General features: G+C 43.4%; 1 long non-coding RNA gene across 3 annotated transcripts; it reads right to left on the minus strand.

Annotated features, from left to right (window-relative positions):
• Positions 1-15,284: 15,284 nt before the first annotated feature.
• Positions 15,285-41,498, minus strand: LOC143660312 (uncharacterized). Of its 3 annotated transcripts, XR_013163942.1 has the most exons (4): positions 41,328-41,498; positions 40,854-41,101; positions 40,537-40,727; positions 38,998-39,113 (listed from the first exon to the last, which is right to left on the minus strand). It is a non-coding gene; the product is annotated as an uncharacterized LOC143660312 (long non-coding RNA). The 3 variants fall into 3 exon arrangements; XR_013163943.1 differs by lacking the exon at positions 38,998-39,113 and adding an exon at positions 15,285-15,453 and having other exon boundaries at positions 40,537-41,101; XR_013163941.1 differs by having other exon boundaries at positions 40,537-41,101.
• Between the last annotated feature and the right edge of the window lie 30,591 nt (positions 41,499-72,089).

The raw sequence follows: 72,089 nt of genomic DNA on the forward strand, positions 1-72,089 counted from the left end.
AGAATGGGCTCAGAGACATGGCAGAGCTCCCTCTAGCTGGAGGTGATAGGGAAGACTTCACAGACAAGGACCCTTAGAGCTGGATAGAATCCTGATGGGTACAAACAAAGGGGAAGAGGTTCTAGGTGGAGAGAATGGTGGGGACAAAGGCACAGAGGTAAGAATGCTTAGCATATGGTCGGTGAGTTGTGGGAATGGAGTTTGAAGTCTAGATGGAATAATGGGGGAAAGACCCTAGGAGATGCATATTCATTCATTCTTTTATACAAAAGCCTTATGGAAGATTTAATATTATTACCCCACTCTACAGATGAGGTAAGTGAGGCTCAGCTTTATAGAGACTTGACCAAAGCCACACAGCTGGTGAGCTCCTGGATTTGAACCCAGGTTTATCTGACTCAAGAGCCACCACACCCTATTCTACCCAGTGCTGCTCTGCTGAACCCGTATTGGATGTTGTCTGACGTGGGTACAAGATTTTCACATACCTACAGCACAACTTCGAGGAGAGATTCTCAAACAAGGTTTCATAAGTAAGGATGTATTCAGCAGCAATCTTTTGACAGTGGCTTAAACAGATAAGGGTTATTATTTTTTTTAGTATGCTGTATGGTGGGGTCATATTTCATTTTTTTTCCATGTGAGTATCCCATTATTGCAGCACCAATTGTTGAATTTTTGCTTTTTTGTTTGTTTGTTTGTTTGTTTTGGGAAATGCATGGGCCAGGAATCAAACCTAGGTTGCCCGCGTGGCAGGTGAGAATTCTACCACTGAACTATCCTTGCATCCCCCAAGATAGGGGTAATTTTTATCACACAGCAAAGGGTCTGTGAATAGGTAGTTTGGGACTGTAGGTGATGTAACACCACCACCAGTGACTTCAGCCATTTCTACATTCTGCTCCATCATTCTTAAGCATGGTGACCTTCAGCCTCAAACTTATCACTCAGTCACGAAATGACAGCTGAAACTCCTGGCTTACATCCACATTCCAGGCAGGAACAAAAGGAAACAGAAAGAGGTAGCGCTTAAATCAGGATGGCCAGTATTTCTCCAGAAACCCTCAGTTTTGTCTCATTGGCCAGAACTGTGTGGCCAACCTTAGCTTCAAAGAAGTATGGGATGCAATTATTTTTTTAGCCCAACATGTTGCTACCCTGAAAACAAATTGGGGCTCAGCTGGTCAGCAAAATGGAACAATACATCAAAAGTGGAGGTTAAAAAATTATCACTTCTCCCATATCAACAACCCCTCACTAATGACTCCCCACATTTCAGCTGTAGCAAGCAACCAACTAAGTTGAACAAAGATCCAAGTATTAAACAGTTAGCATTTCGCGGTCACACATTTGGGAAGCAGCTCACTGTTTTCTCTGCCATGAGCTATTTATAGGAACTGATTTCTAATAAACACAGATTGGCAGGTGGAGCGGGTGTTAGGGTCAACAGTGCACGCACACGCCTTTATTGATGCCTTGTCAATCAACTGCTCTTATTTTGTTGTTTAATTTTTTTTAAGTGCATGTAAGCACTTTCCCTGCTAATAGCAGATTTATTGAACAGCTTCCACAAAGCAGTTCATCTCCTTCATAGAATGCGGCAGCTGATTATCAACTCTGTGGCTTCAGGTATAAGGGTAAATTGACCCCACAGCCATGGCCTCCTCCAGGGGAATTGCAAGGGTATAAGCAAATTCAATATTGTTCAATAAAATGTCCCACCCGTCCTACTCCAGGCACCTCACGCAGGGCCTCAGCTTTGCTGTCAAAGCAAATAATGTAATTTAACAAATGGAACATCCAGGCATGAGGTTGTGTTGGGCATTTTGTTAGGACCAAAGGACAGTGTCCTTATCTGAGAAGTTTGGCCTCTCCCAGAAAGAAGAGTTTTTCTTTCCGAGCCCTGCAGTTCCTAGCCCTGATCAAAAAGAGTTTCCTAATTAACACCACCCCCAGAGCCTGACATGCATTCTGCTTCGCCTCCCCTTCTATCCCTCTTTTATATCCACTCAGCCAAATGTACTTGCTAATTCTCAATACGTTGAGGGGCTTCTATTTCTCCCTTGGCTCCCTCCACCTGGGATGCCCTCTTCTCTCCTCTCATCTGGCTTTCCACATCCCCCTACCCCTGCCATGATGTTGTCACTTATCCAAATTCTCCCCATTCTTCAAGATGCATCACTAAATCTTCATTATTTAAGAACCCATCTCTGATCGTTTTTCACAGAAGTGACCCAGTCCTTTTATAGAAGTCCCTTGTTCAGTGTTGGTATTTCCAGAAGTCCAGATAATGATAAAGGTGATGATGAAAAGGAAAAAAATAGTTTTCATTTATCAAATCTTTCTTGTCTGCCAGGCAAAGAGCTTTTCATGCATTATCTCGATTTATCTTTACAATAACTTCAGGAATTGTGTGCTATCAAAGAAACAGGGGTAGAGAGAATCCATCTCATGGCTGCATAGCTCTAACTTTCATAAAGTTTTCCTATGTATGCTGAAATCTGCCTTCTTCTAACTCATCCTCATCAGTCAAGTTCTGTTTTGTGGAGCTGCATGTTCAAAGTGGTAAAACTCAGGAAGAAGGTCGGGAAGCAAGTCTAGTGGGTGTATCAGGATTTCAAGGCGTGTAAATCATTTGAAAATACACAAATCAGAAATAAAAAGTAAAAGTGGGTGGCTTGTCCAAGGACATGTAGCTGGTAAGTAGCAGGACCTTAGGCCCCTAACAATACTTTCTAAGGTCCACACATTTGGCTTCATGCTTTTTTTATCCATCACCCACCACTTTTCTGATTGACTACACACTTTAGGATGTAGGAATGCTTGGGTGCAACACATGGCTTGGCTTTACCCAAGGTAAGGTTATGGCATCTGAGAAAGGTGAACAAGATGGAGAAAGAGGCAGAAAAAAGTCCACTTGATCCGGAAGAGGCTGCAATGAATCCTGAGCCCCAGACCTTAGTGTGCACAGACATTAAAGGAAAAAAAGGTGTTAGCTGGCACCTCTGGCAAAATGAACCCAACAGGGACTATGGAGCATGGTTTCCAAAGTTTGGATAACTCAACTCATTGCTCCTTCGAAGGAGAAACTGTCAACAGGCACTTTAATCTGAAAACAATCTTAAATCTGTACTTCTGTATAGAGTTTACAAGACAGATTTCAGAATAAAGTGTGTTTATTGCAAAGATTAACTTCCCTTTGGGGAGAGCCTGATCAAGAATTTACCCCTTTCATTTGTACATATTACCAGCCCTTTGGTTCCAGGAAATGTTGTGGTCATGAGGGCAGATTGGAGCCCATTGTCTCATGTCTGCTGTTCTTCCTTTGGTCAGCAAGGGATGCCAACAGAGATGGAAGTACTTAAAAAGGCATCATTTTTAATCACCCAGATCTGGAAGTTAGATTTAGAAAAGGGTTGCTAATCCCTCCCTTCCAATTAATACCCTCACAACTCACCATCAAAACCAATTGGCTGTGGTATCTTAGAATGAACAAGAGACTTGAAGAAATTAAATGTTCCAGAAGGGAGGAGCAAGACTGCTGGCACAGAGGTGGAGGAAAGAGAGGGCTTGGATGTTTGGTACAGTCTGATCCATCCAGAATGTCAGCCATGTCTTGGAGACTTGGAGGGACTGGGCCACCAGGCTGTGCAAGGTAGGTAACTTTCCTATTATGGGACATTGAGCCACTTGCCTGGATCCACACTTGCTTTTTTATCAGTGTCCCATCTCCACACCAGCCACCATCCCACAAGCATACTGCTGAAAAGGAATTGAGCCAGTTGAAGACTGGGATGGTTGGTGATTTCCCTTTTGGCCATAGCTGAAAAAATGGCATAAAACCAATGTAATAAAAGTCAGCCACCTACAGACCCACCCACAGACCCTCAGGCCTTACCATTTCAGTGTATACAAGCTGCCAGCATCTCCCTTTCTCTGTCTCAGGGCTTTCTCTGGCCACCAGAGCTCTTTCTGCCTGAGCAGCCTCAACCAATGGCAGCCAGCTCCCTCACCCTTGTGTAGGATAACTTGCAGACATGTTTTACACTGTCTCTCAGAGCATCCCCAGCAGGATTCAGCTGTAGCTGCCTGCTATGGTAACTTGCTCATTACCACCCTCTGTGGGCCTTCTTCCCTCCCCTGGCTCCCTGCCCACCCTCTACAGGTGTTCTCTAGGATCACTTCCCAAGTCAGCTACTTGCTTTCAATTCTTGGTCTCAGGGTCTGCTTCTGGAGGAATCAAAACTAAGGCAAGGGGCTAGGTGATAACAGGTAACAGGATGGGAAAGCATGGCAAGCAATAAGTGGAAAAGGCGGCACCCCTCTCAAAAGGGAGCAACAAGTACCCCAGCTCCAATCAATGCAACTTGAATGAAAGTCCAGGTTCCCAGATCTGAGTTTTCCAAAGAAACAAGAAATCTGGATTCTTTACAAGAAATCTCTCATTGATTTTAAAACAGCAATAAAATGACAACACTCTACTGATCAAACCAAATGCACCAGGATTTGCCTTTGGGAAACCTCTGATTTAAGTCAAGTGTATAGTGAACTTGAGGTGGCCTAAAAAGGGGAAAATAACAGAGAGAACTCCCTGTGGCCCCATGTAGAGGACTGCACCACCTTCTCCACCTACAACTTTGGAGACTCCAAACCTCTAGCATTTCTACCCTTGGTCCCTCCAGTCCTTGGACAAGCTGGGATCCATTCCTCAAAGTAGATGGGAGAGAGATTTAAGGGTCTCAAGGAGTTGGAGGTGAACGTACTGAAAGAACAGTCCTTGAAAATATTGAGAACAGTCTTTAAACCACTGGAAACTAGAAGGGTGTGACTCTTTTGCCAGAGCCCTGGAATTTCTGCATCTCTCAGTTCTTCAATTATAAAATCAGAATTGGAAACTACAGCTCAATGGATGTGTTCGTTTCACTTCCCTGGTCACACGAGCCACCGGCTTCTCCTTGCACATCTCCTGTCTTTGGGAGCTTACGGCTTCCATGTCAATCCATCCTGTGGCTGGGTAGCTCTCACTTTCAGAGAATTTTCCTTTCTATGTTGATATCTGTCTTTCTGTAACTCACTCTCATTGGTCAAGCTCTAATTTGTGGAGCTTCATATTTAAAACAGTAAAACTTAGCAAGGATGTTGGGAAGACAAGTGTATCAGATTCTCAGAGCGGAGATGGAGGATGGAGTGTAAATGGCTTGAAAATACACAAATTCTCTTTGAATTTGAAAGATAAAAATATATATATACTTTTTTCAGCAATCAAATAACACCTTGATGAAATCTTGGCCAGTGAGATTACTCAGAGGACAGAGACACACACACTCCTTTCAGGTGACAGATATCAGAAGTTTCCGCACATGCAAGATTTTTATATTTATCTAAGGGCAATGCCCTGTTTTGAACATTGAAGACCCTGGGGTTAATCCATACTTTTATTTGCCCTTCAGATATGTGAAGGCAGCTTCCATGCCTGTCCCCACAGCCTCTTCTTCTTTGGGGCAATCACCCCCAGTTCCCTGACCACTTCTCCTGGCCCAGTCCTGGCTCCCTTCCTGTCCACATCCCTTTCCTCTAAGCCTCCTCTCAACTTGGGTCATGAAGTGCTTTTCAAACTGGGCACATGCACTCTGAAAGGTAACTGAAGATAAGGTAGGGGTTAGGTGAAACCTCAAGAAAAATGTTATTTTAATATCAAAAAATTCATATTTTAATTTTAATATTATATTATTAAAAAGTGATATTAATATTAAAAATTGTCAAGTCTGTTACACCACCAGCAGAAATTGTAAAAATAGCCCAAGAAGCTTCAAGAACACCCTAGTTGGCACTGGGTGCTCCAGGGAATGGCCCCATCCTAACAGTTGTGAGTTCACACTTCTCTGCCCTTATTGGTATTCGGTTGGCAAGTCTGAAAATCCCTGGGCTGTCATGGTGGCCCCTGAAAGGCGGCAGGCAGGGGGCTCAGAGGACAAGACAAAGTGGAGGGGGCAGCTGCCTCCTGGGTGCAGGATATGTGGAGGTGCAGACACTCCACTCCAGCCCTTTATTGTTGGCCTGAATCGAGCCAGGCTGGAGCCAGTCTTGGAGTATACAGCAGGGACAGTTTAGAGCTGGGAACTTTGAGAACAAAACAATGGAAAAGGTCTAGCCAAAATCTGGGGTTTCTGGCCGATGGTTCCCCACATTCTTGATAGATGCAGGTCTGCTCATTTTCATTTGAAACTCAAAATAGAACATTTCTTTTAAAACCTTCTATAATCCAAAGAGCATGTGGTGACTTCTACAGTGTCAATATGTTCGCTTATTCATTAATTCAACAAATATTTGTTGAGCCTCCACCATATGCCAGGAACAGTGTTTGGCAAATAAAGGTCTCCAAGGACCTACTTTAATCACTAACTAAAATCCAATGTATCATTAGCAAGGCTGCTGTTGGGTTGCATGTGTGTGTGTGTATGTGTGCATGTACTGGGTCTTATTTACATCTTTCTTCTATTGAACAAAGCCATTTCCTCATAGTTTGTGAACATTCATAAAATGCAAACTTGAGTCTAAATTAATGAAGTAAAATGCCCAGAGGACTTCAGATAGACCAACCTAGTTAGACCTCAATGGTGATAAATGCTTGAATTCAATTGTGCCCCCATTCTACCCTATTTTTCCTTCCTTTGCTCACCCACTCAGAGGGTCCATGCCCAGTGCTCAACACCGAAAATCCAGCGGTTGCTTGGTCAATTCATCTCTGCTTTTTTCCAAAAATAATTCACCCAGTTCAGCAGCATAGTTCTTAACCCCAAATACATCACAGAACTATCTTGAGAACTTTTAAAAAGCAATTATGCCCCAGTCCCAAACCCCAAGATTATGATTCAGTTTGTTCAGAGTGTGGTACGAGCATCATCTTTCTTCAAAAAATATCCAGGTGACTCTCAGGTGCAGCTGTGTTGGGAACCAGTAATAGTCATTTCCTCAAGGTAACTGCAGGAGGGAGTCTTCAGAGTCACGGCCTTGGTGATGGGCTGATACCAGCTCCTAAGTCTGAAACTGGGTTGGAGCTCAGCTTGGTGCCGACACTAAGTAATATCAAATACAAACCAGGTGCCCAGAACTTCGCTAGATGCCACAGGAAGTGGTAACTTAAGCTATGAGCCTCAGTTGTGTCATCTGTGCAGTGAGCTGTCTCTCCTTGCTATTCTGATGACTCTAATAGTGAGACATAAGGCAGGTGGGCAGGGGCTGCTTTTGGTCATGGCAGCCTGTTGAGAATCATCAAATCATGCAGCACAATCACCCATGTTTCTCCTTATTGGCATTCCCAAATGGGACAGCTAAGGGGTATTGTGTAGATGTTTCCTAAATTGAAGTGGATACTAAGAAAGTCTTGTTGACTGGCACCAGGGCCTTCTTAGGCAGGATATGGCTACCATCACTTTCTCAGACAGTTTGTGTATTGGTGGCAAAGAGCAGAAACCTGCTCATACTAGCACAAGCAATAAAAAAGGGGGGACTATACATTGGATGCATCTCTCAAAATCCACGGAGAGAGCATGCAACTGGACTTCATGGGGGACAGGAACCAGGGGCCAGGTTCTCTCTCAAGCCTCATTGCCTTGAATGGCTCCTTTTCTCTGCCTCTTCTTTATTCTCCCCTCTCTGTAAACTGGATTCTTTGTGAAAGGTGGTCAACCAGCATTTCTTTAGTTTATACTTTCACAGTTCAAGCTACAAATAGAAACCGACTTGCAACTGCAAATTTCAGTTCCAAACGTTGGGAGAGAGAATCCAATTGGCTCAGCTTTAGTCAAATGGCCACCCCTGGTCCAATCTGCTATTGCCAGAGTAGGGATCATGTGATATAGATATGGCTGCCTGAGGCTCACAGAGAAAGGAGACATCGCCTGGGAAGACACCCCAGTTGTGTCTTCTACAGTTAGGCACAGGGTGGTTTGGGGGACAGTTAGTCTGGCAGATGACCTGAGCTGATCTGAGAGTGTACTGCTCCCAAGCCTATAACCAGAAGTTGCTATTTAACTCACCCAGGCCCCAGGGAGGAAAAGCAGGCAGTGGGAGCTCTCCTGCAGGGTGCCCTGCCTTCTCTTCCCACCCTTCTTCCTGGTCTTGGGAGTGCTTGGCACAAATACTCTCCAACCTAATTTCCAGACGGAATTAATCAAATGTATTCTCAAGCACATGCACGATGCTAGCCAGGAATGTCTCTGACTTGAAATTCTTAAAATATTTTTGTTTATGAGGAAGTTTTACATGTTAGCTTTTTCCAAAAGCAGTGTGAGGAGCAGTCCCCATAGACATCTGAGAGCACTTTGGCTGTCTTAATTCACTCATGATGTTTCATTAATATCATTTTTCTCCCTGCATCCTAGCCTGGCAGGTTCTTTTTATAAGTGCTATATTATCCCAACCTCCTGAGTTATTTTTTTGCTTTGTTTTTGTTTTGTATTAACTTTACCCTAGGGTTCTTTCTCCGTTTCCTAAGAAATCCTCCAAAATCTTCTCTATAACACACATATCTTTTGACCTTTGAGTTCCATTTAAAAAGTGGAAGGCACTCTGACTTCATGGATTTGTTTTCCCACACCAGGAAGTTGTTTCACAAGAGACAGGACTGGAAGCAAGATAATCTAGAGAAACAGACTTGAAGCCTAGCACCTCTGCCTTTCAGGTAGGAGGTAAAGAAACCCCACCCCTACAAATTGTAGGAGTCTCAAGTATGCTCAACAGATATGTCTGCTACCTTCTCTACAAACAGAGGGATGGTATGCTGGCAGTCATAATCCACCCCCCACCCCCCCAGCAAAGTACAGGAAGTAGATTGGAGGTAATTTCTATCTGGCTACCTTCCTGTTCTCTCTTGCCCTCATGACAGTGATTTGCTTGTTTGTTCCTGGATCCATTCTTTGTCCTTCCCTTGATCTCTATCACAGAGATATACAGTTCCTAAGCTCCCTTGCCAACTGACTTCTGGGTAGGTTCAGTCCATGAAAGACACTGACAGAAGACTGGAGAAAAGCCAGGGAATTTCCCTTTTTCTCACTTTGCCTCCAGTGGCATCTCTAGTCATGGCTAGGTCTTTTCCATGGCTCTCACTCCTGCTGGGTAGCCCACGCTATGGGACTAGCTCTTGCTGGACAATCCTGAATCTTGCGTTCTGGTTGTACCACATCCTCCCCATTGTCCCTCCAGTCTTAGGAGTGACAGCAGCTCCCTGCTTTAGCTAATGTCTAGGTTGTATTGTCATCCCAATTCAGCTTTCCAGATCCCCATTACCTGTGTTATCAATTCTCTCTATTAAATATTCTGTTCATTTAACATCTAGAGTGTTTTTTGCTTTGTTTTGTCTTCCTAGTGGACACCAACTAGATGTGCCTCTCTAGATTAAAGCTCTCTGCCTGCTTCAAGAACAGTATTTGTCAAACTATCTGTAGTAAAGAACCATCTTTAAATATTTTCCAATTTGTCATGACTGACACATGGCCTTACTGCATGTGACTAGTGTGCAGCTTAAGCCACTGGCAGCTTACCATGCACATTCTCCAACAACTGTTCAATGAGCCAAGTCTACTGAGCATACTTCTGGTTGTCATAGGAATGCAAAATTGCTGTAAAAGTTTCTAAATTTTTATCCTCAGCCTCGGTAGATATCTCTCAAGGACTTCATACAAACGGTTTGCAGGCTGGTGTGGGAGTACAGAAGACATTTTGAGTAGTTCTGTTCTTGGATACATTGTGATCATATAGGACCATCCCATGGTTTGAAGTCTGTTTCAGCACAGATCATGGATCCTTTGGGTTATGTACAATTTTTTGTAAGAGGCTGTATTTCTCTTACACGTGCCAGACTCCCAATAACTGTCCAATGCAAAACAAAAACATAATAAAGAGAGCAAGTAGCCATCACTTTCCAGGGGGTGATTTCCTTTTAGGCATTATTTCATTTAATTCTCACAACAACCTCACTATGGGGCACCATTGTTATGCCCATTTTACAGAATGGAAACATAAGACTTAGAGAAGTTAAATAGGCTAAGACACATGGCTTGAGAGTGACAGCACTGGAACTTTCATCCAGGTATGCCTGATTGTCTTAGTTATGTCTTAGTGAATTGCCTTATTCATCTAGCATTACCTTTGGCATAGATCACAGTCTGACATATTGGAGGAGACATCATTAAAAATCAGAATGGCCAAGTGAAGGGATGGCTGGGCCATTCTTTCTATCGCCTTGAATAGGTCCCACCATAAGCCTACCCTCTTCTTATCACCTACTCTTCCCCTGCCAAATCCTCCCCCATCAGCACCCTCCCTAGAGAACCCTTCTCCAACTCTTTCAAGCCACCCTTCTCTGATTACCTATAGCTCTACTGATCTACACTACATGCTCTGATTTCAGATTGAAAATATTCAATGCTGTTGTTCCCAGACTGTACCTTAGAAGGGCTTATTGCCTCCCCATAAATTTAGAAATTCTTTGAGAGCAGAGGCTTTTATAGTAACTGTGGCTCCTGGCACATGGCTAATGTTTCTTGAGCACTTCTTGGCACCAGGCATTGCTTTAAGCATTTCCCTACATTCACTCAGTTATTCAGACCTTTAATGATGCCTCTTCTAAGTTATTAGGTTCCGTGACCTGTGCCAAGGACACTAGAAGAACAAGGCAATTCAATGTCATGGCTAAGACCATGGGCACTAAGTCAAGCATGTGGGGTGAGAGCTATCACTCTTGAGCTATGTGATCCTGCCCTGTTATTAACTTCTCTGAATCTTACTTTTCCATTCCCTCTGCCCCTCTCTAGGCCTTAATCTTTCCATCTATAAAATGAGTGGGTCAAACTAGAACAGGGCTTACAAGTTCAAATACTGACGGGGACAAGGCCATAATGGGAGTAATGAATGCGCTTTACTAAATAGCTCCGTTTTACCCCCTCCTGGACACATGGCAGGACTGCACTTCCTGTTGTCTCATTGGTGGGGTCAAGTGACTAGTTCTGGCCAATGATTTGTGAGCAGAAGTGGGTCACTTCTGTGCTGAAGCAGTTAACTGCTGGTGGAAAACCCTCCAGAGCTCCTTTTCCCTTGATCCATGTTTAAAATAGTAGCTGCTCTAGTAGTCTGGGTTCTCCTGGAAGAGACATGGAACAGGCCCCTGGTCAACCTGTAAGGGAATTATCGCATGAAAAGTAGACCTTTTTTGTTTTTATGCCTTTGAGATTTGGGGTTGTTCTTTATCCCACTCTAAGCCAGCATATCCTGACTGATACCGCAGTAATATAAATAAGGTGGGTCAAACATTAGAGTTTTATTAAAACATATGACAGTTTTCTTTTAGCCTTTGTTTTCTCTTTTTTTGGTAGAAACAAGAGGATAGGTTAAGGAGGCTTATACAAACCAAAATGGAGAGCTGCTACTCAGTTTTGATTCTAGCTATTTGCAAATGTAAGCCCAGTTTTTTTCAGAGCTTGTAGTTTTTCAAGCGAAAATGAAAATCCAGGTATTTATAAGGAACCTTCTAATCTGTACATGTTGATAAATAAGCAAGAAAATAAAAGTCTGTGCAGGACAAGTAAAATGCATCTGTGGGATGAATAAAGACTGTTGGTCACCATTTAAATTGCCCAGACTGGAAGGTCTTCCAGCTCCAACGTTTGTGTCACTGGCTCAACATGAGCTACCTGCAGGCTGGGCCACTGATTATCACTGTCTAACCAACACTCTGCTCAGTGTGTAACACATATCAAGAAATATGAATGAATGAATGAATGAATGAATGACAAGTCTAGAAAGGTGGCCTTAGGAAGGTGGTGGTCTCAAGGCTCAGGGCAGGAACACCAGGGCCAGGCTCTGCTGACAGTCTGGTATGGGTAAAAATAAGTATCAAACTCTGAGACCAGATGGATTAGGCACTGCTCCTCCTCCAGCATCTTTACTGACCACAGAAAGTTTCAGGGGCTGGGCCCTGCCACTAGGTCCTCTCCATGCTAGTTTGGTGCTCCAGGGCCCAGCAGCTCAGCCTGAGCTGGGCTTGACCTGGGGGACATGTCTTTGAAAAACCATGAGACAAGATGACACAAGGGGAGTGAACCTCGCGTCTGCCAGTGACACCCACAGCCTCAACTAGGAGTGAGGCTGAGTCATCTCCTCAGTCCCTTAGCAACCCCAAGAGGGTTGTGGTCCTCAACCTCCTGCACAGATGGGGAAATGAGCAAGGTGGTCTGCTTTCCTGCATGGAGGGGCTCAGGATTGGAGCACTGTGACCTGACCTGTGAACTCCATTCATCTTCCCTTTGGCTGCTCATACTGCCCAGCCTCTAGTCACATCCCAGGTCAGCTTTTTCAGACCTTCTGCTGCTTCCCACCCAGCCTAGCACCACAGCTCATCCCCCTCTGCTTTCCTGCAAGCTGCTTCTGGGACTCTGCACACAGTATGCCGCCCACCTACCCGTCCATCCAGAATGCTCTCTTAGCTTCCCATGCTCAGTCAAACCCTTATTCTCTTTGAGATCTTTCTCAAGGCTTACTCACCATATTTAGAATTCCACCCTCATTCCTTCCCTCCTCTGAGTTCCTCGTAGAAAGGATGCCAAAAAATTGCTCAGTGGAACTCTATTCTATGAGGCGCTGATAAAGGAAATATAATATTATGGTTAAGAGTTAAGGCTCTGGAGCCGACAGTTTAGATTCACCTTCTATCTCCATCCCTCATTAGGTGTGTATATTAATGTCCTATTGCTGCTGTAACAAATTACCATAAACTTAGTGACAAAGCAACACAAATTTATTCTATTATAGATCGGGAAGTCAAAGTCCTTAAATCAAGGCAGGGCTGTGTCCCTTCTGGAGGTTCTAGTGGAGAATCCACTTCCTTGCCTTTTCCAGTTTCCAGAGGCTGTCCACATTCCTCAGCTCATGGTCCCTTCTCGGCATCACTCCAATCTCTGTTTCTGTGGTCACATCTCCTTTTCTCACTCTGGCCTTCTGCACCCCTCTTGGGACCATTCTGATTACAAAGAGCCCACCTGCATGATCCAGGATCATCTCAAAATCCTCAACTTCATCACGTCAGCACAGTCCATTTTGCCATGTAAATTAACGTATTCACAGGTGTCAGGGATCAGGACTTGGATGGTTTAGGAACCCATTATTCTGTTGACAATATTGTTAGAATAATGTATGTAGACAAGTTGTTTAAACTTTCTTTGCCTCAGTGTCCTTATGTAGCAAATGGAGATAACAGTTCTAATTTCACAGAGGTGCTGTGAAAATTAAATAAGAATATGTATAAAGGCCTTAACACAGTGCTTGGATCATAGTAAATGCTCAGCATATGCTAGCTATTATTTTTGCCATGCTGTGAAATAAGGGTTCCTTCGCCAATGAGTTTGGGTAACGCTCCATTCTAAATCTGTGTCTTGGAGAATCACTGGACCCATTATTGTGTTAAAGACTGACAAATCTTGAAGTAAATGGAAGTTCCTGGTTTTTAACTCAGCAATGCCTGAACTTATTTGGCCTTTTAATTAAACCATTGCTTTTGTACAGCATTATTTAAATCCATTATAGCTAGAAGTACAAGGGGCATCGCTTAGGCAACCATGTGAAGGTATACCCTGGATGCTAATCTTACAAGTGAGAATGATCATCAGAAAACTCCCCTAGACAGAGGCAAAGGATGAAAGTTCCTTTAACTCACGTACAGACCCCAACCTGACACACACAGCAACCACACAGGAGACCCAGGAGCACTCCAGTTGAAGTCTCTGGACTTCAGGTCTCCACCATGTGACCTCCTGACATGGGTAAGAGTCTTGCCAGACCCTTCAAGAAGGATTTTTCTATGCTCACAGGCAGGAAGAGGTTATTCTATTTCTTGGCTTCTCCCAAATGTCTGGAGACTGGCTACATGCTTTCTGCCCACCAGGTACAAATGATGACTCCAGCACATTCCTGAGAGTTTGCTACAGGGATGGTGTTTTAGTTTTCCTTGGCTGCTCAAGCAAATACCATGCAATGGGCTGGCTTAAACAATGTTAATTTAATGGCTCATAGTTTTGAGGTTAGGAGAAAAATCTAAACCAAGGTATAATGAAGGTGACACTTTCTCCCTGAAGATTGGGGCTGGTTGCTGATGATCCTTGGTCCTGGGCTCCTTCGTCACATGGCAATGCACATAGTAGCCACTCCTGGTCTCTTCTTTCTCTTCTGGATTCCACTGATGTTCTGTTTCTGGCTGATCCCTCTGTCTTTCTCCCCATCTGTCTGAATTTAATTCTGCTTATAAATATTCCAGTAATAGGATTAAGACCCATCATGACTGAGCTGAGTTATACCTTAAGTTACTTCATCAAAAAGTCCAACTTACCATGGGTTCAAATCCACAGGAATGGATTAAATCTAAGCATGTGTTTTTCTGGGTTGTATACAGCTACAGACCACCATAGGTGGTGTTCCCAGGTTTACGGTCCCTTTAGGAAGCCCAGGCTCTTAGCCCATCCCACAAATTATTCCCGTGTTTGCTTCTGAGGCATCTCTGTCTCATTAGAGACCTTGTGAAGTCCTTGAGGTCAGGACCTGGAAATGTGTAAGCTTTCTTTCCCCTGCTGGATCAGCTGTTATAGTTTCCTTTAATGAAGAGTCTGACGGGCTGGTCCATCAAGGAAATGCCTTTTCACAAATGACCAAAGAGAAATTTATTTTCTTTCAAACTAAGATAGGCTAGGCTTCCAGCTGAGTTTCAGAGTTCATGGACCTGCACAAGTGGAAGTTTGCCATCACTGAGTCTGAGTTGCCATGTTTTTGTTGTTCCTGAGGGCCTCTGACATGAGCAGATTGATGGAAACCAGGATCCAGGGCTCAGAAGAGGGCAAAGCAAGCAAGAAGGATTTGCCATGACTTGAGATTTGAGCTCCTGCTTTTTCCCCAGAGTAAAAGAAGAAGCTGTCTCGAAGAACTTACAATGTCCCAGTAACAAACCGAACACACCAACCACTGAGCTAGCAATGAAGTCCTTAGCATTTAGGGTTAGATCTAAATATTGTGGGATTTCCAAGAAGGCTGAGGTCACCAAGGGCTTAAAGTGTTAAAGAACTGATTCCTACAAAAAGAACTAGAAGGGTGGGTAGAATTTCTTCATTTAGTTGTTGACTTTTTTCCAATTGTAAAAATAAGGCTGACTTACCTTAGAAAATTCTAAGAGCTTGGCAAACAACAACCATATCGAAAACAAATACCCATTAGCCTACCTTTTGGAGGTATCCTCCAAGTTTCCCTTCAGTCTTGTTCCTGGGTGTATTTTTGGTCTTTTACAGGAAGTAGAGACTAGCGATGAAGAGGGCAGTTCCTGGGGCTCAGCTGCCTTTATTTAGATCCCCAACCCCAAGATATACAGCCATGCAACTTTGCTCAGTTCCTTGACCTCTTGATGTCTGCCTCAGTTTCCTTAAATTTAAACAAAGATAATAATGGCACCTATTTCATGAAGTAGATGTGAGGAATAAACCTAGAAAGACTTAAAATCATACCTGGCACACAATAAACACTCCATGGTGCTTTGCTTAGCAGTTTATCCAATATCTTTTTGACATAACTACATTTTTTTTTCCAGAGCTTGCATGTCTCAGTAATGGAGTATCAGCAGTTAATTGAGAAGGATTTAGAAAACTAGAGAGGCAAAGTCTGGAGCCTCTTGTTGGGGGTAAAGGCTGCTTGAGACTTTTCTTTCAGGGCCCTATTTTTCCCTACGTGGCAGTGCCACATGTGCCAGGCCCAAGTACCCTTCCTGCCTGCTTAGCTGCTGACAGCTAGAAGAATCCAGGCCAACCATTTTGTAGAAGCCCCTCATCTGACTTAGCATGATGTTTCCCTCTGATTAAATTCAGATTATATATTTTTGAGAGGAAATAATAGTTTTAATTTCTACATGAAAATATTTAATTCATTTGGAATTAATACTGGCATAAATTAATTAATTAAATTAATTAATTTAATGGAATTAATACTGGCATAAATGGCATATTTCCCTAATTTGTATGAAACACCTCATTTGTCATATAGAAAACATTCAATTGCATATATTTTATGTTTCTGCTATTCAAAAGTCAGCATCACACTGTTTTAATTACCATGGTTTTGAAATATGTTCCAAGATATACTAATGACCAAATTCCCCCTAATTCTGCTCCTTTGCTTAGAAACTACCATTAAATCATTCAGATGTACCTTGGGACAATGTTATCAAGTTCTTTCAACAATGCCTTTGTGATTTAGACTGCTAAAGTGCCTAAAACATTGTGAGCAGGACTGGGGATTTCATATACTAACTATTCTCATTTCGGGGCATTGTACATAGATCATCCAAGTCTTTTGAGTCTCTCAGAAAAGTTTTGGTACTCTTTTCATGTAGTCTGCATATTTCTTCTTTGTTCACTGTTTTTGAACAATGGAATCTTGTACATTTTTTCCTTTTTCTGGCTGATTAGAGTCAGCATGCAAGATAGCACAGTGGTTAAATTGAGGGCCTCTGGAGAAAAACGACTTGGGTTCATATCCTGGGTCACTTGCTTACTTAGCTGTGCCATCTAAGGCAAGTCACATGGCCACTCTGTGCCTCAGTTTCCTCATCTCTGAAATGGGGCTATTGATGGTATCTGCCTCACTGGGCTGCTTTGAGGGCTAGATGCATAGAAAGGTGGCTAGCACATGGTCAGTGTTTGCCATTTCTCTTTCCTCAACAGGCCTTACTGACCTCTAGGACCTTTCTTGGTGATAAGAAGGTGAGTCACTTATTCTTTCACATTCCGCTACCAGGCAGTGGCAGACCCTGGGCTGGGCAGAGAGGCTTTGCTTAAGGAACAAGAAGCTGTGGGAAGAGCCAGCAGCTGGGCTGAAAGAAGACTTTAGCCTCTTCTCCCTCTCTCTTCTTCGGAGCCGGCATGGTTGCTCTCAGAGCATTTCCATATGTCTCTGTTCCATTTTCTTCCTTCCCCCACCAGAGCCTTCCAAATCTCACACTGCTTTTCAACCATTCTCAATTCAGCATCCACAGGTGGAGGTTCCATTCCTCTAGCCCATGGTCATTTCCAAATAGAGGGATCTCGTTGGCCCTGTCTACCTTTCCAAGTCAGTATATGTAGAGTCATGCTGTAGTTGGGTCAGAGGCCAGTCAGTTAGGGTGGGGAGGGTCTAATTCTAGAACAAGGCTGGGGGAGGAGCCAATTTCCCAAGGGAGAAAATATTGGCAACAACAGACATATCCAGTACCTGTGGAGGTGGCACAAAAGTATTTCAAACACAGTTCTGGTCCTGCAGGACTCAACAGTCCATGAGCAGGGATTTAACCTGCATCCAGGAACAATCAGCAAGAGCACACTCGGGAAGCCCCTTTTCATAGATGGGAAACTCTGAAAAGTTAAGGGATTTGCTCAGGGTCACAGTACCAACTTCCAACAAACCTGGGGCATCTACCTCTAGGCTCCCCCTCTACCCATGTGCCTGCCTCTGCACTGAGTGTCTGAGATGAGCTGTACCAGTTCCTCTTTTCAGATGAGATCAGGCCAGGGCCAGGGGAGTCAAGCTGAGTCTTGGATGATGTATCAGTTTTGGAAAGATGAGAGTAAGTGGAAATAGTACAGAGCAAAAATTGACCTTAAGGTGGAAGGGATGGCCAAAGCAAAGGTTTGGAGGTGGAAGAAATCAAAAGATATGTGCTGATGGCCAGTGACTCAGTCTAGCCTGGTATGTTGGAGTCCATTTTTGGAAAGTCAGGTACAGTGGGCCAAATTAGAATATTGGTGGGTAGCAACAGTGGCTTGACTTGCACGCTAAAAGTTGTAGCTTGATGTTCCATGCTACCATTCACATTTTTGCTTCTTACCACAATAAAATGTCACCAAATGCTGCATTGGCTACAGCCAGCATAAAACTCAGGTTAGTAGAAATGACGCTGACAACTCCTAATACCTTTGCTTATAAAACAGATGTTCTTTGGCCCCAAGGCACAGACCCAGACCTGGCTGAAATCTCAACTTTCAGACTGGCAGTCTTTACACTGCCCCCTGGAAGTACACCATGGGGAAAGTTGAGGATTTCAAGGGACAGGAAGAGTCCAACAGCAGACCTTCAGTTCCCCCTATCCAAGCTCTGCTCTTGTCCTGTTTTATTACATTGGAGTGTTACATGGAATTCTACTTGAAAAATTATTTCGTGGTTCATTTTAAGATAACAACACAGACTCTTCTCTTCCCTCACTTCTTCAATGAACTGAACCCTTCAGGTTTTTCCTAAAATCTCCATGTAAAGAGGTCCTTACTTTTAGCTCTCTTAGAATAGTTGCACTGTCTTTCAAAAAAAATCACCACAGTTTGTGCTGATATACTTATTTGTAGTCTCCATCATAGTTAAGACTGTCTGAGTCAAAACCTGGCTCCATCATAGTCTATTTCTGGGTCATTAGAGAGCTCCTTAAGACTTTTGTGCTTCACTTTCCTTATCTTGCAAGAAGGGGCTAATAAAAGTCTCCATCGCACAGGCTTGTTGTGAAGATACAATGAAATAATCAATGTAAGGTGCATGGCACAGGGTGCGGGCACACTTAGTAGCCGTTGTGTATTATTACCACCATTACCACCTTCACCACCATTATCACCATCTTCACCACCACTGTCATCATCATCATTATCACCACCACCATCATCAGAACTGTCTTCCACCACCACCACCACTACCATCACCACCACCACCACCACCACCACTACCATCACCACCACCATCACCACCACCACCACTACCATCACCACCACCACCACCACCACCACGACCATCACCACCACCACCACCACCACCACTACCATCACCACCACCACCACCACCACCACTACCATCACCACCACCACCACCACCACCACCATCACCACCATCAACATCACCACCACGACCATCACCACCACCACCACCACTACCATTACCACCATCACCACCACCACCACCACTACCATTACCACCACCACCACCACCATCACCACGACCATCACCACCATCACCACCACCACCATCACCATCACCACGACCATCACCACCATCACCACCACCACCACCACCATCACATCACCGCCATCACCACCATCATCATTCTCCTCCTTAGGATCATAGGGCTAAAACCACAACATTTTGCTCACTGTTGCATCCTTAGTGCTTCACCTATAAGACACAGAAAATGTGTGTTATAAATGAATGAATGAAAGAAAGAATGAATGAATACATGCTTCTCCACAAACTTGACCTTCTCTTTTCTAAGGAGGCTTTCCCTATGAATCATTAAATTGATTCTCATTTTTCAAGTGGGATGAAAAATTTTCCTCAGGTGAAAATACTTAAATGTAGTCTGTGAAGGAATCCCAACATGTTGCATGTTCTTGGGTATTTTACCAGAATACTTCATGGGTAACATTTTGAGGCTGTGAGGAAATGTAATTTTCCTTGTGGGATGTCTAGATTTTGTTTCTTGGTATAGTTTCACGTGCTTGTCACTTTCCCAGACTAAGTGGTGGGCGCTTCTCCCCAGCTGTCTGCACAGGCTCTCATTTATCTGGCAGGTTCACCACGCAGTGAAGGCCTTCATGGAGTATCAGAGAAAGCAGCCAGGAAGGGAACTGGGAGATGTACATTCTACGGGGCATTGGGCAGGCTTCTGACTTTCCCTGGGTTTCAGTTTCCCCTTCTAGAATACGAGAAGGTGTGACTAGATGTTTGCTAATAGAGCTCCAAGTTCTAAGTTAGGCCACTAACTCAAAACAGGGCAATTTTCAGTTCAGGGAAGGTCTTTTGACTTTGTACTGCACCTTTCTCTCCTTTCACCATCTTCAGGCATCAGGGCCCCAAAGCTCTCCATATCCTCAAAGTGTGATGACTACTGGGATAACTTAATTTATGAGTGAATGCACAGTCCGGGACCATAAATCCACATGCAGAATTTTGATCATGGACTTCTGAAGAGGTAACACAGGGAGAGACTAAGGCTTGTAAATGGGGTCATCTGCACTGAACGGTTGCTGGTCAGCTCCTGAGGACTGGGAGGAAGGCCAGCCCTTGTAAGAGTCCCAGACTCCCACTTTCCAGGTATTCTCTGGGTGGCTGCCAAGAAATCCATTTGTAGTGGATGTAGTTGCCACCCACTGGAAGAGTAGGCAGCCTCCAAATGTTGCCTTTGAGCTCACCTTAAAAAAAGAGAAATTCCAAGTATTTCAGCTCAGTCGATAAATGCAGGCCAATTTTTTTCAGGGAGGGACAATTTTAGGTCATTGACGAGTACTACTCATAATGTTCTCCCAGTCTTCAGGAGATTTCTTAGATAAAAAGCAAAAGAAACAGCAAGGATTCAAATAGAAGTTGTTCACAGTGGAGAGTATGCAGGTAGGTGAACCAGACAGGCCTGGGTGCATATCCCAATTCTACCACGTCTTGGCCTTCATGACCTTTAGGTTCCTTATTCTCAGAAAGGCAGTTATTCCCCTTCTAGAGTTTTTGGAAAGATTCAAATAAGTCCTGCATATAAAAATGTCCCCACAGAAGGAGTTCTAGACATTTTGAAACTGTAACCAAACAGCTTACCCTGAACAGAAAACTCAGAAAAGAATTTTAAAAGTGGGATAAATGTCCTCCACAACTCTGTCAGCATGAGAAAAGTAGGCAGCTGATAGAGAAGAACGACGTCATTGTAGGAGCAAGGAGCTGAACAGTGACCCCTCCCACACCCCTCCCCTCAAAAAGACATGCTGGGTCTTAATCTCTAGAACTTGTGAATGTTATTTTATTTGGCAAAAGGATCTTTTGCAGATGTAATTAAGTTAAGGATCTTGAGATGAAGAGATCATCCTGGATTATCTGGGTGAACTTAAGTCCAAAGACTTGAGATAGACAGAAAAACAAAAGACACAGAGAGAAGTGGAGGATGCCATTCAAAGATGGAGATAGAAATTGGAGTGAATGCAGCCACAAGTCAAGGAACAGCAAGAGCCACCAAAAGCTAGGAGAGGCAAAGAGTGGATTCTCCCCTACAGGCTTCAGAGGGAGGGCAGCCCTGCCAACATCTTTCTCACTTTCTCTCACTCTTACTTAGAGAAATAGTAGGTTTACAGAAAAATCATGCATATATATTCCAATATAGCTGACAATAACTTAATGTCAGATTTCTGGCCTTCAGAATTATGAGAGAATAAATGTCTCAGGCCACCTAGTTTGTGGTAGTTTCTTACAGCAGCCACAGAAACTAACGCAGTTAAAAGTATATTTTAGTTTGCCAAAGCTGCCAGAATGCAACACACCAGAGATGAACTGGCTTTTAATAAAAAGGGATTTATTTAGTTAAAAACATTTAGTTCTTCAGAGGAAAGACAGCTAACTTTCATCTGAGGTTTCATCTACACGGGAAGACACAGGGTGATCTCTGCTGACTTCTCTCCAGACTTCTGAGTTCCAACTGCTTTCCCCAGGGTGCTTCCTCGCTGCACTTCCAATGGCCTGGGCTGAACTGCAAGCACTAAGATAAGGTATGCTGAGCTGCTTGGGCTGTGCTGCATTGAGCTCTCATTTAAGCATCCAGCCAATTAAATCAAACATCATTCATTGCAGCAGATATTCCCCCTAGCCTACGGCAGATGCAATCAGTGACAGATGAGCTTCACATGCCAATGGCTCATGCCCACAGCAACAGAACTAGGCCTTCACTTGGCCAAGTTGACACCTGTTCCTAACCACCAGAGAGTGATTGGAGGTAGTTTTTGCTGACAGGAAACAGCAGAACCAGCCACCTCAGTTGATCTTTAACTAAGGAGAGAAGACTCATCATATTGGCTATCAAGGTAGAAGAACTTGAAGAGCTGCTAGTCCATACATTTTGACCTCCCAACGTCTGTTTTCCCATTCTTCTGCTAACAGCACCCTGTCTGTCTTTTAGACTATTCTCTCTCCTCCACTGTGTGGTATTGTAAATCAAGGCCCTTTGTAGTCCTCAACCAAAAGGGAGTACGTAACCAAAGGAAGGTAAACTAGACTCTCTCTTCCAAGACTTTGAACCTTGAGTGGAAAACGTTTGAAGGGCAGTGCCCTGACAAGACAGTTAAATTTCAGCACCTTGGACATCTAGTGCTGCCTTTTTCTGGGCTGTTTCTCCAACCTGCCCAATCCAGTGAGCTCTTCCCTATAGTTTTACAACTAATTTCTTAGTTGCCCAAGTCAGTTACTGTTGCTTGCAACCAACAATGCAACTGCCAAGGTGGAAGTGACAGTTCACTAAGGGAAGAAACACGCTAAGGGGATGAAGTTGATTAACTTCTCCCTGATATGGATGGAAAGTCCAGTGACATATAAGTTGCCTTAGGGTTTTATGTTAGTTGTCTGCCCCTTTTTAAATTGAACACTTCTGTCCACAGTTTCTGCTCCTATAAGGCTGCAACCATACTTATATAATCCTTTGAATCTGCAACACCTGGTACACAGTAAGCATCATTGATATTCAGTGACTGACAGATTGAACACAGAGCATGGAATTTGTTGTCCTCAATAAGGTCACATACCAGCTAAAGGGGGCCATAGGAAAGAATGAGACCTTCCATGAAGAGCCTAAGAAGATCCTACAAGTTTCAGAGGAGGCTGTTTGCACAGTCTAACAGACCCTTACACAAGCTGTTAGAACAAAAGACAACTTAGAATCTACTTAGTACAGGAATGGCAAAGCAACTGGCCCACAGGATGCCACACTTCATGTCTATAGCAGGCTTTATTAATCAATCACAGCACTCTTTCCCTATGAAACCAAATGTGCCTTTAGAATCCTTCCCAATGCAAGCCTCCATGCAGTGCCTATTAAGTGAGCAGAGTTAGTACAAAAGCTATTTCCCTTCACTGATCTTGTTCAAACTCTTCATCAGACAAATGGGGAGACTAAGAAGAGAAAGGACACATCACAAAGTCATTCAACTCATGAGTGGTAAATGGAAGATTCAGGTTCCTGGATTCCAGGCCCAACTATTTCCCATCATCCCACAAGGACTCTGAAGTGGTTTCTTCTTATGAAGTGTTCTTTGCCCTTATACTTCGGCACTTTCCATCCAACCAAGCCCTAAATATTGTAGTGTTTATTTTAGCGAATGCAAAAATCTGATCTCCAAAGGATGAACATTAATAAAATATGTGCTCTAACACTGTGTAACAAGGAAAATATAGAATACATTTTCTATTCCCATTGATCCTCAGGCCACTGGCAATCCACCAACAATTGATTTAGCCATTTGATTAGTTTGGGGGGAAAACATTATATTTTAATGGGGTATATATAATTCTAAGTTACTGCTTTGAAGTTGAACCAAATATTAAAATTACCTCTTTTTATGGATGCTGCACAGCTATGAAGCTTCATAATTGCAGCCTAGGCTTTGTAAGTGATTTGAACTGGAGAGGCAATTTCTGCAAAGTTTATTTCATGGGCCTGGCAGCTGCCAGGCTAGCCCGCTTCTTCAACAGCAAAAAGGTACAAGGGATAGTGCTAATGGTCACACCTTGTGTTTAACCCACACTTGACTGTTACAAAGCTCAATAATAGCCTTTTGGGCTACTTCCTTTCAAAAAGCTCTAAAATTCATCACTTTATTTCCAGCCCCTTTGCTGGTTCCAAAGCACCATCAGTACCTATTTAAACTTCCGCTGTAGTTTTTTTTAAAAGGTGACTCTCTTGACCTACTCCCATCCATTATCCTCATAACAACCAGAGTGATCCCTGTAGCAGTGTAAATCAGAATAAGCCATGCTATTGCTTAAAATCCTTCCTTGGCCTCCCCATTTCCTAGAGCAGGGGTTGGCAAATAAGGATTGCAGTTGGAAGTGGCTCACCCTCTGTTCTTGCAAATAAAGTTTTATTGGAATGAAGCCCTGTCTACTCGTTTGCATATTGTCTTTGGCTGCTTTTGTGCTGCAATAGTGGAATTACAGAATTTGCTGCCTGCAAGACTAGAATATTTACAGAAAAAGTTTGCTGACCTCTGACCTAGAGAGAACCATTTAAATGTGTTCCCTGGGCCCAGCAGGCTCCTGGAATTGGGCCCCACCTACCTCTCAGCCCTCCTTTTGCACAACTCATCCCTCTGCTTCCTTTGCTCCAAGCACATTACTAGTCTACTTGTTTCTCCAACACCCAAAGCGAGTCCTGCCTCAGGGCCTTTGTGCTTGCTGTTTCCTCTGCCTGGAACACTCATTCACCAGATGAGCACATGGTTGACTCCATCTGTTCATTCAGGGCTTAAGGAGAAATGTGCCATCCCCTGAGCAGCTTTTCAGATGCATCTAACAATTTTCCCCTAGCACATTCTTTCACTCATTAACTTCTTCATAGTGAATATAGAATTCATCTTCCAAACCAGAACACTTTGGAATATGAAAGGAAAAGCTGTTCATAATTATGCCAGGAGAGTAGATATAAATGGGACCTACATGGTCACCCTATTTAGACCCCTTTGTATATTTATTCATTTTCTTCTTCCCCATAGAATTCTGGTCCTCTGAGAGTAGAGTCTGTACCCCAGTGCCTGAAATGGCACCAGGCACGTTGTGTGTAGGCACTCTCTGGATCCTCCCTGCAGCCCCGTCGGAAAGGTACTATTACCATCCCATGTTGCTGGCTAATAACTGAAGCCAGTGCTCAGAGAGAGTGACAGTGCTGGTTCCAGCACTGGCCTCCTGCAAACACCTTGTATTAAGTCAGGAGCAGGTATCAGTGGATAACAGAAACTCCATTTTACAGATGAGACAATTGAGGCCCGGCGTGGAGAACGACTTTCCTGAAGGGGATAAAGCAGAGGACTTCAGATGATGTCTCTGGCTCCTCCCACTCTCTCATGTCCTCCACCTGGGCTCTCAGCTGCCTTCCTTCCACCAGTCCACAAGTCTTCATTGGTGCCAGTAATCTACTGGAGCAAGGAGGCCTCTCTTGGAGCCAGCCTGCAGACAGGTTTGCATATTCTAGAAGTGAACTTGGGCTGAGCAGACTGTCTGCAGTGGAATCCAGAACCAGAGAGTTATGATTGGGGCTTCCTGGACTGTTGGAAATGCTACAGGGATGACCTGGAGGAGGAAGTAGGCCATGACTACCCACCACTACTGAGTGCTGGCTCTGGGCCTGGCCTTGTGCTCAAGACTCAACAACCCTGAGCAATAACTATTATCCCATTTTACAAAGGAGGAAACCAAGGCTCAGGGATGGTAGGAGGCTTGCTCAAGGTCATCCAGTTGGAGACTGGAAGTCTTTGCTGGGAACCATTACACAGTATTGTCCAAAAGGAAGAAGTGAGCAGGAGGGACAAGCTGATGAGACAGAATTAGTGGCTTTTCCTTTCAATACATCTTTGAAGACGGGAGGAATGGAGACAGTCTGCCAAAGGAGTTTCTTTCTCTGATAGTTTTGAGCTCAGAGTATTCCCAAAGATGGGCTGCAACAAACACAGGGGTCGATAAGGGAAGAGGAGAGTCCACCCACTGCTTTCCTACTGGTTCCCCTTGTTCCAAGACTCCTCTGGGTGTCGGTGTGCAAAGGCCTCACCAAGGCTGAGCGCCTGGAATCCAGGCAGCTGGAGCCCTCTGGAACTCTGTTCACCCTGTCAAAGGGCCAGCTCCTAGAACTGTTGGGAGTTTGAACCGGATGTTGGATCTTTACATCTCACGATGTAAGATAGTGAGTCCACGAGCTAATCCATGAGCTCTGTGGGTCCAAAGATGGAAAGGGTCCCACTGTTCTTCCCCCCAAGTGCTCCATGCAGCACTATCATCGTGAGCATTCAGGACACACAGCTGCTTCTGATGACAAAAAGAATTCTGTCTTGCCAGCTGGATATCCCCATTGCAAGTACAGCCGCATCCAAGGACCCCCTTCACTGCACAACTGATCCTGTGAGGAAGGCATTGAAGTTCCTCATTAAGCAGGTCCTCTGAGGTCACCCTCCTTCCAAGATGCTGTGAGCTGACCGTGGAACTCAGCGCTGCACTCCATCCCCTCCAAGAACTGGGCTTCATACCCTCCTTGGAACCCCACGTCAATCTTTAAGGCTTTGGATGGCATAATTTACCATGGTGGGGTTACCTAGAAGGTTAACAAATACCTCTCTCCCCACAATGAGGTCTCTTGCGGCCACAGAGCCCCAGCCCACCCCCTGCCTCGCTGCATCTCTTGCAGAGACGGCCTCTGCACCCCTCCCCATCTCCCTCCATCGCTGTGCCTCAGCGGCCGGCCCTAACAGGATGGCTTTCATCCTCATTCAGATACATATTGTATCGGCTGAGAAACATCAAAGGGTTGTGTCGTTACATATTCTATTTCTGAGAGGAGAAAAGCAGCCCCTTGCTTTATTAACGTGGCAAATGTTGACTCTTGTAATGAAAAATGCACAAACGCCAGGCAATTTTTGATGAATAGGTAATAGAGAGGAGGGCAGCGAACGGGGGGAATTAATTTCTCTTTGGTGCCTCCATCACTGGGATGAGGCGGCCTGTGTGGGGCCAGCCTGCCCTCCCAGACGGGCCCCTGTGGGGCTGCAGATTTTGGACCTCAGTCAGGGCTCCAGATGGGAAAAAACTAAACATCACCCTTTCAAGGATGCCCTTAACTTCCTCTCGATTTGGGGGCAGCAATATTTATTAGTAATTGCAGTGGTCAAACCATAAAATCTCAGGAACTAACTGCTGAAGTGTGCTCAGCAGTTCACAGTCATTATCCATGAGACCCCAACGAGCTGGATATAACTATCCTAATTTCCTGTAAGTCAAAACCGAGGTCAGAATCATTTTAATAAATTGTCCCAGGACAATCCACCAGATTTTGAACCTAGAACCCAGTCCTGAGAGGGGCCAACTGAAGAGGAATTATTCCCATTTGCATGTTAAAATTGTCACTTAGCTATACAGATGTTGTGATAGTCAAAGTGATAGTCTCCCTTTCTTCCTTATCTCTGGACCCAGCACAGCACTCAGCACCCAGTAACCAGCAATTCCTGCTGGCTGACCTGGGCAGATGAGTTTTTCCCAACTGATCAAACTCGTTGTAGTTTGCTAGCTACCGGAATGTAACACACCAGAGACGGACTGGCTTTTAATAAAAGAGGATTTATTTCATTAGTTCTTCAGAGGAAAGGCAGCTAACTTTCAACTGAGGTTCTTTCTTATGTGGGAAGGCACAGGGTGATCTCTGCTGGCCTTCTCTCCAGGCCTCTGGGTTCCAACAACTTTCCCCAGGGTGATTTCTTTCTGCACGTCCAAAGGCCTGGGCTGAGCTGTAAGTGCTGAGATGAGGTATGCTGAGCTGCTTGGGCTGTGCTAATTGCACTCTCTCATTTAAGCACCAGTCAATTAAATCAAACATTATTCATTGCAGCAGGCACACCTCCTAGCCGACTGCAGATGTAATGAGCAACAGATGAGGTTCACGTACCATTTGCTCATGTCCACAGCAACAGAGCTAGGTGCCTTCACCTGGCCAAGATGGCAACTGAATCTAACTACCACACTCATCTATCCTCAACTTGTGTCTGCTGAGAAGTAATGGTTTGAGAGTGTGGTGACAGGGCTCTTGGTCATTTCTGTGAGACTTCCTTTGTCTTTTCTCATGGTTGCAAGATGACCGTAGCAGCCCAACTATCACATCTTCATACTGCAGTATCTAATGCAAGATGGGAAGAGTCAAAGAATGGGTGAAAAATGATTGCTAGGATGCCCCTTTCTTTTGGTAAGGGAAGACAACCATCCTAAAAGTCTTCCAGGAGAGACCTACTTGTGTCTTATTGGCCAGAATTGGCTTACCTGGCCTCATCTAGATGTAAGCATGTACAGAATTTTGAAGTTGAAAGTGATAATGGAGGAAAGGTGAATTGGACACTGCAGAGCAAGCAACTCACAGCATCTTCTTCAGTGCCACAGTAGGGCTCTCTGGACTTCTGAGTCTACCAGTTCGATGTCTCAACACCATCAGCAAGACATGGTGGGTTCTTTTCACTGGGAGTCCCTGACCTGAACTGCGGAGCACAGAGGTTCCAAACAAGCTCACCCATGTGCAGCTTTTCTAAAGCATGTGTGATTTGCACTATGAAAAAAGGTTCCATAGTCAGAGATATTTTGGAAATAGCATGAGTTGACCCTCTTGGAGATTCACAGATCATGTCAGGATATGGCAAATCCTGAGGTGAGAAAACCTGCTTAACTGGTATACTGGTTTTAAATTGTTATATATGCCAGAAAAGTCATGTTATTTTGATCCTGATCCAATCTTGTGGAGCCAGACCTATGGTTTAGGGTGAATCTTTTGATTACGTTATTTCCATGGAGATATGACATATCCCATTGTGGGTGTGACCTTAATTTTTTTTTTTTTTGCATGAGCAGGCACCACAAATCAAACCTGGGTCTCAGCATGGCAGGAGAGAACTCTGCCTGCTGAGCCACTGTGGCCCACCCATGTGACCTTTTAATCAGATGGAGATTTGACTCTGCCCATTCAAAGTGGGTCTTGATTACTTTACTGGAGTCCTTTAAAAGGGTGACATTATGGAAAAGAACAGAGAAAGCTCATATGCAGACATCTGGAGATGTTTGGAGTGCCGACATAGAGGGTAGATGACTACATGCAGATGTTTGGAAATGCACAAGCCTCAGAAGACACCAAGAGCTAAGAGAGCCAACAGAAGCTAGACAGGAAACAGAGCCCAGCAGATGCTATGTACCTTTGCATGAGATGCTAAACAAGCCAGGACCTGAAGAAAGCTAAAGGAAGCAAAGAGAAGAAGCCAGGGTCTGCCCCAGAGAACCTAAGAAAGGACCAGCAGATGTCAGTCACATGCCTTCCCATGTCACAGAAGAAACCAAGATGCCATCTGGCCCTTTCTTCAGAGTCAAGGTATCTTTATCTAAATGTCTTAGTTTGGACATTTTTAAGGCTTTAGAACTGTAAACCTGTAACTTAATAAATCCTCTTTATAAAATCCATTCCATTTCTGGTATACTGCATTCTAGCAGCATTAGCAAACTAAAACACTGGATTCAACCCACTATCTCCCACACTCATGTGACCCCAGAACTGGTATCACAGAGAACATTCTGGTGAGGCAGGATGGACTGGGCTGAGTATCTGGAGACTTGGCTGGCCCTGGTCATGCTTTGCCTCTATCATAAGAGTGGTCTTTGAGAACTCCATCACATCTCTGTGACTCAGTTTCCCTCTGAAAAATAGACACCACCAGAATTTTCCAAAGTAGCATTTCCCTGGTAGCATGAGTGTGATGATATTAGGAGGTCTGTGAATGAACAATTTTTGCTTGAATAGCCATATTTCCAAATGCACGTTGAAATATTTATTTCAACGTGCATTTGGAAAAAAAAAGTACAGCCAGTACATTATATCTGTGACTTCACAGTTTTATCTTAAAACTTAAAATAAATGCATGCAAATGAAAACATCAGATGTCTTTAGGGGGAAAAAAAGCACTAAAAGCAAATGGTAAGGTAATGTGGATATGGCAGAAATCCTCAGAGTGTCGTGCAAACGACTCAAGTTTGGAGCACTGCCACCTTAGCAATTTCTGAAACTCTCCATGCTCTTCAGTACTGCAAATAGTCACTAGTGGATGTGCATGTGAACCTGTCCAGCCTAGAGTGACTTGGCTGAGCATGATTGTTCCTCTTTCCTCTCTCCCTGAAGTTGCTCTCAGAAGCCTCTTCTGCAAAGGCCCTTTAATGAGGGAGTTGCGGTAGAAGAAAAAACAGGGAGCTCTTACATCTGCTCTGCCACTTACATGTCCAGTTCAAGTCTTCCCCATCTACAAAGAGAGAACAATTACAGCCTTGTTTTCTGAGGCCGTTGAATGGTACCAAGGAGATCATGGACAATGAAAGTGCTTTGCAAACTGTGAAAGGTGGTGCCCACGTAAAAGCTTAAGTTGTCCCTTCTCCTTTGAAGAATTCTTAAACTAGGAGAGTCACGGCAAAGCTGTGGGTCTGGGTGCAGGTCTCCATCACTGGGGTTAAGGGACTAGGCCAGTCCTTAAGAAAGGCCACCTGCAGGTCTGCTCACATCTTGTGAGGCTTAATCCTCCATAGCAGAGCAGCCCATGGCAGTGACTGGGCCCACATTGACTTTTTCTTCCCACATTGCAGCATTTGTGATGGGTCAGACACTCAGGAAAGAAGCAAAGGAAAGGGTGGAGGAAGTGAAGATTGCCTACAAATACTAATCATAATGATATTTATTAACTATACGCTAACTACTTTATGGTTCATTTCATTTAGTTCTTATAACAGCTCTATATTATCCCCATTCTGTAGATGAAGAAATGAGGTCTTACGTTGATAAAATAACTTGGTGATGATTGAAAAGAAAAAAAGTGCTGTTTTTGTCGGCGATTGCTGCATAACAAACAACCGAAATGACCTGGGGGTTGGGTACAGCTTGGCTTATCTAGGCAGGGCTCAGCTGAGCTGAGCTTCAGGCTCCAGGTTTGGTTCGGTTTGCTCCATGTATGTCTCCTTCTTCTGGGACCAGTGAACCCCCTGGGATATGTTTTTATGGCAATGCCAAGAAAGCAGGAGGGCAAGCTCAACCATGCCAAGCACATTTCAAGCAGCTGCTTACATTACAACTGCTAGCACTTCTTTGACCACAGCAGGCTGGCTGAGTTTAAACTTAAAGGGATGGGGAAGTTCATTCTGGAGGGAGTGAATATTTGCTGATCAAAGACTCCATCTACCACAGTCTCAGAGCCAAGGTCCCAACCATGATTTTAGCTATGTCCTCACCCCATATCACTGCCAAATCCGAGCATATGGGCAGTTACCACAGCATCAGAGTAAGGGCCACGCTTCTGGTCCTGCAGGACTCCTCTAAGTGACCAGCCTGCCCCATGGCACGTGCTAAGCACTAGACACACTCTGCATGCACTTTCTCAGCCCTGAACCTTCACCTAGATGTGCTCCTCCCACCTCAGCCCAGATGCAGACAACTCTCTAGGTACCAGTCTTGCTATCTGGTCACCTCTCTCCCTTCCTGTTTTAGCTCTTGGTTTAGGCACATACTGCCATCTTCCCAGACAGCCTGAACAATCTGAAGATTGTGCTACCTCCCTCACTTCTGCAGTTCCCTCCTCACCGCCCCCCACCCCCGACAAGACAACTTTCCTGAATTGCTGCAGCAAATGCCACATATGATTGGTCAGGATGTACAATGCACAAAGGCTCCCAGCTGGGGGCATAAGCAAGGCTAATATCCAGCCAACATACTGCACTTCAAACCACCCACCTTGTCAAGGTGCTGCATTTGGAAGGAAGAAAGGGAACCTTTCCTCATACAATCTGCCAAGCCATGTCATGACTACTCAGGCGTGGGGGCGGGGGAAGCATTTTAAAATAATCACAGAAGTGCTATATAGATCAGAAGCAACCAAATCACAGAAGGTCTTAGAAGATTCAGGCTCAAGTTCTGGTTTGTACAAGCTCTAAGACCTAGAAAAAGAGGCATTACCCTCCTGAGCCTCAGTTTCCTGGAAACCATCCCAACCATCTCAGGGGTAATGGGAAAGGTGGCTGGTAAGTGGCGCTCCTGGCCTCTAACAGATGAGGGAGAAAGCACAGCCCAGACTTCTCTGAGTTTGGAGACAGACGCCAATACTGCAGCCTAATGATTTTCCTGACTTGAGAATGATATTCGATTTAGCCCCGCTCTAGAGAACTTAAACCCAAGAGAAGAGAGAGAATGAGATTTATTTTCAAGGAAGCCTTGCTGCTGCTGCTGCTGCTGATTGAGATAATTCAACAGCATGATTTATTCATTATCTAGTGGGGTTTTTTTTTTGATTCTGAATTTAAAAGTTTAACTTCCCTCCTTCTCTCTCTCACACACTTTTCCCCTCTCTCTTATCCTCACTTGACTATTTGTTGCAGTTACATTTTCAAACCACTTACTGTCTAGAGGGTAAGTGGAGTGACACGGCTCATAATATGCAAATAAATGGGAATGAAGCTCGTCAGCCTGAGTAGAATGAATTACTGTCGCCGGTGAAATGCAGTGACAGGGGCAGCTGTTCTGTAAGACAGGAGGACTTGAGCAGGTACTGCACTGGAGTGGCCGGAATAACACTTACTATGATTTATCAAAGAGCACTTGAAAGCTCCTCTGAGGCTTTAAATAGGCATGAAAAGAGGCTTCATGGCACTTGGGTACTGGTAGAATGGTGATTAGCCAGCTCAAAAGCCTGACCCCGTGCGCAGCTTCCGGACCAGAGAAGCCGGAAATCTTCAAAGGCAATCAAGAAAGGCCAAGCGGGCATGGGTCCAGGGGACAGAATTTGGAACCAACAGCTTCCTAGGATGAAGTGAGCAAGCAGGGGTTTCAGAAACTGCTGGGGTAGCATGGAGAGAAGAGGGCAGGAGTTTGGGTAGCATTAGGGCTGGTAAACACAAAGGAGAAGACAACTCGAGAGGTGACTTGGTTAGGGTCACACTGAAGAGGGTGGCAGCAGCAGGTTTCCTAGGCCAGTGGTCTGCTCACTTGGAGCCATGAAAAAAAGGCTTCCTGCTATAAGGTTTATCCCCTACTTACTTGATAAAGCATATAAAACGCACCCAGTAGAGACCATTCCTTTGGGATGAGCATGGGCTTGTAAATGCTTGCTACATGAAAGAAGTTAGGGTTGGAAGGCACTAAAATGGAACTCTCTCCTCTTTCTGGTTTTCCTAACTTTAGTTTTGTCCCCCACTTCCAGCCTCCACATCACAGCTCGGGAGAACGTCTTAAAACACAAATCTAAGTGATGGCTGGAATACATGGACTTGGCTTTTTCCTCTACCCCAGGCCCCACTAGGTGATTAAACATTCAGCCAAGGTTTGAGAGAATTTTTTTTGGAAAGAATCATAATTCACATTCAAGTAAAATGGAAAAGTATGGAGAAGTTTTTTAAATCAACCAAAAGCTTACCATTAAGATGTAATCATGAGTATTTGGTGAACATCATTCTGAATCTCTCTCTATGCAATTAGAATAGATCAGTGATAGATGGGGATAGATTAGATAGAATGAGATAGGTAGACAGAGATAGAGAGACAGAGTGCACAGCCTGATAATTTCCACCCAGTAACTATTCTCCCCATCTTTATTATTAATAGAAAACTAATTTTTAGCTGGACATCCAACTTCCTGCATAAGGACTACATTTTCCAGCAGCTAGCTGCAGGCAAGTGATTCAGTTACCAAAAATGAGGTACGTGGAATCAGGGCTTGCAACTTTCTGAACACGTCCTTCAGTAGAGGGAGGATTCCCTTTTCTACCCTTCCAACTTCCTGGCTAGAATGAGGAAATGATAGCTGGATCCTAGGCTGCTGTTAAGGATTATATAGTGGAAGGACCATATTGAGGACAGTGGAGCAGCCAGGTGGAAAGAACCTGGGTCCCAAATGATCCTGGATCCACCATACTGATGGTCTTTGTTTTTGGTTTATGTGTGAGAGAAATACATTTCTCTCTTTCTTGGACTATTGTTATTTTGGATTTTCCATCACTCACAGCAGATTCTAATTCCGTTGACTAGATAGATTTTTTTTTTAATAGGCAATGCTACGTATGATATTTTAAACTTAAAATGTTCATATTTAATTTTAATTGAACAGGAAAAAAAGAACCAAGTAAACATGAAGGAATTGCTAAACTTCTAGCAAAATATTAATTTTCTATAAGACCTACTTAAAATTAAGGAAAGAATAAGTGTCCAAATATTAAAGTGATTGGAGTTATTTTGTTTTTTAAACTATAAATTTCAACCTTATATAGTACACATTAACTGCATGCACACTTAACTTTCTCTTAATTTCCCAACCCCCTGCTCATTTTTTAAACATTATCATTTTTTAAATCATTACTATACTGTTTAGGTTAATAATATTTATACTCTCTTCTGTACCCATAATCCCACAGTTCTTTAGTTGTGGTCATATATTTAAATGGGAGAAATAGCCCCCACCAGCCCTTTCTATCACAGCTTCTGCCCCAGAATTCTTCTTTATTTTGTTTCATCTCTAGATTGGCTGCATTTCATTAAGAATTTCTTTGGTATTTTTTTTCCCAGGAACAGTTCATAGGCCTTCTATAACTTAAGTTCTCGCATGCTTGAAAATATGCAATGTCTTTATACTTGAAGGGCAATTTGTCTGGGTATAAATTTTTGTATTGTATTTTTATTTCTCAGAATACCATAAGCATGGAAATCATGTGACCATTTTAGGCCGGCCTGGTCTTCCCCTCTCGGACTTGACTTTCTTCCCCCAACATCTTCCATCTTTGATGTTCACCTGATTCTGTCTCTTGGAAGGTGAAGAGCCTCACTAAAATAGGCTTTCATTATTTATTGTTTTTCTTGTGGTCATTCAACACTCAGATCAAGTCTTTATTTTATAAAAATTCTCTTGACTATGCGTCTGAGTATTTATTGATGTTCTGTTTGTTTTTGTTCTCTTCTTCAAATCCACCATTTATGCATACGTTCAATCTCCTTTGTCTTCTCTATCAGCTTCTATTACTTTTATATTTCTACTTGATATTCACTTCCATTTCATTTCTGTGATTTTTTCTATTCTGTTCACCACATCCCTGACGGAATTTTTAGTTATCTTTCTTAATTTTGGTTATTGCTGTCAATGTGACATGTAACTCTGTAAATCTACTCTCTCTTTCATTTCTTTCATGAGCTTTGCTTTGATTTTCATCATCTCTGAATTATTTTTTATAGACAATGCCGTCTATAATTTCTTGGAGATTATGAATAAACCCTTTTCCAACTCTTCCTTTTATCCACTGGGTAACTCTCTTCCTGTAGTGAATCTTTTCAACTGCTTTTGCTTGTATTTATTTCCCTCTTGAATTTGTTTTTAAGTTTTCCAGTACAAATGCCTGGGTCCTGTGCTGACTCCTCTCTCGTTACTCATCCTCCTTAAATGGAGAGAGCTATTTAGCTATTTGCAGGAAATAGTGTGGGGGCATGGGGAAGGGAGGGTCAGAGAGTGGATTGGAGAAGCCCCCACTTTAGTTCAGAGTTAGGGTCTCAGGTACTTTCTCATCAAATCTATTTCCTGCGTGTGGTCCCTCAGTTTCCTATACTGGAGCGGGGGAGGGGGGGGCTGAAGTAGCTCACCTGTGGTTGTATATCCCCCTCATTGAGCTCAGAAGTCACTGCCTACCCACCCACCACTGTCTCCCTTGGTGTGGAGGTCAGATCACAGACAAGAAAAGCAGTCTGTCCTCATGACTTCTCCACCACTGCCGCCTCTCCTTCCGTGGTATCTTGAACTGGGATGCCTCCATTTCTCTCTGTCCCCTCTCAATCTCATTTCTGGTCTCTCATATCTAAGACAAAAGTAATTTGCAGGTAAAAGAGATCCCGCCTGAAGTCCAATGAAGGGGTGTGGGTCCAGATATGAGAGAGAGATGGCATAGGGATGGCGGCATGCCCTTGTTCCACTGAGATCAGCGTGACATCTCCAATTTTATTTGTTTGGAGTTGTTATATGTAGTCTTTAATGGAGTTAAGTAAAGAAAAATGACTTTATTTTGCCATCTTTAACTAGAAGTCTGTGCTCATTTAAAATGTTAGCAGTAATTACTATTATAATTATAATAACATTTAACTATACTTATAAAAGAATTAGATGTCATTTATCAAAGCTTGTAAAACAAAGAAAAGCATATTTAAGAAATCCATACTTCCATCACCCAGAGAAAACCCTGACAACCACTGGAGCTATCTTTCTAAGCTAGATAGAAATGAATAAGTATACAGGGCCCGGGGCAGGGCAGCCGGGGGCTGAGAGAGGACTCCAAATGAGTGCTGAGGGACAGTTCTCTTAGCGTCCTGTGGCAAGTGGGGAATGTGTCAGGTTTATGCCTTTTTCTGTAGCAAATAAGAATGATTTAGAGTAAAAACACCAAGAACATGCCAGGCATTATGCTGAGCTTTCTATATACATTAAATAGGTCGACCTTCTTATGTTATTCCTATGTGATAGATGAGGAGGCGGACGCTCAGGGGTGTGGGCCCTGGAAACCTATATGGAGGCTCAGTCCATGTTTTTCCTCCCCACCCCACCCTGCCTGCTAAGCCCTAAGCATGGGTTTTTTTGCCCATAGTGGATGCCTAAGCATTGCTTGCTGAGTTCCACTGAAAGTTGAATCCCTTCCTCACCAAGGAGATGTGGAGATGGGAAAGTTTGGTTCAAGAAGGAAGATGAAATCAATGATTGGAAGGGATATTGGAAAGAAAACGTGGCACAGAGAAAGGACACCGAGTAGAGTTGGGAGGCTGGTGCACATCTCCAAGGACAGCTTGCACAGAAGGACCAGCCTGGCTGCAGAAGAAGGGCCCGAACCCTCCTTGGTTCAGCCCTCATGGGTGCCAGGGTAGCTGCAGAGTTCAGATCAATGATCCTGGAGTCATCAGGAGCTAAAAGGCACCCTGTGGTCATAGAGCCTCAAAGGCAAGAGGTCAGTGCAGTGGAGGCAGTTCTCTGGGACAAAATGTCCTGGCACTGGAATTGAGATTGCCAATATCTGGAAGGAAGACGAAAGATAATTCAAACAGATGCAGTTCAGCATAATTTTCCTGAGGACTCGCTAGGTGGCTAGTGGTCTGTTATAAGAATCATATACAAGACTCATGGTCAGCCTTCCTGGTGGGAAGACAACTGAACCGTCAGTAGGGCTAGTGTTGCTTCCTTCTATATTCACAGTTGCACCTTATGTTTATCATTTATGCTCTTATTTATTAATTCATTTATAAGAGATCCATTCATTCATCACTCATATACGTATGAAGATAAAGCATGAAAGAGAGCACTTACCCTGTGTCAATACTGTGCTAGTCTGGCAAGCAAAGGAGACACAGCCTCTGCCCTCCAGGAGCTAACACTCTAGTGGGGAGAGATAGGCATTTGTCAGCTAATTACATGAAGTGATGTAAAACTGTGACTGAGACAAGAGTTGTGCTGGAGAATGATACGGTGGAGAGAGAACCCAAAATGGAAGGGATACTCTATACAGGTTATAGGACACTTGAGTTAAGAGCTGAAGGATTAACAGAAAAATATATTCTAGCAGAGGCAAGAACGTGCAAAGGCCCTGTGGTGAGAAGAAATACACAAGAATAAGAAACTGAAAGACAAATGCTAGGCAATTTGCAAAATGAGAGCTAGTAGAATGCTTAGATGAAAAGCCTCTGCAGAAAGTTATATTTTAATAGGGGCAATGCCTCCCTAAGGGTGGTATGTTAAGTGCCATGGCAGTACTTGGAAAAAGAAGGGTGATGTTCAAAGGCATTCCAAGTGGAATAAACACCATGATGAGAGACCCAGTTGTAGGAATGAGCATTGTGTAGCCAGGAAACCCACTTTCCTGGAGTAGATGCTTAGCCAACCATTTTGATGAGCTCTCTTTCATGGTCCATTGGCCTTTCCTGCCATCTGCCTTGTCTGCCTCCATCTCTGGGGGCCCGCAAGAATCAGTTTCCTCCATGTTTCCTTCTGGACTTCCAGTGTTGTTGGCTCTCCCAATAGACATTCAAGGTCTCTAACATCCTCACCGGGAGGCCTCAGAGTAACTCTGAGCATCTGAGTCTCTCAGCTTAGACCCCCTCACCCAACCACACTCCAGCTCTCCGAGAAGATGCTGGGCCCCAGGGCCTGAGCTGTTCTTTCCACTCACACCACAGTCTGTTCCGCCTCAAGGTCTCTCTGGCACCAGCCCCTCTTGCCCCGCTGAAAACCTGTCCTTCTTCTGTTCAAGGCCGCATACTTATTGCATATCATCAATTTTGAGATAAGCATTTTCCCCCATATTAATATTATTCAAATCGGGATCAAGGTTGGCCAGGAGAAGTCATGACATGCATGGGGTCTAAATCCTGTCTCCCGGAAAAGATGTCCAAATCTTAATCCGCGTTCCTGCAGGTGTGAACCTGTTTAAAAACAGGACTTTGGGGAGATGTTATTATTAGTTAAGGTGTGGCCAAATTCAATCAGAATGGGTCTTCCTCCCTGTGACTAGAGGCCTTATGAGGAGAGGAAATCTGGGCAGGGTCAGTAGAAGCCCTAAGTCAGAAGAAGCCAGAGAGGAGAGAGAGATTGCCATGTGAAGACAAACGCCATCACCAGAACACTACCAGATTCCAGCAGAGAGCATGACCTTGCCAACATTTTGATTTTGGACTTCCAGCCTCCCAAGTGTGAGCCAATCAATTCTTGTTGTGTAAGCTCGCCCACTGTGTGATATTTGTCATAGCACCCCTAGCAAACCAAGACAATATTACTGGTGTCAAATGCAAAGGAGCATCAAAATTTGCAGAAATGTGTCATTGCTTAGCAGAGACTCCTAAAGACAACAGTGGAGTATTCTTTTTAAGAAAACACAGACATCAACAACTCCAAGTTCAAAGAAGTTGGTCTCTGAATAAGAAGAAAGTTCAGGAAAACTTGCTAATTTGTTTCACCTGCATTTTACTTCTTATGTATTCAAAAGCGTGATCTATGATAAAATCTAAGTTTACAAAAGTTTAAGTCTTTCACTAAGTATGAAATAAAAACTATGAATGATTAAAGAAGTATTGCATGTAGTTAATAGTTGGCAATGATATTGTACATCCTTAGTACATAAAATAATGATTCGTTTTACAATTGATGGAGTCAATGAAATTCAGTGAAATGCAGCAGTAATAAATGTTAACATTATCACCTTCCCCTCCCAACACACACAAGATACACCCAGCTCAGTCTTAAGGAGCTGGCTAGAATTTAATGAAAACTGCTAGAATTGACTTGAATGAACCACTAAACACCTCCAAGTGATAATCACACTCTCCAGTATCAGGAGGGAAAATGTGTAGGGGGCACTCAGAAAATAAATTGAGTGACCACATAGGAGTAAGTCTGAGTCAGTAAAGGAGGATAATTTATTGAAATATTAATTAGAGTTTGCTCCCACTCTGTCTTTTTCTTCAAGCAGGTAGGCAGGCTTTGTAATTCTTGGCCTCAGGAGTTTTAACAGGGCTGCAAACAGAAGGTACCTGAAGTTAACTTTAAAGGTTCTTCTGATCTTTTTGAAAGATAAAATAGTTAAAGAGACTGGATCACGGTTGTTAGGGGTGGGCTGGGGGTGTCTCAGGGGAACCTTAAATTGGGAAGCAGTGAGTAGAACTTTGGCTGGGGAGGGGATGTGCAGATTCTGCTATCAGCATGGACCCAGTTTCTCACCCCCAAGGATGTCTGCTGCCTGCCTGGCTCAGATGCAGATTCTGGACCCCAAGCCCACAGTGCATGCTTCCCCAAAGGTGCTTGTGTCCTATGCATGGAACAGGAGCTGCAGAACCTCTGGGTCTGCAGGGAATACGCAGGTTGAGACAGGAGGAGCCTTGGCACTGGAGAAGGTACTGAATGCCAGTCCCTCTCAGGAGGTGGGGCTGGAAACATTACCTGAGGTTGCATTTCCCACCACCTGGGAAGCATGTCTCTAAGTCACATTAAGTAAACTTAAATCAAAGGAAAGGATATGCCATTTCTTGCACACTTGAGTTTTAAACTGAGATCATCAACAAATCACTCCCATTGCCTGTGCAGCCAAGAAACTCACATCCCATTCTTAGAGCAAGGAATGGGAGTCCCTGGAAGTCTAAACTGCTGACGTTCCACCCCTCCCACCCGGGTTAAGTATCTCCTGCAGCCTGTAAGGCTGCTGCTCCCCACATCGAGATGAAGACAGCTTTAATGGGCTAGGAGTCACGTGCCCCTCGAAGGCCGGCCCTCCCAGACGGCTGTTTGCAAACTCCTCTCCAAAGCAGCTTCCCTTGAAGAGAGTTGCTACACAATCATTACAAATTGATTGCAAAAGAGCTAACAATCATGATTAAATCATTAAATTCTTGTCTACGCTTCAGAGAGCGGTGAGAAAATTAACTTCCCACCAACCTAATTTTTTCCTGAACATGAAATAATGATTTTCTGCCCGTCTAATTACAAAGCCAACATCTGATCAAGCCAGCATCCAGAGGGGATTATCGCATGCACGAGTATTAGACCTCATTACCAGCTTGAGTGCAAAATTATTACATCTTGTAATTGGATGGTGAGATTTATATACAGATCGGCCCGGTTTCTGTAAGATTGTAATTACAAGCTTCGTTGGTTAGCTACTTATCACTCAGCACAGAAGAGAGGAAAATAAGCAACAGAAAAGGCATTTCATTAACCCATAACCCTATCAAGGGAAAGCCACTGTAACACCCATGTCTGCATTAGGGAGAACAGCTAAATTCACAGATGAAACAATTTATTATACTCTTTGCAAATGGGATTGCATTTTGTTTAACCCCTAATGAACTCTTTGGGTAAAGTGTCTGAACAAACCATTCATTTTATAGACAACTAGGTTCAATACAGTAATTATAAGGGGTAACTGACTGAGATAAATGCTCACCTGCTTAGAGGCAGTTGATTAGAGACACAATCGCTGGGCTCCCGGCGCCCACACAAAGGGCCGGGGGCTGGGCCAGCCTCGGCTTTCCCGGGGAGGTGCGGGGAGGCGGCGGGATCACCCGCGGCCAGTCCACCGCCAGTTGATGGTCGGCGTTCGTCAAGCTTGGCTGGACCAGGCGGGGTTTAATAAAGCTGCAAGGACGACGCAGTTTAACAATTTTAGAGGCACGGGTGTGGAACGCAGAAATTTAAATACAGCCTGATGAAGGCTCGTCGTCGACAGCATGCTCCAGATGCGCGACCTAAATTAAATGTTACCTTTTCACATGTTTATGGCACAACAATGGGCCTCACACAAAGTCAGCTCGGCAGGGTGTGAAGCCCAAGGCGGATTGCGACACGGATGGCAGCTTGTTTTTCAGTCTACTGACGCGCCATCCTCTATTCCAAGGGTCCATAAAAGAAAGCTCCCGGGTCAAATCCACCCGGTGGCGGGGTTCTGTACCGCCCCTGTCCGTGGTCTGGTCCCGGCACATGAAAATTCCATGAGATTCAAATTCCAGTGTCTGTAAATAAAGTTTTATTAGAACACAATCACAGTCATTGCTTTGCCTATTGTCTATGGCTATTTTCCTGCCACAAAGGCAGAGTTTAGTGGTTCCAACAAAGACCCTCTGGCTGCAAAACCTAAAATAGTTACTTTCTGGTCCTTTCCAGAAAACGTTGCCAGCTCCCACTTTATCCAATCTTTCACTCACAGATTCATTCCACAGACACTGACAGAGAACCTACTAAGCACTAGGCCCTAGGCCGGGTGCTGGAGATTCAAAGTAAAAGAAGACAATTCCTGCCCTCCTGAGGAACTAGATGGAGACACAGCTGGCGACTGGCCTCCCAGCATCCATTTCGGCTCCTTCTGGTAGAAGCCTCCATAATTTCCTCTAGGGGCCAGCCTCACCTAGACTGACTCCACAATTGGGAGTAGCCCCCACGTGATCAAACCTGGCCAATCAGAGCAAAAAGATCACCTGGCCCGCTGTGATTGGTTCAAGAATAGGTGCGGTGACCAATCAGAGACCATGAGCCGCAGTCCAGGGCCGGGTGTGGGAAAAATGGGGTCTCACTCTCTTCGCTGCAGTCAGACCTGGGTGGCTTGGTTTTGGAACCATGGACAGTCCTTCGCTGCTCCGGTGGAGCCTGTGGAAGGCCTGCCAAGAGGAGAGAGGGGTGAAGTGACAGAAAGAGAAGCAGGGTTTTGATGTTCACTGTCTGAATGCCTGGATCCAGCTGTGCCTGAAGACAGTCTACCCACGGACTAGTGTAAGCTAATAAAGTACTGCACTTCCTGGAGCCATCTTTGGTCACTTACAACAGGAAAAATGTAATTGATTTGTTCTCAAACTAAGACAATGAAGTAAGTATTATATGAGGGGAAGAGTGTGGTTCGCTTATTGTAGAAGTGCAGTGGAGAGCTTATTTCTGCCAGGACTCAAGGCTTTCCAGAGGGAGGTGGCGTTTAAGCCTGGGCTCTGAAGGGTAAGTCAGGTTTTTGATAGATGGACAAAATGAATGATTTAATTTCAGGCTGAGGACTCAGGATGGACAATAGCAGAAAAGCAGGATATGTACAGCAATGACAGAAAAAATAGTGTGAAGAGATGCTGGGAGAGAAGAGGAGGGCACGGAGATTAGGACCAGGTCAGCAGCCATGCTGGGCTCCCTCCTCCTCTATCTCTTACTTTTTGGAACCACTTATAGTGTCAGTCCCATAGCAAAGTTTGTAGAAATTTGTTATGCATTAGTAGATAACAAATCTCCAAAATTAGCAAAATACAGTTCTTAGAATTTGATTTTTCTCCAGATCATACAAGAGAAGGAAGGTGAACAGAAGGGAGCATCAGGCTCAGGGAGTAGGTGTCAAGTAATCATCATTCTGGAATTAGGTTTAGTGTTGCTAGATCTCTAACTTTCCCTTCAGAGTGTCCCTCGTGGCAAAAGAGCATGTTTAAATCTCTAAGCCTCTGGTCACCAAATATTTTAAATTCACCACCAGGAGAACACAATGGACTACAAATACACACGAGTACACACATGTATCTGAACAAATATATGTGGAAATTATATTCTATATGATTTTTCTTTATACATTGTCAGCCTCGCCCTGTAAGAATGTGGGCTCCAGGAGTGCAACAAAGTTGCTTCATTTGCAATAATATCCCCAGGGCCTCCAGATCAGTGCTTTGTTGAGAGACTGAGTGAATAAATGCACATCAAAAAACATGCACACACCACACGAATAAAAAATTTTCAGTGGCAGAACAAAAATGGGATAAGCAGTGTGTTCAAATGTCTGACTGTGGAGGCACAGGCATAAGGGAGAGGGAGAGGTTGGTTTCAAACATGGAAGTTGTTAATTCATATTGCACATTACCCTTTTGATAGATTTCAATTGTTTTGGGCCAACATCTTTTCAGCTATGATGAGATCATTATTGGTTTTACCTCCTAATGTGACTGGTACAGAGCTGTGTGAGAAGATATTGCTTATTTATCCTGTTACTTTACATATCCCCTAAAAGCATCTGGTCAATGGATAACCCAGATTAAGAAGTAGTTTCTCTACCCTGGGGCCAAACTCTGGACTCTGCATTCCAAGTGATCTGATGTAGGGACTTTGAAAGATCATTCAATTATATTTGAAAATATTTTTACTTTGCACTATTTGATAAACATTTGAAAGACTTTGGTCTCACCAGGTATTGTCAACATTATGAATGTTGAGAACAAGAGAGAATAGTGGTAAACGGCATATATTGCCTTTGCTGTCAGACCTGAATTCAAATCCTCACTTTACCAGGATTTGAATCTTCTTTTAGCCTCGGGTCACTCAACTGCAAAATTGAGATAATAGGAGCACTTATCTTAGAAGGTTAATGAAAGAATGGAAGGAGACGATTAACATAAAGCACTTCCCAAGCCTGGAACATAATAAGCATCAATGCGTGTTAGTTACTGTACTTAATAATCAGCTATAATGTTACAACTATCAGGTCAGCAAATGTTAAATGATAATAAAACCCACTGAAGTTGAGAGTATAAGGAAGCAGGGACTGTTTCATACCTGCCTAGTAAGAATATAAATTGGCTCCTTCTTACTGGAAGATGCATTAAAATGGACGCACCCTTATGACCCAACAATTCTATTTTTAGAAATCCTAAGAAAATAATTGAATATGCAAAATTCAATGTACAAACAATTTAAATGTCCTAGATAGAGGATGCATTAAATAGGTTCTGGTAAATCTTTAATGAGAGCACAACAGAAATTTTAAAACTTTTTTGACTTAAATCCACATAAATACATTTTATATAATAACACATACATGCGTATTTATTTATATATATGTGTGTATAACTAGCTCAGAATCTTTAAAAAAGTACTTATCAGTCTAGTGTAATACCCACTACTATTTTCCTATCCTAGTTCAGTGCTCATCTTTTCCATTTAACTTATTCTTAAATGTTGATTGTGACCTGCTAAATATGTTTCTTGACCCGCTAATGTGTCTCAACCTGAGTTGAAAAACATTGCCCTATATAGTTTTTACAAGAGATTATTTAAAAAGTGCATTCTTGATACAGAAAGTCATCTAAATGATAAACTAAGTTAAAAAGTAAGTCACAAAATATAATGCATAATATTAAATATGTACCTATAGTAAACAAATATGTATATGTGTCTCCGTGTGTATGTACACACATATGTAAACACACACACACACATTTATCTTCAAATAAAGAAAAGCAGTACGATAAAACAGATGATAGTCTCCAAAATGTTGTGGCTGTAGATTTATGGATAATTTACTTTTCTTTTGGTTTGTTCCTATTTCCCATTTTTTCTATAATAAGCATATATTACTTGTATATTTGAAAAATGAATTAGTTCCATAGGCAAATCAAGGGTAGTGGTATACAGAGTCTTTTCTGAAATGAGTAAACATGGTTGTTTAGACTCATGGCAAATTCCCGAGAACCAAGCTCAGGTAAGAAACCCTAACCCAGCCACAGGTGGGGTCAGCGCTCAGCCCCTCACCCTCTAGTCCAAGGGTGGGATTAGGGTTCTAGGTATTGCACAGTCTTCCTCCTTCCTTCCGTCTCTCTATTCTCCTTTCCTTCCCCTCTCTTCTCTCCTTCCCTTCCTTTCTTGCTTTCAGCAAACATTTATGGAGCTCCGCCCCAGGCACTGGGAATGGTCAAAGGAAAAATAATGACTCTGGGACAAAGTAAGGGTTGAGCTGAATTAATTGTTGGGCAGGACAAGGATGATCCGAAAAGGGGCCTAGATTCTGCAGGACGGGACTTTCAGGATAAAATAAAAAGAGCTAGGATAGGGTCATTAAAGCTGGTTAAAACCCGCAGGTCTCCTAGTGCAAACTCAGCTTGGGACGTGAGTCACCAGTGCCCGATGAGTCCAGGTAGAATAGCTAAGTAAAGGGTGCTATAGTCGCAGCCTCCCCATTGTGCTGGTTCTTTCTGCTCAGTTTCCTGAGAACACGCTGTCCTCTTTCCTCCGTCTGGGGCCCTGACCACTTGCTCTCTTGGAATGCACCCGGTCTCAGGGTGCAGCCCATGTTGGTTTATATTAAAGCCCAAGAGTCTTCAGAATGTAGCAGAGAATGAGGCAGATCAAGTCCCTGCCCTCAGGAAGCTCACATCCTAAGGAGGAAAATACTCAATGAAAATATAAACAAGTGAGTGCTCTGGGTTGTAGTAAGTCTGCGGAACTAAAAAAAACCAACCAAACAAACAAGGTATTGTGCCAAAGAGAAGTGAATGGCGACAGAAGTGTCTGGGTGGCCACAGAAGGTTTTTTGGAAGAGGTGGCATTTTGAGCTGAATCTTAAGTGAAGAAAAGGAACCAGCCTTGGAGAAGAACATTCTGTGAAGAAATTGGCAAGTCCAAGAGCCTTTGAGAAGGAATATCTTGGTTTGTTCAAGGGGCCTGAAGGAAGCCAGCACCTTTTGAAAATGAACAGAGCTGCAAGGAGAGGCTGATGATAAGGGCAGAGAGGTGGGCAGAGGCCACTTCGGGGAGGTCCTTTATTCTAAGTGGGGTGCCTGGCTGCTGGAGGAGGGCTGGAGCGCTGTCAAAAGATAATGCTTTGGGTTAACGTCACCAGAAATCAAACATAGCAACGTCAGGTACCCCCTGATCTGATGCAGTGAAAAGACAGAACATTGCTTCTCAAAATGCACACCTGAATCCAATCATGAGAAAACAACAGACAAATCCAAATTAAGAATCGTTCCACACATCTGAACAAAAAGGGGAAAAGAAGTGGAATAAGTCAAGTATCAGTGGCTGAGAGAGTTCAAATGGAGTAGAGAGCTACTCTGGAGGCCACTCTTACACAAGCTTCATCACACATTGCTACCTATCATAACTTGCCAAACCCCAACCAAGGCCAATCCTGACAATCATAAAGAACACCTAGGGCATTATATACAATTCTACATATATAATCAGTAATTCACAATATCATGTGATAAATATGTTATATTTAACAATAAAAAAAAAAGAACCATTCCACAAATAACTGACCAGTATCCTTCAAAAGTCATGGAAGACTCAGACACTGTCGCAGTTTGAAGCCTAAAGAAACCTAAATGCCTTATGAGCTCTGAATTGAATCCTGGAACAGAAAAAGGACAGTCGGAGAAAAATGGGTGCAATTTGAATAAGGTCTGTCATCTAATTGAAATTGATTTCCTAGGTTTGGTTATTGTACTATGGTCCTCTAAGCTAGTAACATTAGGGAAATTTGGACAAAGGATATAGGTGAATTTTTGTGACATTTCTGTAAGTCCAAAATTATTCTAAAATAAAAAGTTTAAAAAAGCAACATGCGAAACATGCATTATTATTAGAACGACACACTCACACATGCTTATACATGTTTTTAGGAATTGTCTGGAAATATCACATAAAATGTAGGACCCTTTTCCTCTACAGAAATGTCTGGAGTGGGAGGGAGACCTGCTTTTCATTGTATTCCCACTTATGCTGCTTGAATTTACAGGTTATTTTCTTAACGATAATACGGAATAAAAGTATACAAGAAAGTATTTGGAGTTTAAAAAGAAAAAAAAAAACAATAAGCTTTAGCTGCCAGTAGAGAGTGGATTGCAGGGACAAGAGCGGATGCAGGGAGAACAGCGAGGGGCTGGGTGCAGTGTGCCTGGATAGAAATCTGGTGGTCTGTACTGTGGTACTGCAAGCTGTAAATATTAGAGGAAGCTAGGCGAAGGGTATATGTGAACTCTTTGTGCTGTTTTTGCAACTCTTCTGTAAGTCAAATTATTTTAGAATTTCTCAGGTGGGAAGGATTGGAGATGCTGAGCTGTGGATGGAATTGGGAAATGCTTTGTTGGTCAACAGGACCTGTCGGGGTGAGGGAGATGGGACCTGTGCAGCTCAGCAGGTGCTGGCTTGGATGGTAATCGCACTTCCTGAGATGGGGAAGTTTGAGGGAGAAACAGGATGGAGCATTGATCCTGAGTTCTGATGTGGACATGTTAGGACAAGGGCAGAACAAAAAGACATCTGAAAGGGTGTCTGCTGCTGTTTTGTGCCCAAAGAATCAAGCAAAGAAGGTCAGAGCTGGGTGCACGGTCAGGACCACCTGTGCAGTCCAATCTGTCCCCACGTGGGACAGCTGAGGCCCCAAAGAAGGAACGGTCTGCTCCAGGTCATTCAGTTCCCTGGGGGTTGGCCAGACAAGAAGCCACCCTCAGTTGCCTTCTCTCTAGTGCTTGACATTCAAGCATCCCATTAAAACCACAGAAGTAATTGCACTGAACTCCATTAGAACCATGGTCATTTCACAGTTGCTCACAATATTGTTATTGCCCTATACCCTGATAAGTGTGAAATCAGAAAATGCTGCCTCAAATATGGAGCACCAGCACCTCTTACCATTTCTCATGTTCCAGTACTCCCTGGGAAATCCACTAGTTTGCATCTTGGTCTGCACATTATTGTCACTATTAGGAACCAGTCTATTATTGTGGTAGCAGCATGACTGTTCCATAGTGCTTCACAGGTTTTTCCAGATACATTATTTCATCTGATTCTCAAAGTAACCCTGTGGGACTGAAATTATTCTTACCCTGCTTTACAGATAAGGAAATGAAGGCTAAGAGAAGTTAAGTGACTTTCCCCAAATCACACAGTAAATGGCAGAGCTGGCACTTGAACTTCTCTCTCTTTACCATGAATGCTACTTCATTAGATCATGCTGTCTTCTCTGTAGAGGTACAAATTAATTTCTTGGCTCGTAAATATAGACCTGTCCCCTGCCACACCAACACCACTAAAAAAAAAAAAAACAATCCAGGAACTTGTATTAAGGGCCTGCTGGGGTTTATTACCTAAACTGTTATACTCATTAGTCTTAATTTTCATACCAGGAAGTTCTTGACTCTGAAGATGCAATGGAACAGAGAAGCTTCAAGTATGGCCTTTGAGGCTAGCATTGCTGAGTTTAAAACCTAGTTCTTCTCCTTACTAGCTGTGTATAGGATGCTTAACATGTTTGTGCAGTGCAAAATGGGGATATCTCCCACGTGGTAAGGGTGAATGAAACAGATACAAAGCATTTACCACAGTATCTGTACAAAATAGCTGGCCAACAAAACGGTCCCTGTTGCAATAGTGATACCACCTGAACACACGGCTCTTGTGAGGGCTTCCTAGGAAAACACCAGTCAGGTGCCAAGAGCAGAGCCTGGCACATAGTAAGCCACATGTTAAGTATTGATATCATCATCATCATCATCATCACCATCATCATCATCATCATATCAGATTTTCTGGGGAAACAGAAGACAGGGTATATATATATAAATATAAATATTCTGATATTTATTGTAGAAATTGGATCACGTGACTGTGGGGGTGGGCAAGACCGAATTTCATAGGGCAGGCCACAAGCTGGGAAGTCCAATGAATGCTTTTGATGAATTCCCCAGGAGAAGCTCGCTGCTGAAGCAGAGACAGAAATTCTCCCTTCTGCCTGCTGAGATCTTCACTTTTCCTTTTAAAGCCTTCAGCTGAATGGATAAGACTTCTCTCAGTGTTGAAGGCAATCTCCTCAGTTGATTGTAGATGTAATCAGCCGTAGATACAATCAACTTACTGCTGATTTAAATTCACAAAATATACTTACTATAACAATCAGGCCAGTGCTTGTTTGACTCAACAACTGAACACCACTAACTAGACAATTGACACATGAACTTAACCATCACAATCATCACTGGCATTATTATTACTATAAAAACTCCCATATTGCATGGCTAACAAAGAAGTTATTCCTATTTGAGTTCACTGTTCCTTTGGCTTCAGAATAAAGCCTTATCCCCTCACATCCAGGTAAAGGCAAAACCTGTCTCTACCGTGATTTATGGACACCGTCTTCCCTGGTTGTAAATTATGAAGCCAGATTTCAGTCCTAGGCTGCTGTTTACTTCTTTTCTTCCCTGCCTTTCTCCCCCTTCTCCCTTTTGACATCCTGGCCAAAATCAATAGGAGATGATAGTCTTGAAAATTGGACTTTCCTGGGCACAAACTGCCCACTGCTGATAGATATGTGGACCTGGGGAAACACTCCCATGCCCAGTTAAAGCAAAACCCTGGCAGCAGTTGGTCCTGTTGTCTACACCTGCAGGGGCTGTGTGCAGTGCTCGCTGCAGCAGGAGTGACTGCATGCAGTTGGCCGGCTGATATGGTCAGCAAGGTGAGCTACTTCCTTTCCTGAGCATCAAAATCAACGCTCCCGTTTAAAAACCTGCCTGAGGAATTGTGCCCACCAAGATGCCTGTGGCTTCTGACCACATGAGAAAGATGGTCAGAGGTATTTAAAACTATACTTTATGCCCTCATTCTTTAAAGGCTCCATACACAACAAACAGAAAACCATGTGTGTCTTAATTTCCTAAGGTACCTCAGTGGATTTCTATGACTGCCAAAAATTTTTAAAAGCACAAAAAACTATGTTAGCTATTCTCATTTGTGGGCACAAATGCGTTATGCTGGCCCTGTGCATGTAAGGCCCTGTATCTGATCCTTTCAATAATCTAAGGTAGTTATTGCTACTTTCCCATAAAGGAGGCTCAGAGAGGCTAGGTACCTGATCCAAAGTCACACAGCAAATATTTGGCAAAGCCAGGACTTGAACCAGTTCTATGTGTCTTCAAAGTCCCAAGTGGTACATTAGTAATAAACTCCTTTGATTAGGAAAGTCATTGCCAAGGGGGTTGAAGGCACTAACTGGGGTTCAGAGATACTCTCCCCATCATGGTACAGACCAAGGATTCAGCTTAGGGCTAGACACCTCAACCTCTCAAACCAAGAGGGGTGGGGCCATGAAGAAGGGGTGCAGGAAGGGAGGGTCACCTGCAGCCCGGTGCTTGCACCCCCTCCTCTGAGCCCCCCTCCGTATGCCACCACAGCCAATCAATAATGGCTCACATTTTATGAGACAAGAAGTTAACTTGTTCAATTATGGGGGAGACAGCTCTATTCTTTCGTAACAAGTAATCTGAGTAGGGAAATCGATCCTGGAAGACCCGTACACGCTGGCTGGTTCTGTATTATCCTTAGCCAATGGGCGAGCACAGAGTAATAGAATTGTTGTTACAGTTCATTATGGGGGGCTAGAGGTGGGGGGGGGATCAATGGCGGGAATGTGAGGCGTGCCATCACAGCTGGGGCAGTAAGGTGGGGCTCGGCCGGTGGGAGCACCGCTTCCTTATTTGTATTCCCAACTCAAACACTGTTGCCTCCCGCCGCAAGCCCCTTTGAAGGAAACACCTCTCAGGGTGGAGGCCGGGAGACTCTCCATGACCCGAGCCCTCGTTCTGCCCCAGCCCCCTCCAGCCAGACCCCAGAGAGGAACCTTCAGACAGGCCAGGTTGTTGGAAAACGGAGGAAGGCTAAGTCTTCATCATCACAAGCCCTGGCCTGTGCCGACCACATTTTCCCTGTCGTCCTTTCAACCGCTCTCTGGACAGTTTCGGCCTGGCAGTGAATCCTCCTTGGCATCTTACTGGTCCCAAACACTAATTCCTGTTTTAATTCCTAAACACATGACCACGAGATAGACAGGCTGCTTCTGTCCTTTCTGTGCTCAGAGACCAAGAGACACTTTCCCCAGCTCCCCCTGGTTCCCGGGCTGGAATCTAATATCCCTGAGGCTTGTGGCCTCAGTTCCTAGCCGAGCTCTGCCTTTGGGTTGCTCTGATTTCCTCCCCAGTAACAGAAACAGCTGAAACTGATTCAGCACTTTATAATCCCGCCGTGTCTGTAGCTTCACTAGCATTTTTGAAGCTGCACTTGACATGCTTACGGCACCATGGCAGCCTCTTTATTTGAGTGTTCAGGTTGGATCATCAGAGACCGTTCATCTTATTTACCGTATTATTTTGTGCCTATTTGGCGTGAACCACCTGCTGGGCCTTTCTATCCATTCTTATGCCCTTGGTGTGTCTCGTGGTAGCTTTTGTTATTATCCCAGTGTGCAGATGAGTAAACTGAGGCTCAGAGGAAAACCACGTGCTCAGGACACACATGTGGTACAAATCAGAGCCGGGACTTGAACTTGGTCTCTCTGTTCACTCTGCAGTACTGAAAAGTGAACTCCAGGAGGACAGAAGCCAGGCCTTTTGCTAAAAGTCTCTGTCTTCCTAATGACCAGCCCAGGACTGGTACACTCCTGCATAGAGGGAATAATTCAAAAGTGTAATCGGGTAACAAAGTGTTCATACACTCCCTCTCCCATTTAGCCATGCTGCCTGCCAGCCGCCCCATTGTGGTGGCCCCTGGGGAGTGAGGAGAAGGAGTGTCCCCTCTGGGAGGAGGCCCCCGAGAGAGGAGGTGTCCCTGATAGACAGGAAGGGCAGCCCTAACTGGCCGGGGGAACGTTAGAGGCAGAGGAGGGACAGAGGCTCCGTGCAGAGGACTGACTGCCTGCCAGGCACTTTACATGCATTATTTAATGTATGCAAATGTACTTGTATACTAATTGATATGTACAAAAGTCCCATGCACTTTATATCTTTATGCAGATAGATATAGATATATAGGTAATAGATTAATTTAATTCTTACAACGCACTTTAGGGTAATGACAATCGTCATCCCCTTTGACAGATGAGGTGAGGGAAGCACTGACCAGTTAAAGATCTCATTGGCCTTGAAGCCAGGCCCACTGGTCCCAGCAGCCAGGCTGCTATCCACGATGCTACTCTGGAGAAGGAGACAGAAGACATTGGTCCCTCTGGACCCAAATCCCAAAAGTGGGGCTGGTGCTCCAGTTTCCGTTTGGAGACTAGAGAACCCAGTGCAGGATGACTCAGGAGAATGAAGTGACACCATGATAGAGTTAGGTGGAGGGGACCGGTCGGCGTGCTGGGTCTCCTCAGCTCCCACCCTAGGCACACCAGGAATCTGGAGACTCAGTGGCAGGTGAGGAACTTGCCAATGGACCTGCAACGAGCCTGCCAGGGAAGAGGCAAGGTGACCTCATTGCTGATGCCTTAGCGTGTATAGCATTAAGTCCAGTGTCATGAAAGAGGTGGCTGAGACTCGCATCTCACAACACCAATTGGAGCCAAGGGAGAGCTGGGAGGGCGGCAAGGGTGGACCCCCAGGTCCTGACCAGGGCAAGCAGGTGGGAAAGGACAAAGCCAAAGCTCTCGGGTGCTCGCTCTTCCTCCCCAGAAGCGCTCCAGGGACACTGAGGGAGAGGAGGGGCAGGGTTCCTGGGACTGGGAGGGACAGGTTTGCAGGAGAGCGACTCCTGTTGGCTGGAAGACATGTGCCCTTGTCCACCACAAGAAGTGAACAGAATACTTTAAATAATACAGCACATGCGATAATTAACGCCTTTGTCCTAGACCGTCAGGAAACTATGGTCCACGGGCCAAGTTCAGCCTGTCTGCCTTTGTCCGTGAGGTTTTATTGGCGCGCAGGCCTGCCTGTTTTGTTTGCACCTTGTCTGTGGCTGCTTTCGCTATACAACGGCAGAGCTGAGTGGTAGGGACAGAGAACATATGGCCTGAAAAACGTAAAATATTTATGGTCTGGTCCTTAACTGAAAAAGTTTGCCAACCCCTGAATTAGAAACAATGCTTCCTTTAGAGTGCTGGCTGGAGTTCTAGGAAAGCTGGAACATGGTGAGAAAGATTTCACTCATTCAATCATTCATTCAATCAGTCAACAAATAGTTCCCCAAGGGATGACTCTGTCCCAAGAGTCGTGCTAAGTCCTAATATTTCAATAATGAACAAAAGAGTTGTGGTTCCTTCGCCAGGGAACTTGCAGCTTAGCGGGGAGACAGGCATTAAGCAAATAATCACACAAATGTCCTGGGGTAAACCGAGATCAGTTCTGTGCTGGAGAATTCCAGAAGCTATTATTAAAGCGTATCTCCTGGTTTCCCCCAGAAGCAGACCCTGAGGTAAGGGTTCAAATGCCAAGAATTTGTTTGGGAGATGGTCCCAGGAAGTGCCAGCAGGGGAGTGGGGAGGTGAGGCAGGGAAGGGAAGAGTCTGTCATACTCAGTGAAGAGTATGCCATTGAACAGGGGGCCCCTAAAAGCCACTGGAAGCCCTCCCCCTGGGGACCTCCAGGAGACTGAGCAGAATGCCTTCCCCTAGAGTTAGCCCACCCAGGGAGTGGGAATCTTGGGTATCAGTCCCTGTCTTCCACTGATTGAGACTGCTCTCAGGGCCATCATGTCTTGTGCCCTTCCTCCTTCCTGGATCTGGTGGGCTTGTCCTCACAGTCAGAGAAAAGCCTTTCAGCCAAGATTCACAGGTGTCTCCCTTGAGCAGTCTTCCCTGTGCAGAGGTGAGGACAGAGGGGGTATGGGTAGCTGAGGTTGAGGGTGGGGAATCTGAGATGTCCTGAGGTCTGAAGGAGGGGAGAAGGGAACCAGGGAAGGGGGCCTTGGGAAGCATATTCCAGCAGGAGGGAACCTGTGCCCCCCAGCAGGCACACGGAGCTGCTGGGGAGCCCTGACTGTCAGCTCTGGGGCACTTGGAGGGACACGGATGACACCATGTCCATCCATCATTCTACCCCCAGGGCCTAGTTCTGTGCCCGGCACACAGTAGGGCTGCAGCGAATGAAGTCTGATCTTCCTCCCAGCATTAGGGGATGCCAAGTGCTCAGAGCAGTCCTCCCTTTGTCTGATGCTTTCTGTAGATCTCACCTGAGAGGCCCACAATCAGGGGAGATGGGAGGGGGTGCTCATGGCACAGAGGACACGGCCTACCGGTTGATTTTGGTCGGACCACCTGAACCTCTTTTGTATGTTAGGGCAGTGGTTCTCAATGTGAGACCTGGGAACCCCTAGGATGTTCCCTGAAACCTACCCACGATTTTCATAATAATACAAAAGCATCATTTGCCCCTTACGCTCATTCCTCTATGAGCATACCTGGGAGTCTTCCAAAGACCACACAATGTGTGATGTCACAGTAGATTGGCTGCTGAAGCAAACACACAAATCCAGCTGTGTTCTGTTACCCCAGACAGCAGGGAGATGGGCAAGCATGCAGAGCTAGGCCACGTGCCTCACTGCATTGGCTTATTTATGTAAACTTATAATGGCTTCATTTCATTATTTTTAAATAAATCAATGAATAAATATTTCTCATTTTAAATTTCTAACGCAGTAAATATCAACAGATATAACCCACCTAACCCTTTGGATTTTTCATTGATAATAATTTTTTTAAAATGCCTCGGGGTGCTGAGACCCAGTCCTCTGAGAACAGCTGCTTGTCACGGCAGGGGAGGCAGGACCCGCATCTCACTGGGGAAGCTAAGAAGGCTGGAGACCTCTGTGGCTGGGGCGTGGCCATGCCACCTGGACACGGGGCGATGGCTGTTCTACTGCAGTCTTCAAACAGGGAGCTCCTGGGGCCGAGGAGGGCACAGAGCAGGGAGCCCGGTGTGGCCGCAGAAGCCGTGGCCTGATGGAACATCAGCCAAAGTCGCGGGGCTGCAGGGGTGACCCGGGTCTCGGGGGTGCTGGCCGACCTGGGCTGGGCTTGTCCTGTGGCTGCGGGGCCTCCCTGCTCCCTGCTCCACCATCCAGGCCCGGGTCTCCAGGCCACCCAAGCCGGGAGCAGCCTCGAGATCCTTCCAATCCCTCCTCCACTCCTTAAAGGAGGCCCAGCCGATTTCCAGTTGTCTGCAGCTGAGAAGGGGGCTTGGTGCAGGGCACAGACTAGACTTGAGCACGGTCGGTCGGCGGGTCTCCGCTGCAGAGCCCCACGGGCTCCTGTGCTGTGTAGACAAATAGCCACTTATCCTCTTTCTGATTCCGACTCACTGTTATGCCTAAATATATTTGAATTAAAAAGGTCTGACGTACTAGTTCCTTTCATAAAACTTCATATTAAACACATAATGATTAAATAAACCCCCTTTGTCCCCACACCCCCTAAAATTGTCTCCCGCACTAGATATTCCACAGTTTGGGGCCGTCTGTCCTGACGTTCCTGCCTCGATGGGTAGGGTAGCGGGGCAGGGTGAGGAAGGGTCATGATTTTTTGTCCCTGAGCCCTGATTTCCAGGAGCCAAGATAATTCTAGCTTTTCCACTGTGATCAGGACAAATCAAATAGCACACACCACGTGCCTGGTCTATGCTCCAGCGCGGAGTAAGGCCTAAATTGGAGTTTCCTTCCTCCTTCCCCATGGGTGACATTTCCCCGAGTCTGCTGGCTAAATTGTGTGTCACACAGAGTGGTTCTGGCCTCATCTCCATGCCCTGGACTCTAAGATTCAGACACAAGAAGAAAGAGAAAGATCTGAAGTGCAGGAAAAGGGGGGCTGAGGAGAAGGGGGGAGTGAGGAGGAGAAGAGCAGGAAGAGGGAAGAGAGGGGAGGAGGGGGAGGGGCAGGGACAGGGGAGGGGAGGGGCAGGGGGCAGGAGGGAGGGGAGGGGGAGGAGAAGAAGGGGAGGGGAAAGAGGACAGGGGAAGAAGGAGAAGAGGGAGGGGAGAAGGAAGAGAAGGAGAGGAGGAAAGGAAAGGAGGAGGGGAGAAAGAGGAGGAGGGAAGGAGTAAGAGAAGGAGGGACGAGGAAAGGGAGAGGAGAAGCAGGAGAGGAGGGCTAATTTGTTCAGCCTGCAGCTGTCAGTGCCCTGAGGTTATCCTGGCCCCCTCCCCGCCCCCATCTACTCTGTCCTTGGCTCCCTTTCCAGAAATGTCCAAGGGTTCACATTTAATGACTTCATAAAAAACTGAAAAGTAGAAGAGGAAGAGTTAAATGTTCTCCTAAAAGGAGGAAGCTGCAGCTAATCCCAATTAGGAGGAAGTACCAGGCTATTGAAACGCTACAATCCAATTACATCAGGTAAAATGAATTACTCCTTTAATGCTGACTTATTATGAAGACACCTTCTTATTGCTCTCATTAATAATCTTTAGACATCATTTTAGTGCATATTGGCTGCAATAACATTTCTATTAGCATCATGGTGGAGCAGGGCTGACAATTAAAATAAAAAATAAATCAACCCAAGGAGTGAACAAACGTAATTATAGTTCAGAAAGAGCTTTTATGTGTATTTGATTAGTCAATGGAACGGTGTTTCCCTGCTTGTCTTAAATTTGTGTTCTCCCCAATCCATGCAAACTCCTGGAAGGGACAGGGAGAGGCTGAGTCGTGTGTGCATGTGCATGTGGTTGTGAGAGAGATGGGGAACATGTCCATCACCAGGGAATGGTTCGAATCCCAATTCCTGTCTCACTGTGTGCCTAGCCAAACTCCCTCCCTCCCGTGAGTCTCAGTTTCCTTACTTCTGGATTTGAAAGTTTTGAAATTTTATATTTTCTGGATTATATCTACTATATGCCATGGTTCTATAAAACTTTCCTGCTTGGGAGGACTGAAGATTCCCAGAGACTGACTGTCAGGTGACAGAAGCGTAAAGAAAAGGAGAAAAATGGTCATTTCCAGGCCAGGAAGAAAATGTCTGCTTTGTTTCTTGCCTCTTTTAAGGGGTTACCTTATTAGGCCAGGCCCACCCAGGATGGTTTTCCTTCTTATTAACTCCGAGTCAACTGATTAAGGATGTTAATTACATCTGAAAAATCTCTTCACCTTGGCCATGCTTTATTGGCTAGAAGCAAACTGCAAGTTCCACTTGCATTCAAGGGACAGGATAACACAGGGGTATGACATCAGAGAGTGGAGATCATAGGGGCCACCTTCAAATTTATCCCACACAAATTTAGACATCAACCTATTTCTCTATATTAAGATGTCACATAAGACTTCATCTGAAAATAACTGATCTGGATCACCTCAGTCATTTTCCAAATGGGAAACCTAAGACTCCAAAGTGGGGGGCTATGCCGATGCAGGAACCAAGGTCTCTTGCCATCAAATCCAAAGAGATCTGGAGCTGATATGTAGAGTATAGAAAGTTATTCCTTCTGGGAATATGGAATCCTGCTAGGTTCTTGGAAATCTCCTTTAACACGCCTCTCCATGTGGCAAACACATTCCAGTGTTCCTGTCGCTGTGACCCAGGGTGTTCACAGTGCCCCATTGCTCAATTGGAACTCATTCCTCTTGTGACATTGTTCCCTGCTGAAGTGCAACTGACCCTGGGAGAGATAATCCTCTAAGTAGACCTTTATCCCGAGGTGTATACGAGTTGCTCATCTGATGACAGTGAATATCGGGGACATGGTCCAGAGGGGTGGATGGTGATGGGAATGGGGTGCAGTTGGGCAGGTAGTATGGTCAGCAAGTATTGGGAAGAGACCCTAGGGAAGGGAGAGTTGAAAAAGGCCTAAGGGAGGAGGCAGGGTACACCTCACGCCCCCTTTGACGTCTGGCTATGGCCTATCCCTGGGGGAGAGAGTACCCACCATCCCCAAGGCTGTGCTTGGAGTCCCCAGAAGTGCATGGCTAAAGCTAGGATTTTAGATGGAGCATGTTCCCTTTGCTGGAGAACAAGATAAGGTTGTTAGAACACGTGAGGGAGGCCCTAGTCCTTGGCAGGCCTCACTTGCATGGGTGGTCAATGAGAAATAAAGGCAAACCACCAATCCTGTTGACACCTGGCCTCCAACAAGCAGCTGGGCATGCAGCTTATTATTCCTCAGGATAACATGCGAAGCCAGTCTTATCCTTATCACCAAAAATGGTGGAAAAGCCAAGACTCAGAGGTGGAATTAGCCCCTCCATAAAAAAGAGAGGACAACTTGCAAAATCAGAGACAGTGAAATTCTCAACAATTCATAGATCCTTAATGTAATAGGACAAAAATTCCCCCTTTTCAAATATCTCTCCTTTCAAATAGCCATTTTTTGTTTTGCATTACTTTTGTACCCACAGAAAAGTTGCAAAAAAGAGTACAAAGAATTCCCTCGTATCCTTCACTCTGCTCACCCCCAAATTAACATCTTACATAAGTATTTAAAAGCTCTCTATATTAATTAACTCTTATGAGTTTGCCATCGTCTGAAGGTGTAACTAGGACTGGAGGATCCATTTCCAAGTTCATTCATGTGGCTGTTGGCAAAAGGACCACCCTCCTGACACATGAGTGTCACTATAACATAGGACTGTTTACAACATGGAAGATGTCTTCCACCCAGAGAGAGAACAAGTCATAGGTAAGTTAGAGTACATGAGAAAGCACCCAAGACAGAAGCCACAGTCTTTTATAACCTGATTTTGGAAGGGTCATACCATTATTTCTGCCACATTTTATTGGTTACACAGATCAACCCTGAAATAATGTGAGAGGAGACTACACAAAGATATGATTACCAGATGTCAAGGACCATTTGGGGCCATACAAGAATCTAGCTACCATACTTTCTGTGCCTCAGTTTACTCATCTGTAAAATAAGGTTAATGATGGTTCACTAAGTTAATAAATGTAAAGCAGTTAGATTAGTTTCTGGCACACAATAAGTGCTCAATAAACATTAGCTATTCTTATTTGTTATAATCATGAATTTTAGTCAGTTGGTGTGTTGCGGAGTGGGAATCAAAGCTGGGTTTTCTTTGTTTGCTTGGTTTAATTTTTTTGCATTAGTTACTATAGGCACAGGGGTCTACTACAAGCTTAAAATGGGCCTGTGAAAATATGTTTATCTAGACCAAAATTAAAATTATTTGCACCAAATATGAAAAGAAAACTGCAAGATCATAATTAAACCAAACTTCCACTTCTGGCTATGAACTTGTATCAGTCTACCTATCCAATGAGAATAACTAAAATAATTTTTAAAAGTCTGTTCGATGGGATGAGATCCCAAGGAGAAGAAATATTCATTGAGATCGAGCCTGAATTTCTACACCATTTTTCTCCTTAAGGTATCTGCTAGTACTTAACCGGCAGGAATGGGAAAGCTAAAATCTAACTTCAAGTCAACTCAATCCATAATTGAATTAAGGCAATCTGCTTCTGTTTTAATTGTCTGCCAGAACCTAAACTCTCTGAAAGAAGAAAAGAGAAGCCAGGGCCTCTAAAATTGTGATATACAATATCTGAAATTCAATAAAACTTACCAGATACTTCAGAAGGAAGAACCAAGAGAATGACATACAAAATATAGTATACCCACAGCTAATCCAGATATTAGAGTTATCAGATGTGACCTTTGAAATGACTGCAATTCATATGTAAAAGAAAATAGAGTCTAAAAATGAAGTTAACCAAAGAGCTAGAATCTCAATTTAATAAATCAAATATAAATTCTAGAGTTGAAAAGCACAATAACTGAAATTAATAACTCAACATATGGATTTAATAGAAGATTAGACACAGAGGATCGATGATCTGGAAGATGGGTCAATAGAAAAAATCCAGCCTGAAAATATACTGAAAGTGAAGAGAGGAAATAGAAAGAAATCAATATTTGAAAAGATGATGGCTGAGAATTTGCCAAAACTAACCAGTCATCAAGCCACATGTTCAAGACATGCTGTGGAGGGATGGGGCAAGTTGGTGGTTTAGGGAGGGGTGGGATATACTTCATCCTCTAGGGCAGCTAGTAAATAGCCAGAAACTTTCTAAAACTGTTGTTTGGGGGACTTTGGTGACCAGATGCTCATCCTACACCAGCCTGCAGTGGGTGGAAGGGCAAAGATCACAGCACAGAACTGTAAATAAATTCTTACACAGTGTGGAGGCTGGTGTGCCATGCCTTCCATTTTCTTGGGAGAAGGTAAGCCCTTTAAGGAGTTATCTCTTTTACCTGATTAGTTTCTTTGTCTCTCAATCATTTCTTAATTCCACCCTAGCCTGGGGCAGTGCTGACAACTGAGAATGCCTGCTTTCTTTAATGGGCTGCTAAAAAGTGAAAAAAAGAGGAAATAAAAGAAAAAAAATCCTTTTCAGAGCTGGTCCCCCTGGGTTTTCCAATCAAGAGCAAGATTTGGTACTCAGCTGTATATGCCCCTATTCTTGTGATCCAGCTCTTTTTCCAGTATTCTGAAGCTCAGTCAACTCCAAAAGCCTCTGCTTTTCTTGTCAGCCCTGGCTCCTCATTGTTGGGGGAGGAACCTCCCATTTCTTTCACTTTTGCCTTATAATTTTATCTGTCCTTGGAACTGGTATTCAGCCATTTGAATTTGTTAATCAAATCTGAAATTGGAATGAGATTGAGCTCTCTCTCTCTTGCTCATAGTAGAGGTGGCTTCTGTTTCCCACCAGGAGAGGTTTCTGAGACGTCCTGCTGTGCCAGTGGGGAGCACATCAGCCTCCACCCCAGGCTAGGGTGGAATTAAGAAATGATTGAGAGACAAAGAAACTAATCAGGTAAAAGAGATAACTCTTTAAAGGGCTTACCTTCTCCCAAGAAAATGGAAGGCATGGCCCAGCACAAGTGGCAGCTCTCATTCAGAGAATTTAGACTCCTGGAGCTGGGATGGCAGCAGCAGTTTCAACTTACAAAAAGTGGAACCCAGCCTGTCTCAAACACATTCCCTGGCAAGGGTAAAAGGGGGACTTATGGAGAAACCTGCAACTTTTCCAGCCTGCAGGGAATAGAGGACTGAAGAGTGACACTCTCCAAAAAAGAAGGGAGGTAATGTCCAGCACAGGTGGTGACTGTTATTTAGAAAATTCAGACCCAAGAATTGGGGTAACAGAAACAGTTTAAGCCCATTGTCAGCTTCAGCTTCTGGTTCACCTGTGCACCTGGAAAGGACAGGGTCTGCTGAGAATTAAGGGCATAGTACCACTTTACATCAGTGGGGAGCTGCAGGCTGACAAGAACCATCTGCTGGAGAGGATAGGAAAGGCACAGAATTAATAGACTTCAAGGAAACACTGGCAACCTATTGGGTCTCATCCCCAGGGAAGCTTGACACTGATTATATCCTCTCTGTGAGTCCTGTGCCTGTATTGTCTGAGAAAATCTGATTGGGAACACCCTTCTCCCAGAGGCAGACCTCCAAGTAAAAGTTGCTAAAGCTACTGAAAGGAATATTGAAGACATATAGAGGCAAAATAAACAGCAGATCAATATTTCCTGAGGAAGAAGGGGAAGAGAGAGCTTTTTCCTGGTGGTAAAACAACTACATGCGTACAAAAAGGGGCAATATAAAAAAAAAAGAAGGGAAAAACTTCCGTAGAGGCAGGACAAAAGCAGATAAACAAGAGCTGAAAATTCTGATCAGTTAACAGAAATTATGCTAAAGATCTAAAATAAGTTGAACCAAATCTCAAAGAAAAGATGGAAACAAAGTCAACTGACAAGAAAACCCCAGGCAAAAGAGAGAAAATGAGTTCTAGAATAAACTAATCAAGAAAATCAGATACCTAGACACCAGCAAAAATATCATGAGTCATACAAGGAAGCAAAAAGATATGGACCAGCCAAAGGCACAAACTGAAACTTCAAATGTGGTGCAGGAATTGAAACAAGTAATTAAAGATGTTTAAACCAATCTTCTAAATCAATTCAATGAGCTGAAGGAAAATATGGCAAAATAGATGAAGAACATAAAGAAGACAATTGTTGACCATAAAAAAGAACTTGAAAGCTTATAAAACAAATGGCAGAATTTATAGAACGGAAGGTGCAATAGAAAAGATGAGAAACACACTGGGGAGATATAAGAGCAGGTTTGAAGAGGCAGAAGAAAGGATTAGTGAACTAGAGGACAGGAAATCTGAAATCCTACACACAAAAGAACAGATGGGGGAAGAATGAAAAAAATATAAGCAGGGCTTTAGGGAATTGAATGACCACATGAAGCACACAAATATATGTATTATGGGTCTCTCAGGAAATCCTACACACAAAAGAACAGATGGGGGAAGAATGAAAAAAATATAAGCAGGGCTTTAGGGAATTGAATGACCACATGAAGCACACAAATATATGTATTATGGATCTCTCAGGAGGAGAAGAGAAGGGAAAAGATACAGAAAGAATAATGGAGGAAATAATCATTGAAAATTTCCCAACTCTCATGAAAGACATAAAATTACAGGTCCAAGAAGCGTAGCATTCCCCAAACATAATAGATCAAAGTAGACCTACTCCAAGACACTTACTACTAAGATTGTCAATTGTTCAAAGACAAAGAGAGAGTTCTGAAAGCAGCAAGAGAAAAAGTGATCCATCACATACAAAAAAAGCTTGATAAGACTAATGTGGATCTCAGCAGAAACCATGGAGGCAAGAAGGCAGTGATGTGATATATTTCAGATACTGAAAAAGAAAAACTGCCAATCAAGAATTCTCTATCTGAGAAAACTGTCCTTCAAAAATGAAGGAGAGGGCAGGCCATGGTGGCTCAGCAAGCAGAGTTCTCACCTGCCATGCTGGAGACCTGGGTTCAATTCCCAGTGCCTGCCCATGCAAAACAACAACAACAACAACAAAACAAGTAGATTCAGTGGTAGAATTCTCACCTTCCAATAGGAGACTTGGGTTCAATTCCAGACCATGCACTCACCACCACCCCACCCCCCAAAAAAACAAGGAAAAAAATGAAATGGAGTTTAAAATATTTTCAGATAAACAGAAACTGAGAGAGTTTGTGAATAAGAGACCTGCTCTACAAGAAATGTTAAAGGGAGTACTACTGGCAGATAAGAAAAGACAGGAAAGAGAGGTTTGGAAAAGAGTATAGAAATGAAGATTATCAGTAAAGATAAAAGAGTAAAGAAAGAAGGGGAAAAATAAGATATGACATATAGAATCCAAAAGACAAAATGAAGAAAGTACAGCCTTAATAGGCTGTAGAAATAGAAATAAAAATTTCTATTTCTTAATAGAAATAACACTAATTTTAGTTAATTAAACTTCCCAATCAAAAGACACAGACTGGCAGAATGGATTAAATAAAACAACACAACAAAGCAGGATCCATCTATAAGCTATCTACAAGAGACTCAACTTAGACCCAATCACAAAAAATATGTTGAAAGTGTAATGTTGGGAAGAGATATTTCACATGAACAACAACAAAAAAGAGTGGTGATGGCTATACTAATATCAAACTAATTAGACTTCAAATGTAAAACAATTAAAAAAGACAAAGAAGGACACTCTGTATTAGTAAAAGGGACAATTCATCAAGAAGACATAACAATCATAAATATTTATGCCCTGAACCAGAATGCCCCCAAATACATGAGGCAAACACTTGACGGGAGAAGTAGAGACCTCTACAATAATAGTTGGAGACTTCAATACACCACTCTCATCAATGAATAGAACATCCAGACAGAGGATCAATAACAAAACAGAGAATTAGACTTAACAGATATATATGTGACATTGCACCCTGTAACAACAGGATATATATTTTTCTCAAGTGCTTGTGGATCATTCTTCAAGATAGACCACATATTGGGTCTCAATAAATTTAAAAAGATTGAAATTATACAAAACACTTTCTCAGAACATAATGGAATGAAACTGGAAATTAATGACAGGTGGGAAGGCTTGATGAATGGAATCAAATTGAATGTTCAGAAATAGACTCTATCATCTATGGATAATTGCTTCTTGATAAGACAGTCAAGTTCACTCAACTGGGACAGGGCTTCTTCAACAAATGGTGCTTTTCATTCATATCCAAAAGAATGAAAGAGGACCCCTATCTCACAACTTATAAAAATTTAAGTCAAAGTGGATCAAAGGTCTGAACATTTGAATTAAGACCATAAAACTTTTAAAAATATATAGGGAAATATCTTAAAGATCTTGTAGTAAAAGGTGGTTTCCTAGACCTTACACCCAAAGCATGAGCAATAAAAGAAGAAATAGGTAAATGGGATCTCCTCAAAATTGAATACTTTTGTGCATTAAAGGAATTTAATGCACATATTTTTTGTGATTGGGTCTAAGTTGAGTCTCTTGTAGATAGCTTATAGATGGATCCTGCTTTGTTGTGTTGTTTTATTTAATCCATTCTGCCAGTCTGTGTCTTTTGATTGGGAAGTTTAATTAACTAAAATTAGTGTTATTTAATGCACAGGAAAGTAAAAAGGCAGCCTATGCAATGGGAAACAGTATTTTCAAACTACATATTGGATAATGGGTTTAATATCCAGAATATATGACATGATCCCACAACTCAACAATAGAAAGACAAACAACCAGATTAAAAAAAAAATAGGACGAGAACATAGATAGACACTTTTCCAAAGAGGAAATGCAAATGACTCAAAAGCATATGAAAAGAGGCTCAATTTCACTAGCAATTAGGGAAATGCAAAGCAAAATTATAATGAGATATCATCTCATACCTGCTAGAATGGTCATTATCAAAAAAACAGAACTACAAGTGCTGGAGAGGATGTGAAGAAATAGGTACACTTAGTCTCTGTTGATAGGGAAGTAGAATGGTGCAGCCCCTCTGGAAAACAGTTTGGCACTTCCACAGGAGGCCAAGTATAGGGTTGCCATATAATCCCACAACCTTGTTATTAGGCACACATTTGGAAGAATTGAAAGCAGGAACATAGATAGACATTTGCACACAGGTGTGTATGATGTTATTATTCACAGTTTGCAATGGATGGAGGTGGCCTATGGGGTATATTGACTAATGAACAGAAAGACCAACTTTGGTCTATACATATGATGGACTATTGAGTAGCTGCAGGAAGGGATGAGGTCTTGAAGCATGCAACTAGGGTGAATGAACCTTGAGGACATTATGTTAAGTGAAATAAGCCAGAAATGAAAGGACAAGGATTGCATGGTCCAACTAATATAAACTAACTATAATGAGCAAACTCCGAAATTGAATTTGAGAGCATAAGTTATCTGGGGATAGAAAGTTGGCAGAGATTGGTCAATCAACGATTAAGGAGTACCTAATGTTCAATAAGGCTCATTGTAAAGATTCCTAGATTGTAGATTCTTACAGAAGTCACATCTATTCTTGAGTATTAACTGTTATATCTAAATCCAGAGGTGTTCTACTCTTTTTGGTATAACATGGCAGTTCCCTGGAACTTTGGGTATCTGTGTGACATCCGAGACTCAATGTTAAGAGTTCTGAAGCTCTGAAAATCAGGATTACTTCATACAGCAACTGTTAAAGAAGCTGAAGAAGAGATCAGACTTCAATTAGAGATATGAAAGAAACAGACCTACTTAGTACTAAAGTAATCAGAATACAGGAGAAAAAAATGGTATTGTCTGTCTGTATTTTAAAACCTCAAGTTCTGGGTTTATTTGTCCAAAATTTAAATTTTCTGTAGCATTGTATCTAATTTAACCTGTCTGGTCAGTTTGTTTAAACAACATAATTACATGGAATCTAGAATAGGGAATGAAATCTTGTACAGGTTAACTTAATACCCCAATACATTCCAGAGTACTGGGGACAAAAAAAAAGTATTTGCAAAGTCCCCTTGAGGGACTGGATAACATTGTTGAACTATTAAATTTCCCCACATGGGGGATTCTTGATATTCTTTCAAACATTAGGCACTCCCAATTTAATAAGACAAGGCTGCAATCTTGAGGCTTGCCCTTATGAAACTTATTTCTGCAATGGTAAAACTAAGCCTACTTATAATTATTTCTAAGAGTTACCCCCAGAGAACCTCTTTCGTTGCTCAGATGTGGCCTCTCTCTCTAAGCCATCTCTGCAAATGAACTCACTACCCTCCTCTCTACTCCCAGAGTTGTAAGTTTCCCTGGCAATGTGGGAAATGACTCCCAGGGATGACTCTGGCATCATGGGATTGGAAATGACTTCTTGACCAAAAGGGGGAAGAAAAATGGAACAAAAGTTTCGGTAGCTAGACATTTCAAAAAGTGTCAAGAGGTCATTCCTGGAGCTAATGCAAGCATCAGCCAGATAATTGCAAATTGCCACAGTATGCCAAGCCCCAACCAGCAGTATTCCTGAAAACTGTAAAGAATACCCTGGGCTCAACCTAAGACTCTATAAAAGTTTTTTCTAGTAAATTTATTTTTCAGAAATTTAAGGCCTCCAGATTGTTCCTATGCCAGATAAACCCTGAAACCGAGAGTTACTAGTCTCTCCAAGAATTTCAACCAGTTTCATTCCTCTACCCTATAGGGCTGACACCGCTTTCCAGCACAGCGATGCTAAAATGATCATTGTCCAGATATCCCTGAAGATTGAGAGAATGATCAAATGAGGGGGGGAGGTATAATTGAGAAATTAGGATTTAACAAATGAATATGGCTGCTGACTCATTATAGAGATTTTTTTTTACTTTCTAGTGTATTAGAATATCTAGAAGGAAATACCTGAAATTGTTGAACTGTAACAATTCAGTAGACCAGTGAAGTTCAGGCTTTCTCTCTCAAGTGAGAAGGCACATGGCAAACACAGTCAGGGTTTCTCCCTCATCTGGAAGGGCACATGGCCAACACAGCATCATCTGATAGCTTCTTCTCCTGGCTTCCTGTTTCATGAAGCTCCCCAGGAGACATTTTCCTTCTTCATCTCCAAAGGTTGCTGGCTGGTGGACTCTGCTTCTTGTGGCTATGTTGTTCTGCTCTGCTCTCTCTGAATCTCTTGTTCTCCAAAATGTTTCCTCCTTTATAGAACTCCAGAAACTTATCAAGACCCACCCAAATGGGTGGAGACATGTCATCACCTAATCCAGTTTAACAACCACTCTTGATTAAATCACATCTCCAGGGAGATGATCTGATTACAGTTTCAAACATACAGTATTGAATAGGGATTATTCTGCTGTTATGAAACGGGATTTGATTAAAACATGGCTCTTCTAGGGGACATACATCCTTTCAAACCAGCATAGGGGGATAAAGGGTATGGGATGTTTTGGGGTTTCTATTTTATTTTTATTTCTTTTTCTGAATTAATAAAAATGTTCTAAAATTGATTGTGGTGATGAATGCACAACCATATGATGATACTATGAACCATTGATTATATGCTTTAGATGGATTCTATGGTGTGCAAATATATCTTAATAAAATTGCATTAAAAAAAAACCATGCTGTGGACCCTAGCAGAGTTATATACAAAAGAAAACACACATCATAAAATAACTGCTGAAAACAAAAGATGAGAAAAGTAATAAAAGCATCTCTAAATGTCTGCGTGTATTTGTGTAAACTGCACCTAAATCAAACTCTTAGACATTATATTTAGTTTACATTAAATGAGATATTAGGTTGTCTTTTCATATGTTTGAAATAATGTGGCAAATCATCTACCAAGCAGTAAAGAAGACTAATGCTCTGCCAATATTTAGATGCAGGTCAGTTGACCCTGCATCCAGGGTCTCTCTAGTACTCTGTGCTACCCTCTGCAGGTCCCTTGGACTCTCTGTTCCCCATTGCCTCATCTGTAAACTGCAAACATGAATCCCAGTCCAGCCCAACAGATCATTATGAAGATCAAGTAAGATACTACATATGAAAGACTTTGTAAACTGTAACGTATGCTTTGAAGATTAGGTTCCTCTTCTCCAGGCAGCCCTCCCTGATATTGACTGCCTGGAAACACCTCTTGGGTTTAAGAACCCATTGACTGTGCCCCCATCATACCTGTTCTTACTATTTGTATGACTCTATTAAAATTGTCTATTTCCTTCACCAACTTTTCATTAACAGAGAGGCCCTGGAGACAGAGTATGGTCTTAAGTCTACATTCCCAGTGTCCAGAACATGGGTAGTTCTTAAATTAATTATCTGTTGACCTATTATAATGTGATGGCCCTGAATAATTTATAACTATGTCACATTTCTGGGTGTTTACTATGTGCCAGGCAAAACTGTGCTAAAAATTTGCAGTTTCTACTGTATCATCACAGTGCCCTAAGGGAAGTTCTATTATTATACCCATTTTATGAATGAGGAAACTGAGGCTCAGAGAAAGGAAGAACATCCGGGGTTGGCTAGTGAAAAGTGGAGCTGCCAGGATTGTAGTCCACGACCCTGTGTCACGATATCCTCATACTCAGTCATTCTGGTCTTCCACCTGTCATGAGCCTGTGGTCCCTGTGACATCATGGGAAAAGTAAATAGTTTCATATCCTCACCCGAAGATGGGTCCCTAAGCCTGCTGAGGACCACACACCAACTCAGGTATCCTAGAGAGCGCCTGACCAGGCATCTGCGGGCAGTCAGCTGCCCTGGCTGCAAAAACTACAAGGAAACTCAGAACCCGAAGCATGTGAAACAAGTACCCCTTATACCATCCCAAGAAAGAGAAATCAAAAGCCCTGTCTCTTGTCTCCAAAGCATGGGGTTAAATAAAAAATCCCCATCCACAGGTAGTTAAGTGATTATAAACTGTAAAGATAAATCAGCCTGATATAATTGCTCCAAGGAAAAAAGATGACCAACATATTTAAAATGTCCATGGTGCCCTCTTTCCCATCTCCATTTGGCATCCTCTAATTACCTTCACATTTCATTTCCATCAGCAAGATGACCTGTATTCCCTTTGAGAAGTGCCGGGGAGGGGCCTGGCTGAGGAGCAGAGCCCCTGGTGATAAATCAGGCTCACCATTAGGAGTGAAGTGCTCATCTCGGCAGCGCTAAATGCAGGATTTATAAAGATGTCTCCGCCATCCAGCCCAATTGTGGACACCATAATAAATTCATGAGCGGGTGCCAGGGTAGCGCACTTCATTATGTGTGAGGCTCCTGGCCATTAATCTAGCTGGGCGGCAGGCAGGGTTCCTGGGGAAGGGAGACAAATTTATGCGGTCCAAACTTACTCATTCCATTATGGATTTAATCGGCCCAGGCCCCAGGCAGCCCAGAGACAAGGGGACCGTTTTTTATACTTTGGATCAAGTGTTTGTAACTCCCCATTGTGTCTTATTTCTTTTACGTTAACGCCCTAATTTTAGCCTTCCTGCTGCTCTCAGGGAAAAGACTTCCAGAGTCCTTCATTGCTGCCACTTACTCCAGATAAAATATTTATACAATCAATTGACAGAGAGCATTTCCCTTTAAATGTTCTATTAACATGGAAATGCTCAGATGCAAAATGGGCCCAGGAGGCTCTCTGAACCCTTAACCCTTTTCTTCACCACAGTAAAAGCTGGCAAAGCACATAGGAAGAGAAAGAAACACAGGTCACAAAGTTGAGGGCTTTTTCTTCATTGTATTGCAAATTGCACATATGCGTATGTGTGCAGGTGTGTTTGTAAAAAAGTTTTCAGATTCCAAATGTTTACAGCAGTTCCAGCAAAATATTTGGCACTTGGGCTGCACCTTTCCTTTTTGTGCTCTTGACAGCATATTTTTTCTAGCTGAGCCTCAGAATCCTTCTCAACACAAGGAGATACTACCAATCAATTTGACTTGATAACAACAATGACAATTGTATCACTTATATGGTGCTTACCTTGAGCTGACACTACTAAGTGCTTTACATGTAATAGCTCATTTAGTCTCTACCACAGCCTTCCAATGGAAGGTACTAGTATTATCCGCATGTTACCCAAGGTGAGTGAGGGACAGGGAGGTGAGTAAATATGACCATGAGCATACAGCCAGTGAGTGACACCATTCTTAGCCCATCCAAACTCCAGGGTCTGCACTCAGGGCCTTCCACAGTCTGACTGCAGCCTTATAACTCCCTAGACTCTTTCTCCTAAGCGCACCATTGGTACCCCTAAACTGACCACACCTAAGAGAGAGATAGCAGCTCTTCATATCACCAGACCACTGACATGTATTCCAAGGCCTGGTCTTGTGAAATTTGGAATTCTTTGCTCTTAACACCTAAAGGATAAGAGACCTCAGCAGTTCAAATAATTGTCAGATTCAACAGGAGCAACACCAATCCCTTCAATCAACAATTATTGGCCTACTTTTTTATTGGGCCCTGTGCCAAGTCTGGGTCGAGCCAGTGTTGAGGATACAAAAATGACTAAGACAACCTTCATCTAGAAGAACTCACCATCTTCCAGTGAGATTCCTGGCAACTAAAAAAGAACAGAAAACACACAGAGCTCTGTAAAACCTGTGCAAGTGCCATGGGTACACTGAGCCAGAGAGAAAACATAAGAGCCAAGCTTAAGAAGGGAAGGTGATGACATTTACTGGGCCTTGAAGGACAGGCAGGACTTTGTCAAGTGTGTGATGGGCAGGAGAGAGAAAGGCTTTCCAGGCAGAGGGAACAGTAGAAGCAAAGGCAGGGAGAAGTAAAATAGTGTGACATGTTGGGAGTGGGGGACAGAAAGATAGTCCCAAAAGCAGCCTGGAACCTTTGCTAATGGTAAATATTTGTGATATTTTTAATAAGGAGAAAGGAATTGCATTGGCCTTTAATCAACTTTTCTACAAACTCTTGTGTTTACTCCTCTTCAGATGAAGAGTCTTCATTTATTCAGCAAATGAGTGTTTGCTCATGTTTCCCCACTCTTAGAATTGAGTGTTTGCCTGCTGAAACAAAGCTCTGAATGGTGTAGGGGAAGGATTTAGAGATGAGAAGAGTCCTACAAACTGCTCAGGCCAAGAGAGAGACTCAGAGGGAGGAGAAGATGCCCCTTCTTGGTTCGTTGGACTCATAGAGGTGAAAGTTAGCAAGAGTCTGTGATTTAGTCCTGGCCAGGCTAAAATTAGGCACATCAACATGTCATTTCACTTGTATGAGGAATTGCATTTGACCCTTATGCTAGTGAGCAGAGAAGTGGACAATGATATTCAACAACCCCTGCGTCTGGAGAGCACTTTCCTTAGAAACAGGGGGGGAAAAAAAGCCAACATTCTGAATTATCAAAACTTACCAAGAAGGAGGAAATAAAAAACAACATCCTAAAGATGCAGAGGACAAGCGAGACTTTGAAAACACAATCTATGTGAAATAGGCAATAATTGTAGTGAATAATTATGGAACTCTTAAAAGTATCCAATAAGCTATGGTTTCTATGAAATTAGAACACAAGATTCTAAGGAGAATATGAGTTAAGACCAACAGAGTAAGATGTAAATAAACGTAAGTAAGGTCAAGAATAGTCAAGAACTAAAAATGAAATAGCAGAATTAAAATCCAGATTTCATATAGAAAGGAACAAAATCAAAAGCACAAAAATCAAATCAGGGAATGGAGAATAAGCTGGAGAAATTCTCCCACAATGTAAAAGAAAAGGGAAAAGAGTTGAAAATAAGGTCAGGAAGACAATAAGTGTGGAGAAAAGAGAAGGGAGATTACCTCTCTCTACTTTTTTCTATAGTTTATTAGAACTATAAAAAACTAGTTTCAAACTAGTACAGTGTTGTCTGAGCTGCAGTGATCTAAAGAGTTTTTACTAAAATACATTTGTCTGGGTCTTGTGGCTACCCACGGGGCTTAGGCATAAGCCCACCCAGCCTTGAGTGAGAAGAGAAAAGGTATGATCATGGTCACTCAGAATCATCAGCCCTCAATGATTGGTGATGAACGGCTTGGTGTCAGCTATTTAATGCTGTGTAACAAACTACCTTCAAAGCAAGTGGCCTTAAGAAATCACTTAATTTTGCTCATAATTCTTAGGAGAGCATTCAGGAAGGGCTCAGCAGGACAGTTCATCGCTGATTCACAGGGTACTGCTGGGACAGCTGGTGCTGGGCGAGTCACTTCTAAGGTGACTTCTTGACTCACATATAAGTGTCCTGATGATCTGGAAGGAAAATTGGACTCTGTGGGGACCCTTTCCCTCTCCAAGTAGTCTTAGGGTCTCTCCACATAGAACAGGGAAGTCATTCCAGACAGTCTAAGCAGGCAGTTTAGAGTGCCAAGGGTGAGTGTTCCAAGAGACAGGAAGCAGAAATCACCAGTATCTTAAAGCCTGGATTCAGAAACGGACCCAGTGAAATGTCCACTGTACTCCATGGGTCAAGCAGCCACAGAGTCCACTCAGGTTCAAGAGAGGGAACACAGAACTCCAATTCTCAGTAGGAAGTTTGATAAAATTTGTAGGCTATCTTTAATCTGTGACAGTTCATTATAGGTCACTCTTTCTTTATGATGATTTGTTTCCTAGAACATTCCTCAATCCCTCATGAAAATAGATTCCTGGAAGA

Source organism: Tamandua tetradactyla, chromosome 16, assembly GCF_023851605.1.
Source record: "Tamandua tetradactyla isolate mTamTet1 chromosome 16, mTamTet1.pri, whole genome shotgun sequence".
NCBI lineage: Eukaryota > Metazoa > Chordata > Mammalia > Pilosa > Myrmecophagidae > Tamandua > Tamandua tetradactyla.